Source organism: Sycon ciliatum, chromosome 4 (assembly GCF_964019385.1).
Source record: "Sycon ciliatum chromosome 4, ocSycCili1.1, whole genome shotgun sequence".
NCBI classification, from domain to species: Eukaryota; Metazoa; Porifera; class Calcarea; order Leucosolenida; family Sycettidae; genus Sycon; species Sycon ciliatum.
Window position 1 is genome coordinate 4,994,733 of NC_088646.1, and position 60,000 is coordinate 5,054,732.

Below are 60,000 nucleotides of genomic sequence, written 5' to 3' on the forward strand. Positions count from 1 at the left end.
TAAAATCCAATCATACCAAGTAATGCAAAGGTCATCAGTTGACCTTTTGGACTTTTCAACTCTTATCCAAAACCACCAAGAGGAAAAAAACCAGGATAATAATAATAATCTTTATTTCAGGATTACCCAAAGGCTAACGCCTATCTGGGGATGAAGAAGACGTCAGTTGTAGAAGCGTTTGTGGAGGAGTTGTTACATTATTCTCAGTAAATAGATATGGCTGATACATTCGGTGTAGACTTGGACGACCGGTCGTGGTCTCTCACCACGGGTCCTTTACTAATAGAAAGACGGACGCCAATAAGAACTGTTGTGGAGTTGGCAGATCAAAACGCGCAGCAAGAAATTTGGCACGTCGATGGTAGACTCCATCGGGAGGACGGACCAGCTCTTGTTGATAGTAGGGGAGTGTGCGCCTGGTGCTATGGAGGTCGCCTTCATCGCGTTAATGAACCTGCTTGGATAGGACGGGGTAGCATCGAGTACTACCTCAACGGCGTCTAGAGCCGGCGGTCCTGCAGTCAGTTATTGTGACGCCACATGCTGTATTCTACGGTGGTATCACCACGGAAGGCTCCACAGGGAGAATGCGCCAGCGGTGATACGCAGGGAAGGTAACAATCGTGTACGGGAGTGGTACCGATACAACCTTCGGCATAGGGAAGATGGACCTGCTTTCATCTCTCAGGAGGAGGAGGGTATCTATCAGTGGTACCTCAACGGGGTGTATTACGGTAGCCACCATCAAGACCAGGCAATACACCCCATGGAGCTGCAGTACATCAATGTAGTGCCTACTAAGGTAGACTCGTCAGCAATAAGTCACGAGCCCATCTGTGTGATTTGTCAGGATACCCTGGACCGTCCTCTATCCAAGTTGGAGCGCGGTCATGAATTTCACTTCCACTGTATCAAGGAGTGGATCAGTTCTGCCCCTAAGCCCTACTTGCCCAACCTGCCGCTACTCCATGACTGCTGAGAACTTGGTTGAGTTCTTGTAGTAATACATGACACAGTTGCATGTAGGCGACTACGAATGACCAGTCATGTGCTACTGATGGACACGAACACGCCACCCTAAATAGCCATGAGCGGCTATTTGGGCAAGGGCAACAAAGCACCTCGTGGGCGGCCAAGGTTGACACTAGCCACAAGTCTGGTCGCTCAGTTGAATAAGCTGGGTGTGCCCATGAAGACCATGGAAGCCCTTTCCAGGTGCCGGCAACAAGCAGAGGACAAGACAGACTGGAAGAAACTGTGCAGCTCGACACTCGAGGACAAATCAGTATCAACAGCTTCTACACCTTGCTGATGATGCTCACAAGACAGAAGTGGGAAAAACCACTGAATTTCTTTATTTAGTGCTCAACTACGCGAAATGTGTTATTATTATTATACATGTTCAATTGTACACAGTCTGGCTGACTGCCATTCTCTACCACACATTACCGGACACTGTTGTGGTTGTCGTCGCTATCGTCGTCGTTGTTGATGTTGTTGTTGGTTGTTCTCGTCGTTATCGTCGTCGTTGTTGATGTTGTTGTTGGCTGTTGCTGTCGGTTGTTGTCGGTTGTTGTCGTTTGCTGTTGGTTGTTGTTGGTTATTGTCGGTTGTTGTCGGTTGTTGTTGGTTGTTGTTGGTTGTTGTTGGTTGTTGTTGGTTGTTGTTGAGTGTTGTTGTTGGTTGTTGTTGATTGTTGTCGGTTGTTGGGTGTTGTTGTCGGTTGTTGGGTGTTGTTGTTGGCTGTTGGGTGTTGTTGTTGTCGGTTGTTGGGTGCTGTTGTTGGTTGTTGTTGGTTGTTGTTGGTTGTTGCCGGATGTTGTCGGTTGTTGTTGGTTGTTGTTGGTTGTTGTTGTCGGTTGTTGTCGGTTGTTGTCGGTTGTTGTTGGTTGCTGTTGGTTGTTGTTGGTTGTTGTTGGTTGTTGTTGAGTGTTGTTGTTGGTTGTTGTTGATTGTTGTCGGTTGTTGGGTGTTTTTGTCGGTTGTTGGGTGTTGTTGTTGGTTGTTGGGTGTTGTTGTTGTCGGTTGTTGGGTGTTGTTGTTGGTTGTTGTTGGTTGTTGTTGGTTGTGCCGGATGTTGTCGGTTGTTGTTGGTTGTTGTTGTCGGTTGTTGTCGGTTGTTGTCGATTGTTGTTGGTTGTTGTTGGTTGTTGTTGGTTGTTGTTGGTTGTTGTTGGCTGTTGTTGGTTGTTGTTGTCGGTTGTTGTTGGTTGTTGTTGGTAGTTGTTGTCGGTTGCTGTCGGTTGTTGTCGGTTGTTGTCGGTTGTTGTTGTTTGTTGTTGTTTGTTGTTGGTTGTTGTTGGTTGTTGTTGGTTGTTGTTGGCTGTTGTTGTTTGTTGTTGGTTGTTGTTGTCGGTTGTTGTCGGTTGTTGGGTGTTGTTGTTGGTTATTGTCGGTTGTTGTCGGTTGTTGTCGGTTGTTGTCGGTTGTTGTGTTTTAACCCTTTGCGGTGCATCAGTCATTAACGACTGATATTGTGTACATACCTTAAAACTGTCGTAACTCCATCGATTTTAGTCCTGTTGCAAATATCGAAATATGTAGATTAATCGTTATTTTGTTCATTATCCAGGAGGATGTTGCTATGATTCAGTACCATTTTTTCGCATAATGAGACAAGTTTGTGTAACGTTAGTGTGACGTGGGTATGCTGATTGGATGCGAGGTGGTGAGAGTATGCTGATTGGCCGATAACAATTAGTGGAAGGGATAAAGTAATGCGCTGCTTGTGCAGCGTAACCAAACACATGGTCTGTGGGAAACACCCTAGTAAAATAAATAAAATAATAATAACATGAATTGCCACCGGCACTTGAGAGACTCGAGCCCCGCCACCTTGTTCAAATCGGACTTGGTAGCTTCGTATTGGAACTTAATCTTCTTCTTTTTGAGGTATGACCGTACAAAACGCGCTTGGAGTTTTCATTTATTTTATTTTTTTTATTTTTTTTTTCATTGCAACTTTTTTAGCAGATGTCCACTCGTGAAACAACGGTGAATCTGGAACGAATAAATGGTCCATGCCAAAGGCATGACGAGTCTCGAAGTCTTCACATCCATGATGGAACCTTGTCATGATTGACGCATTCCTTGATGGTGCGCACATGAAATCAACCTGGCTCATCTTTTCCAATTCCATTCTTTTCACATCCTGCAACCCATACCCTACTAGTATCAGTGGGGATGCTAGAATCAGAAGAGGCAAGGCAGCACTCTTCCGTGGATGTATTACTCGACACAACACCACCCATACTTGTTTTCTAGAAGTTTTGAATATAATGATAATATATTGCAGTAGGAAGTAGTATACAGTCAAATAGGATAGGATAAGAATGAATGATCAGCTGTCTGATAAAGAATGCAGTTCATTAAAGACTTATTGGAAGCTCTCTACCAGCTGATCGTCTTGTTGAACGGCGACACTGCATAATGATATGAAGCTCTCAGTTAGCTGTTTCAGTTCCGTGGTAGAAAGTGTCATGTGCGCGTCCAGAGCACGATGAAAACATCTGGGCTCCACGTGGATGCAGACGATTGGAGCAACAGTAAGACGTACCTTCAACGCCTGCTCGTCAATGTCGAGGGAGACTGCCCCGGGGTAGATGAAAACATCTTGTTCCACATCCAGTTCGAACGAGCTGGTCGGGACTAGCTTGCTTTCACCGTTGATGTACACCCGACATTGACCGTCGGACGAACGTGATGGGTAGAAGTTGGTCTTGATCTTCTCCACACGTCCTCTTCGGAGAGTGTCACGGAGCGATGGACAAGTCTTGATCAAGTTCGTAATGATGAACTCAGTGGACTCATTCAGTTCGATGTAAACCTGTCCTTGAGCATCTTTGCGAGCTGTTGCCGTACTACCACAGGCTGGTAGAGCTCCTGAAGGGAAGTACATCTTATAACCAGGCTTGTAGAAGGATCTACCTGATGACTTGTAGGACAGTTGCATGTCCTCCTGAAACCCATCCACCACAATCTCTTTGTGGAGCTTGGTAGGAGCAGGTGGCACATAGCGACGCTTAGCCGGTACTGCGTTCGAAGAGAGCACAACTTGAGGAGGGTCAGCAGGAAGAGCGGAATTCTTCCTCACCCATCGCTCGTATAGGGAATCCATCTTCCAGGAAGCGAAGGCAGAACAACTCATCAGCACTGTATTCGATGAACGAATGACTCAACTACAGGACAACCATCTGTATTTATACAAGTCAGAGACGGGGGCGGATTGAAATGTTAAAAATATGTGTCAGCTAGATCAACCAATCACCATCAAGCCCGACACAAACATTTGCCCAATCAGCATTGAGCCCGCCAAAAACATTTGACCAACCAGCATCAAACTCGCCAAAAACATTTTGTCCAGTCAGCGGCATGCCCACCAAATAATTATCTCATCTTAAAGATTCCTTACATGATACAGCCACTTTAGTGAACTGATACAGTATGGAAATAATATCAAAGTCAAACGTGTGCAAGTTCTGAATCACGTGATCAAGTGAATAGGTTTCCCAACAATAGGCATCAATCAATGATGTCATAAGAGATGTATCAGATGGAGATAAAATCAGCAAATTCGTACGCAACGTGGACAGTTGAGATGATGACACCATCCTGGTCGACTCCATGAGATGCAGTACATATAGGAGTGGAAAATGCTGAGGAAGAGGTTTCATGATTCGACTGAACCTCAACCATGATACATTGCTACGAGGTAAGTAGGAACGCAGTTTACGTAGTACATCCACATTCGTATCGTATACTATGCAGGATAATGCTATAGCATAGTTTAAACTCTTGTACAAACAGGATTTTGTCATCGCAAGTAACTGCTCCCGAAGAGGGTGTACGCAAAGCTGATCGGATGAGAGTTCAGTTTTCGAAAGAAAATGCAAAAGATGACGATCCACACCGCATAACCGCTCATGTACAGCGTAACGCTTCTTCATCAAACTACATCTCCTATGCACATCATCTTCAGGGAAGTAAATCACCGCCATGACAAGTCCACACGAAGAACACACGTATCTTCCTTCATGTAAAACATGATCAAGATGTTGACACTGTTTTTCCTCCCCGTATTGCTCTTTTTCTTCTTCTTTCTTCTTAAATTCAGAATCCATCTTCACTCCTCACCAACATCCTCATTATGACACTATATCCAGCATGATATCTACTTTATATAACCAATCCTATCCGGGGGCAATTATCAGGTACAACCATTGGGGTAGATGACCTCATACCCTCGCCAACACGTCGACCCCAATGGTTGTACCTGATAATTGCCCCGGATAGGATTGGTTATATAAAGTAGATATCATGCTGGATATAGTGTCATAATGAGGATGTTGGTGAGGAGTGAAGATGGATTCTGAATTTAAGAAGAAAGAAGAAGAAAAAGAGCAATACGGGGAGGAAAAACAGTGTCAACATCTTGATCATATTTTACATGAAGGAAGATACGTGTGTTCTTCGTGTGGACTTGTCATGGCGGTGATTTACTTCCCTGAAGATGATGTGCATAGGAGATGTAGTTTGATGAAGAAGCGTTACGCTGTACATGAGCGGTTATGCGGTGTGGATCGTCATCTTTTGCATTTTCTTTCGAAAACTGAACTCTTATCCGATCAGCTTTGCGTACACCCTCTTCGGGAGCAGTTACTTGCGATGAAAAAATCCTGTTTGTACAAGAGTTTAAACTATGCTATAGCATTATCCTGCATAGTATACGATACGAATGTGGATGTACTACGTAAACTGCGTTCCTACTTACCTCGGAGCAATGTATCATGGTTGAGGTTCAGTCGAATCATGAAACCTCTTCCTCAGCATTTTCCACTCCTATATGTACTGCATCTCATGGAGTCGACCAGGATGGTGTCATCATCTCAACTGTCCACGTTGCGTACGAATTTGCTGATTTTATCTCCATCTGATACATCTCTTATGACATCATTGATTGATGCCTATTGTTGGGAAACCTATTCACTTGATCACGTGATTCAGAACTTGCACACGTTTGACTTTGATCTTATTTCCATACTGTATCAGTTCACTAAAGTGGCTGTATCATGTAAGGAATCTTTAAGATGAGATAATTATTTGGTGGGCATGCCGCTGACTGGACAAAATGTTTTTGGCGAGTTTGATGCTGGTTGGTCAAATGTTTTTGGCGGGCTCAATGCTGATTGGGCAAATGTTTGTGTCGGGCTTGATGGTGATTGGTTGATCTAGCTGACACATATTTTTAACATTTCAATCCGCCCCCGTCTCTGACTTGTATAAATACAGATGGTTGTCCTGTAGTTGAGTCATTCGTTCATCGAATACAGTGCTGATGAGTTGTTCTGCCTTCGCTTCCTGGAAGATGGATTCCCTATACGAGCGATGGGTGAGGAAGAATTCCGCTCTTCCTGCTGACCCTCCTCAAGTTGTGCTCTCTTCGAACGCAGTACCGGCTAAGCGTCGCTATGTGCCACCTGCTCCTACCAAGCTCCACAAAGAGATTGTGGTGGATGGGTTTCAGGAGGACATACAACTGTCCTACAAGTCATCAGGTAGATCCTTCTACAAGCCTGGTTATAAGATGTACTTCCCTTCAGGAGCTCTACCAGCCTGTGGTAGTACGGCAACAGCTCGCAAAGATGCTCAAGGACAGGTTTACATCGAACTGAATGAGTCCACTGAGTTCATCATTACGAACTTGATCAAGACTTGTCCATCGCTCCGTGACACTCTCCGAAGAGGACGTGTGGAGAAGATCAAGACCAACTTCTACCCATCACGTTCGTCCGACGGTCAATGTCGGGTGTACATCAACGGTGAAAGCAAGCTAGTCCCGACCAGCTCGTTCGAACTGGATGTGGAACAAGATGTTTTCATCTACCCCGGGGCAGTCTCCCTCGACATTGACGAGCAGGCGTTGAAGGTACGTCTTACTGTTGCTCCAATCGTCTGCATCCACGTGGAGCCCAGATGTTTTCATCGTGCTCTGGACGCGCACATGACACTTTCTACCACGGAACTGAAACAGCTAACTGAGAGCTTCATATCATTATGCAGTGTCGCCGTTCAACAAGACGATCAGCTGGTAGAGAGCTTCCAATAAGTCTTTAATGAACTGCATTCTTTATCAGACAGCTGATCATTCATTCTTATCCTATCCTATTTGACTGTATACTACTTCCTACTGCAATATATTATCATTATATTCAAAACTTCTAGAAAACAAGTATGGGTGGTGTTGTGTCGAGTAATACATCCACGGAAGAGTGCTGCCTTGCCTCTTCTGATTCTAGCATCCCCACTGATACTAGTAGGGTATGGGTTGCAGGATGTGAAAAGAATGGAATTGGAAAAGATGAGCCAGGTTGATTTCATGTGCGCACCATCAAGGAATGCGTCAATCATGACAAGGTTCCATCATGAATGTGAAGACTTCGAGACTCGTCATGCCTTTGGCATGGACCATTTATTCGTTCCAGATTCACCGTTGTTTCACGAGTGGACATCTGCTAAAAAAGTTGCAATGAAAAAAAAAATAAAAAAAAATAAAATAAATGAAAACTCCAAGCGCGTTTTGTACGGTCATACCTCAAAAAGAAGAAGATTAAGTTCCAATACGAAGCTACCAAGTCCGATTTGAACAAGGTGGCGGGGCTCGAGTCTCTCAAGTGCCGGTGGCAATTCATGTTATTATTATTTTATTAATTTTATTTTACTAGGGTGTTTCCCACAGACCATGTGTTTGGTTACGCTGCACAAGCAGCGCATTACTTTATCCCTTCCACTAATTGTTATCGGCCAATCAGCATACTCTCACCACCTCGCATCCAATCAGCATACCCACGTCACACTAACGTTACACAAACTTGTCTCATTATGCGAAAAAATGGTACTGAATCATAGCAACATCCTCCTGGATAATGAACAAAATAACGATTAATCTACATATTTCGATATTTGCAACAGGACTAAAATCGATGGAGTTACGACAGTTTTACGGTATGTACACAATATCAGTCGTTAATGACTGATGCACCGCAAAGGGTTAAAACACAACAACCGACAACAACCGACAACAACCGACAACAACCGACAATAACCAACAACAACACCCAACAACCGACAACAACCGACAACAACAACCAACAACAAACAACAACAGCCAACAACAACCAACAACAACCAACAACAACCAACAACAAACAACAACAACCGACAACAACCGACAACAACCGACAGCAACCGACAACAACTACCAACAACAACCAACAACAACCGACAACAACAACCAACAACAGCCAACAACAACCAACAACAACCAACAACAACCAACAACAACCAACAACAATCGACAACAACCGACAACAACCGACAACAACAACCAACAACAACCGACAACATCCGGCACAACCAACAACAACCAACAACAACCAACAACAACACCCAACAACCGACAACAACAACACCCAACAACCAACAACAACACCCAACAACCGACAAAAACACCCAACAACCGACAACAATCAACAACAACCAACAACAACACTCAACAACAACCAACAACAACCAACAACAACCAACAGCAACCAACAACAACCGACAACAACCGACAACAACCGACAACAACAACCAACAACAACCAACAACAACTGACAACATCCGGCAACAACCAACAACAACCAACAACAACCAACAACAGCACCCAACAACCGACAACAACAACACCCAACAGCCAACAACAACACCCAACAACCGACAACAACACCCAACAACCGACAACAATCAACAACAACCAACAACAACACTCAACAACAACCAACAACAACCAACAACAACCAACAACAACCAACAACAACCGACAACAACCGACAATAACCAACAACAACCAACAGCAAACGACAACAACCGACAACAACCGACAGCAACAGCCAACAACAACATCAACAACGACGACGATAACGACGAGAACAACCAACAACAACATCAACAACGACGACGATAGCGACGACAACCACAACAGTGTCCGGTAATGTGTGGTAGAGAATGGCAGTCAGCCAGACTGTGTACAATTGAACATGTATAATAATAATAATAACACATTTCGCGTAGTTGAGCACTAAATAAAGAAATTCAGTGGTTTTTCCCACTTCTGTCTTGTGAGCATCATCAGCAAGGTGTAGAAGCTGTTGATACTGATTTGTCCTCGAGTGTCGAGCTGCACAGTTTCTTCCAGTCTGTCTTGTCCTCTGCTTGTTGCCGGCACCTGGAAAGGGCTTCCATGGTCTTCATGGGCACACCCAGCTTATTCAACTGAGCGACCAGACTTGTGGCTAGTGTCAACCTTGGCCGCCCACGAGGTGCTTTGTTGCCCTTGCCCAAATAGCCGCTCATGGCTATTTAGGGTGGCGTGTTCGTGTCCATCAGTAGCACATGACTGGTCATTCGTAGTCGCCTACATGCAACTGTGTCATGTATTACTACAAGAACTCAACCAAGTTCTCAGCAGTCATGGAGTAGCGGCAGGTTGGGCAAGTAGGGCTTAGGGGCAGAACTGATCCACTCCTTGATACAGTGGAAGTGAAATTCATGACCGCGCTCCAACTTGGATAGAGGACGGTCCAGGGTATCCTGACAAATCACACAGATGGGCTCGTGACTTATTGCTGACGAGTCTACCTTAGTAGGCACTACATTGATGTACTGCAGCTCCATGGGGTGTATTGCCTGGTCTTGATGGTGGCTACCGTAATACACCCCGTTGAGGTACCACTGATAGATACCCTCCTCCTCCTGAGAGATGAAAGCAGGTCCATCTTCCCTATGCCGAAGGTTGTATCGGTACCACTCCCGTACACGATTGTTACCTTCCCTGCGTATCACCGCTGGCGCATTCTCCCTGTGGAGCCTTCCGTGGTGATACCACCGTAGAATACAGCATGTGGCGTCACAATAACTGACTGCAGGACCGCCGGCTCTAGACGCCGTTGAGGTAGTACTCGATGCTACCCCGTCCTATCCAAGCAGGTTCATTAACGCGATGAAGGCGACCTCCATAGCACCAGGCGCACACTCCCCTACTATCAACAAGAGCTGGTCCGTCCTCCCGATGGAGTCTACCATCGACGTGCCAAATTTCTTGCTGCGCGTTTTGATCTGCCAACTCCACAACAGTTCTTATTGGCGTCCGTCTTTCTATTAGTAAAGGACCCGTGGTGAGAGACCACGACCGGTCGTCCAAGTCTACACCGAATGTATCAGCCATATCTATTTACTGAGAATAATGTAACAACTCCTCCACAAACGCTTCTACAACTGACGTCTTCTTCATCCCCAGATAGGCGTTAGCCTTTGGGTAATCCTGAAATAAAGATTATTATTATTATCCTGGTTTTTTTTCCTCTTGGTGGTTTTGGATAAGAGTTGAAAAGTCCAAAAGGTCAACTGATGACCTTTGCATTACTTGGTATGATTGGATTTTAGCGGATGATGTCGTTATGCAGCTGGAGAGCGAATTCGACAGGAAGAAGGTAAATGCCTTGCTTTGCGGTTCACACCTTCACTTCAGTATCATTACAGTATGGCTTTCACATGTCACTGCGGTGTGGAACTTACAGGGGTTATACCCCTGTTTCAGCACCTGAGGCGGTGCGTCAAGCGCCGCCTCTTTCTTATAATATATTGTGACAAATGGTAAGTGTGCAGTACTCCTAGCTCTCTCCCCCAACAAAAGAGCTCTATGACACTGTGCTTTCTGCGGTTTCTTTCGTTTTTACAGTGGAGAAAGGCTGGTGGGAGGCCAGGCCGTGGCCGCACACCTGGCGGGTGCGGCCCATCGAGCCCGTTACTGGGAGGGCCGGCAAGTCGGGCTGCTGTTGCAGTCCGACTACCGGGACGCCATGGAGCGTATCCGGACCCTGTAAGTAAGCACTGCTCTGTCTACATGTATACTTATCCCCCTCGTTATAGCGATACTTACTTGTTTCGTATCCTCTTGTCTTACCCTGCTTCCGTATTCGTGACACTAATAGTGTTTGTGTGCGCTCATGCTTGGTTTTACAGATGATGATGATGTATGAAGGTCTGGAGCTAGCTGCCGTCTTCGGGATGTGCCATTTGTTTTCAAAATTATTTGTAAGTACTTGTAACAGCTACTAACAGGCGTAGTGTAGTAACTGTGTATGCAGTGTAGTAACAGTGTGTAGTGTTTTGTGATGGTCCTGTGCTATAGCAGTCGTAATGTGTTTTGTGATGGTCCTGTGCTATAGCGGTCGTAATGTGTTGGGCTACTGAAGTACACTGCATGAAGGGATATGTGTGGGTGCTTCGACATATTCTCGTGCTTCCTAAATCCTAGATACGTGTATAGCACTATAACCTAGATGTGTGTGCGCGCGCGTGTGTGTGTGTGTGTGTGTGTGTGTCCGCGCATGCGTGCGTGTGCGTGCATTGTGTTCTCTTCTACAGACTCATCTAAGTCCATTTAAATAAAAGTGCATTATAGTAAACAGTATTGTGTTTTGTTACAGTGAATATGTGGGGAATGGTGGATATGCCTGAGTGTGACTGGATACCCGCGGGTTGTGACTCTTTGCTGGTCACTCTGGATTCTCCAGTATAGATTCGATGCAGTGCAGAGGGGATTTGCGGTGCGTAGCAACACTGCTTCACTGTGACACCCCTTCAATAATAATTATTGTTTTAATGCATGATACTCCGGGCGTAGCCGGTTGATTCTAACTGTATCCTGATCAAAATAGAAATTTGCATCTAATGGACCTGCATGGACAGTAGGCATTTCCCTAATCGGCCGGGCGAAAAATTCGCCGAAAAACAGTGGTTTTGAAGAAATTACCCATCTTTTCGCCGAATTTTCAAAAATTCGCATGTTGAATTCCCCGAAAACCGATGCTTCAGTGCTTCAACAGGGTGTATGTAAATGTACATGACGTAATGGGAGCGGTGACTTCAAGTACTATGTTGAGCCGAATTCTGATCTTGGAGCTCAACGAGTGCATGGCACGTGAACTCACTTGTTTGCTGCACATCTACGAAGTGCGAATCAGGGAGTAGTATAATGACACATGTACTACTAGTACACCTTGTGTTGCACTGCGTCTTTTCCGCAGGGCCACTGAAAGTCACATGCTCCGCGTGCGTATGCGCGCATGCGCAATATGTCATTCGCTGCATGCAATGCACATCTATGTCGTGCGAATCAGGGAATAGTACGTATTTTACTACTCCCCGGTGCGAATGCACCGAACGTGCACAAGTGCACGTTCGCCACGGAAAAGAACCTTTATGGCACATTTATGGCATGCCAGGGGTCAAAGGTCAAACTCTGGGGGGTCCCGGGGCCAGACCAAGCACGACCGACACAGTGTGCCTTATTTGGCCCAAAGGTCAAAGGTCAAAAAGTGGGCCAGAACCCGCCCCGCACTTACTACTTCCCTCAAGTTTCAACCGGCCCTAGGACAACAAGAAGCTCTTTTAATGCTGCTATTGCAATATCTAAATTCCGGACGACTGACGGTGTCAATTCCTTTTCAAATCGTGCTGCCCTGTTCTTTAATTCTTTGCCTGTGGAGTGGCGCACCCAGCACCGCACTACATTTGCTAAGCACCTTCAGACCATGCTAAAAGACGCAGCGTCTTTTCAGAAGTATTTTGATCTTCTTTTCAGCAAACTCCCTCATTGATCTGCACCGCCTGTATTGTATAACTGTGTTTACTGCGTTCCTAGTTTAAATTCGTTTTTAAAAACATCTCTTTAATTCTTGCATTATCCCATTATGACCATGCTTAAAGACGCAGCGTCTTTTCAGAAGTATTTTGATCTTCTTTTCAGCAAACGGCCTCATTGATCTGCATCGCTTGTATTGTATACCTGTGTTTACTGCTTACTGCTTACTGCTGCTTTATTGTTCCAAGTATCAGTTTAGTTTAGTTTAAATATCTCTTATTATTATTATTTTTTCTCACCCCACACCCCTCTACTCTGTTATCGGCCCTCTTAAGAGTTGTGTTCATCACTGTTGAGGCTTCCGATGGAAAATAAAAGAATACTACTACACTACTACTACAACCATTTCACCGTACCGTACGCATGCTAGCTACCTTTATAGTATGCGTATCCATTTTCGTTGTCTCCTCCGCCAGGTTTTCTCTTGGACATGGCAGTTTATTTTAGTTGAGTTGTGGAATAAAACCCAACATGGCGCAGTGAACCTGCTTCGTTCTTGTCGTTCCAGTTTGATTCGTAGTAGTGCTTGCAACATCCTGTCATGTCGGACAGTTCATCCGATAGCCCTGTTCCCGCAGCACAACTGGACGCCAGCCAGCTGCTGACGATAATCCAGGCACAAATTCAAGCATCTGCACAACGTGACGCACAGCTGCAAACATTGTTGCAGACCATGTCGAACAGTCGAACAGCAGCCCCAGCCACTACAAGTACAACCAAACCCGTTTCTGTTGACCGCCCGATCCTGTTGGCGTCTGCCACGCTTGCTGATTACGCCTCGTGGTGTGAAGCTTGGTCGGATTATGCCCGATGTCAACTGCTTGCCTCCCAGCCAAGGGAGACCCGTATGGCAGCTTTTCGTCAGGCGCTGGACGAAGATCTCCGAAGATTCGTCCGGGAAGGCATCATTCCCATTCCTGATTCCCACGATGTTCTGGATGCCATGTACGAACTGAAAAAGTTCATTCGTAGGCAACGTAATCCGCTGCTGGATCGAATCGATTTTTACCGACGCTCCCAGCAGCCAGGCGAATCGTTTGATGCTTGGTACGCATCTCTGAGTGAACTGTTCCACGCATGTAACTTCTCTGAGTTGTCGATGTGCTCCACCTGCCCAGCTCGAGTGTGCAGTACCTGTAGTAGTGCCATACAATCTCTGTCTGACGACATATTACGCGACCGCGTTGTCACTGGGATAGTAGAGAGGTTTCGACCCGCGTGATTTGTGCTCTTACGTGAACGTCAATTTTTTGCGTCGACGCGAGCTCAGAAAGAGCTTTCGTTTCACGTTGCTTGTGAAGCACGTCGTGTCGCTGACGACAGGAGCGAAAACTGGGAGCGAAAACTTCAAAATGTGAAAAAAGTGATTTTTGGTGAGGCCGAAGTCGCACAAATATTATTTATAGCTAGTTTAGGCAAAATCGACAAATCGAGTCAATAATCCCAACCTGATAGCAAGGCTAAATTTGCAAAAACTCGCGTTCACGTCGAACGTGAGTTGACCTCAGCTCACGTCCTGAACGGGAGTTTCGACGCCAAAATTTGCCACACCGACGTGAAATTTCACGGTGTAGTGCAGAACAACGTGAAGCGAAACCTCTCTATTGTCTAACGACGTACGTCACAAACTGTTGCCTTGGCGACCAAGGACCTCACTCTGACCTCCTGTGTCGACCTCTGTCGGTCTGAGGAAGCCGCCAGCCACACCACATCGGGCATCCCTGGACAGGTTCCCCGGGGCAGTGCCGTGAATGCTATGAAATTGTCTTATCAGAAGAAGAAGAAGTCATCCAGCCAGGCTCCCAAGAAGCCCGATGCCGCAGCTAAAGCACCATCCAGCAGCAAGCCTCCTGGACCAGTGAACAAGTGCCACAACTGTGGACGCACTGCCCACACCAAGAGTGAATGCCCTGCTGCCGGACGGAAGTGCAACTGTTGCCAACGCATGGGACATTTATTGGCAATGTGCCCAGCTGCAAAGAAGACTGTCGGCCAACTGAAACTCCAACGGGCCATATCTTCGCGGGATTCTAGCACGATTGTGGTTGACACCCAGCTTGTGTCAGCATCCGAGCCGACAAGTTTGAGGTGGTTACCTGATACTGGAAGTGATGTAGACGCCATCGGCCTGGCACATTTGTCTACGCTTGGCGAATTTCCCGAGAATCTGCCAGCCGACCGGGATGTTGTCTGTACAGCTAATGGCTCAGCACTCACCAGTCTTGGCAAGTTAAACGCCACCCTCACACTAGGTTCTGCCACTCACTCCACTGTCGTACATGTCTATGATAGCTTGGATGAGGCATTGCTCTCACGAAACAGCCTGTCCGCCCTTAACCTGTTGCCTGCGGCATGGCCCTCGGTTTCGGTGCAGTCCCTCAGCGCAGACACTAGTGCGGTTGAACAGCTTCAACAACAACTCCTCGATGAGTTTGCCGACGTGTTTGACAGTTCATGTCTCAACCCTATGGATGGTCCTCCGATGGATATCAAGCTGAAACCTGATGCAGAGCCAAGTTGTGTTCGGAACGCACGATCCATCCCTTTTGCCTATCGGGACCAGATTAAGTCTCAGCTGGATGGCATGGTCGATGACAACATCATTGAGCCGGTTACTGAACCATCTGAGTGGTGTCACCCAATTGTTCTCGTGGAGAAGAAGGGCACCACCGAGATGCGTCTCACCGTTGACCTCCGCAAACTGAATGACCAAGTTTGCAGACCGACTCATCCTGCCCGCACACCTCATGACGCTGTCGCCGCCATTGGTCCGGCACGGTACTTCACGAAGCTTGATGCTAGACACGGCTACTGGCAGGTGCCACTGTCTGAGGATGCCCAGCCTCTGACCACATTTATTACGCCATGGGGACGGTACCGGTTCCTCCGAAACCCCCAAGGTCTCGTCTCTGCTGGGGATGTATTCAATTCCCGTACCGACTTCGCTTTCGACCGGCTTGTCAATTTCTCGAAAGTCGTCGATGATGGCCTGGTGTATGACACAGACCTGACAGCCCATTACACTCACGTCCGGGACGCTCTGCTCCGAGCCCGTCAACATGGCATCACCCTGAGTGTAAAGAAGTTTGTGTTCGGCGCACCGGAGGTTGACTACTGCGGCTACCGTATCAATGCTGACGGTTACACAGTTGACGGTGGCAAGACTGATGCCATCACTGATTTTCCCGTGCCAGTGAATCGCACTGATGTCCGCTCGTTCTTTGGTCTCATCAACCAATGCAGTGATTTCTCGCCCGAGATAGCCAAGCTCAGTGACCCGTTGCGTCCGCTGTTGAAATCCAGCACCGAGTTTCTCTGGGAGTCAACACATACCGATGCATTCAATGCCGTCAAGTCTGCGTTAGCCTCACCACCAGTGTTGTCTTTTTTTCAACCTGGTCGACCTCTCCGCCTGGAGACCGATGCATCCATTAAGAATGGCCTTGGCTATGTTCTGTGGCAGCAACAAGCTGATGCAACTTGGCGCATACTCCAGTGTGGCAGCCGCTTCCTGTCTGATGCAGAATCCAGATATGCTGTTATTGAGTCAGAGTGTTTAGCCGTCACCTGGGCAGTTCGCAAATGCTCATTATATCTCTCTGGCTCAGCGTTTGAAGTCGTAACTGATCACCGTCCGCTCGTTCCAATTCTGAACACCTACTACCTTGATCAGATTGAGAACCCTCGTCTCCAGCGGCTTGTGCTGAAACTTCGGCCCTATCAGTTGCACGCAAGTTGGCGCAAAGGCAGCGATCATGCATTCCCGGATGCTCTGTCTGGCCATCCAGTCCGTGATCCTGGTGTATCCATATATGTTCTGCCTGTTGTACGCATTGCCCTTTTGCACTCGCGTGTGTACGCATACTAGTACACACATGCATCACGGTTTTCTGCCTGTCCTTTGCTATGGACAAGAAGTCTTTTCTCTTTGTCTTCTGAAAGATAAGTCACAAACCCTACCTCGTGTGTTTGCGTTTGTTGACACAACATGGCGCAGTGAACATCTTACTTTACCTGTAGTCTTAGTATACTAGTAGTTCCATTGCAGTTGTAGAGTAGCCCACCTGTAATGTTGCTCTCTGCCCGTTTTCGTTTCGCTTCGAAAATTGTCCGTTTCGAAGTTCTAGAATTTTTTCGTAGCCTTGTAGTACGATATCGATAGTTGTGATTTCGCCATGGCGGATGGTGCTAAGTCACAGCCGGACATCAACCAACTGGTGCAGCTGATCCAAGCTCAAGTGCAAGCATCTGCCCAGCGCGATGCGCAGCTCCAAACTCTGTTGCAGTCAATGTCGCAAGGATCAGCAAGCAGCACGAGTGCACCTGCTTCGTCTGCTCCTGCTCCATCCACCAAGCTCGTCGCTGTGGATCGGCCCATATTGTTGTCGTCGGCGAATCTAGCTGAATTTGTGTCGTGGAGCGAGGCCTGGGAGGACTACTCCCGGTGTCAGCTGTTGTCAGCGCAGCCCCGCGAGACAAGGATGGCCGCGTTTAGGCAGGCCTTGGATGAGGACCTGAGACGTTTCGTGCGTGAAGGTGTGATTGTGGTGCCAAACACCCATGACGTCCCGGAGGCCATGGTTGAACTACGCAAGTTCATCCGGCGCCAGCGCAACCCCCTGCTGGACAGGATTGAATTTTACCGCCGTGCCCAGCAACCTGGAGAGACGTTCGACGCGTGGTACACATCCCTGAGGGAGTTGTTTCATGCGTGCAACTTCGCCGGGTTGGATGTCTGTTCGACATGCTCAGGGCGTATGTGTCAAACATGCCAGCAGTCGCTCCAGGCTAACACGGATGAAATTCTGCGAGACCGCATTGTTACCGGCATCTTGCAGGATGACGTTCGACACAAGCTGCTGGCAATGAAGGATCTAACCCTGGCAACCTGCGTCGACCTATGCCGCGCCGAGGAGGCTGCCAGTCAAACCTCGTCACGTATCCCCAGTCAGGCCACTGGAGACGCGTCTGTGAGTGCCGTTCGTTCCAGCTATAAGAAGCAGAAAGGAATGGCATCCAAGCAAGCTCGAGCACCCGCAGCCAAAGATTCCAAGTCTGGCAGCAAGCCCTCGCCGGACAAGTGTCCCAACTGTGGCCGCACCGCTCATAGCAAGCGACCCTGCCCTGCTGCGGATCGCAAATGCAACGGCTGCCAACGCACCGGTCACTTCTTATCCATGTGTCCGTCTGCTTCTAAGAGGACTGTCGGTCAGCTGAAGCTGCAACGTGCCGCGTCCTCCCGTGAAGGGGCTACCATAGCCGTCAACACGCAGCTCGTGTCTGCGGACAAGCCAACCAGTTTGCGCTGGCTTCCTGACACCGGCAGCGACATCAACGCTATTGGCCCTGCACACCTCGAGCTCCTCGGAGACTTTATTGAGAATCTGCCTACCGACAAGGATGTTGTGCGCACCGCTGATGGTGCACCCTTGACCAGTCTTGGCAAGATCCAGGCGACCTTGACGCTCGATTCCGTCACACACGACACCACACTGCACGTGTACAAAGGCCTGGATGAGGCACTGCTATCCCGCCAAAGCCTCTGTGCCTTGAATCTGTTGCCTGCTTCTTGGCCCTCCGTGTTTGTCCGTTCTGCCCATACTGAACCCAACACTGCCCAGCAGCTCCAACAGCAGCTTCTGGAAGAGTTTGCCGACGTTTTCGACAGCTCACAGCTTCCACCAATGGATGGTCCGCCCATGGACATTCAGTTGCAACCAGGTGCAGAACCCAGCTGCGTCCGCACTGCTCGCACCATACCGTTTGCCTACCGGGATCAGATAAAGTCCCAACTGGACAGTATGGTCGATGATCGCATTATCGAGCCAGTCACAGAACCCTCTGCGTGGTGCCATCCGATCGTTCTCGTTGAGAAGAAGGGCACTACTGAGATGCGACTGACTGTGGACCTTCGAAAGCTGAATGATCAGGTACGCAGACCCACCCATCCTGCTCGTACACCACATGACGCAGTGGCAGCCATCGGCAAAGCCCGCTACTTCACAAAGCTCGACGCCCGACATGGCTATTGGCAAGTCCCGCTGTCCGACGATGCCAAGCCGCTCACCACCTTTATCACACCGTGGGGGCGGTACCAGTTTCTTCGCAACCCACAGGGCCTTGTCTCGGCTGGTGATGTATTCAACTCCCGTACCGACGCAGTGTTTGATCGCCTCACCAACTTCGTAAAAGTGGTTGACGATGGTCTTGTGTACGATACGGAACTGACGACTCATTTCACCCACGTTCGTGACGCTCTGCTCCGCGCCCGTCAGCACGGCATTACCCTGAGCGCTAAGAAATTCGTCTTCGGCGTCCCAGAAGTCGACTACTGTGGCTACCACATCAACACGGATGGTTACACCGTTGACAGTGACAAGACGGCAGCCATCACTGATTTCCCAGTACCCGTTAATCGCACTGACGTCCGCTCATTCTTCGGGCTAATCAACCAGTGTAGTGATTTCTCGCCCCGTATCGCACAGCTCAGCGACCCGCTTCGCCCGTTGCTGAAGTCCACGAATGTGTTCCTGTGGGAGTCGGCACACACTGACGCGTTTAACGCCGTCAAAGCTGCCCTGGCTTCTCCCCCGATATTGTCGTTCTTTCAGCCTGGCCGACCGCTTCGGTTAGAAACTGATGCGTCCGTGAAGAACGGACTTGGTTATGTTTTGTGGCAGCAGCAGGGCGACACCTGGTGCATACTCCAATGTGGAAGCCGGTTCCTCTCTGATGCCGAGACGAGATACGCCGTCATTGAGCTTGAATGCCTTGCGGTTACCTGGGCAGTACGCAAGTGTTCGATCTATCTCTCAGGTGCTCGGTTCGAAGTTATTACCGACCACCGCCCGCTCATCCCTATTCTGAACTCCTACTACTTGGATCAGATAGAGAATCCCCGGCTACAGCGGCTCGTCCTGAAACTTCGGCCCTATCAGCTACACGCAACCTGGCGGAAAGGCACGGATCATGCTTTCCCTGACGCTCTGTCCCGCCATCCAGTCAGCGACCCCTGCCCTGACGATGAACTGGGTGAGAGTACTGCCTCTCAGGGCGCTGCTATCCGTGCGTGCATGCTTGATACGTCTGGTGGCCTGAAGTACCACGCGCTCCGCTCCGCCGCCCAGGCCGACGCTGACTACCAGTGCCTAGTTCAGTTCATCGTGTCTGGTTTCCCTGCTAAGAGGTCCCTCATGCCTGAGTCACTCCAGCCGTACTGGAATGGTCACGAGCACCTCTCTATTGACAGTGGTTTAGTGATGAAAGGACCCCGTCTCTTGATTCCCGTCGCTCTCCGGCAGCGTGTCTTGTCTGATCTACACGCATCCCATCAAGGATTGACGCGCACGAAGTCCCGTGCCCGGCAGATTGTATTCTGGCCACGATTGTCAGCCGACATCGAGCATGTTGTCCGCAGTTGTGACAAGTGCCGCCTGCACAGCGCCTCACAACCGAAGGAGCCACTCCGTGTGGACGATCGTGCTCCAGATCTGCCATTCCAGCATTCCAGCGCCGACCTGTTTGAGTGTGAAGGCCTGCAGTATCTGGTGTATGTGGACCGACTAACCAGCTGGCCCTGCGTTGCCAAGCTCGGACGCACTGCCTCCTCTGCAGACGTCATTCGGTCTCTTCGCCGCTGGTTTCCTGACATTGGTGTCCCCGAGGTACTTACCAGTGATGGTGGCCCTCAGTTCCAGTCCCATGTGTTCGCTAAGTTCTGTGATACCTGGCACATCCGTCATGCTAAATCCTCTCCCCATTATCCGCAGTCGAATGGGCTTGCCGAGAATGCCGTGAAAGCCATGAAGTCGCTAATTCACAAGACCACTAGTAATGGCGACCTCGACGTGGATTCCTTTCAACGTGCGTTGCTTGAGTGGAGGAATACCCCGAACGCCACTGGTCAGAGTCCAGCCCAAGCTCTCTACGGCCGGCCTCTGTCGTCTTTTGTGTTTGCCCACCATTCCAGCTTTGCTCCTGCATGGCAAACACACGCTAATGAAGTTGACCAGCGCTCATCACACTACCTGGAGTCGACTCAGCAGCATTACAACCGCTCTGCTCGGTCCCTTCCTCGTCTGTCTCTTGGAGCACATGTCGACATCCAGCATCCCCGGACCAAGTTGTGGTCAGCTCATGGCTCAATCGTAGCCATTGGTCAGCACCGGGACTACTTGGTGAAACTTCCAAGCGGCCGCATCTTTTGGCGCAACCGCCGTTTCCTCCGACCGAGAGTCTCTCCTACACCCCCGCCAGCTGCAGCCGTCCCTACTGTTTATGCTCCAGACGCGGCACAAGGCCAGACACCAGTTGCCTCTATTGCCCCTGGTGTACATGCCCCAGCACAGCCTGCACCACGCCGCAGTCATCGCCATCGGCAGCAGAATGTCCCGTTTAATGTGATATCCACACGCGGACAATCTTATGACTGATGACTTTGTCCTCATTCTGTTTCTGCTCTTCTGCCGGACCTATGCCTGTTGCTGTTACTTATGCACTTCATTGCTGCTGTGTGTTTTGTTTTTGTTTGTTTTGATCAGATAAATATGTCTTTTATCTCAGAAGGGGCGTGGTGTATCCATATATGTTCTGCCTGTTGTACGCATTGCCCTTTTGCACTCGCGTGTGTACGCATACTAGTACACACATGCATCACGGTTTTCTGCCTGTCCTTTGCTATGGACAAGAAGTCTTTTCTCTTTGTCTTCTGAAAGATAAGTCACAAACCCTACCTCGTGTGTTTGCGTTTGTTGACACAACAGATCCCTGTCCTGAAGACGAGCTTGGTGAAGACTCGTCATCTCAAGGCCCCGCCATCCGTGCTTGTCTACAAGAGAATTCTGGCAACTTGCGAACGACAGTATAGCAGACGAGGGGAGACATGACTATCCAGTATTATTCATCTACCCAGGTGAAAGACGTCCTTTCCCCCAACTTTACAAGAGCACAGCCATGAACGAATGATCTAGTATCGTTGCTCAGATATACATGCACCTCTACTCTGCAGGTAGAGCTGGCACACCCTATGTACGGTAGCATATGGACTGGGTTAGTGTAGGAGGCATGTCCAAGACCAGCTTGTGCAGGGTGGTGTAGTGAGCAATCCAGACTCCCACAAAAAACATCCAATTTTCTCAGGACACTTGAGCTTACAGACGGCGGCAAGATCGATCAACGGGGAGTGTAGACCACTAGATTTGTATTCAAAGTACGGGGTATTGCATTGAAGCTGCCTGTTCCCGCCAGACCACTTCCCGACGCATCACTTCACTTGACACGATCACAGTGCAAATCAGTCACGGACCATTTGCATTGGTCATACAGGTATCTCCTGCTACCTGCCTGATACTGCGGTTTGCGTTTGTCAATCAACGTCCACCGAGGAGGTGTGTTCAGTTCACGTTTCCAATTTATCAGTGCATTAATGTCAATATACATGTAGGTGCACAAAGACCAAGCGGATATACTGTACGATGTTGATGTGCACTTAGTAGCAGTATTACTATTAATTTTTACTAGTGCAATCCCCACAGACTGTAAGCAGGGAAGGCCTCTTTTTTTTGTACTCAAGGGTGCGTTCTTAAATCCTCTCGGAAAAGTTGGAGACTCTCCGAAAAGCTCGAGAGCTGTTCTTATATCCTCTCCGAATTTTAGGAGGCTCTCCAAAGCTCTCGAAGCTCTCCAAGCTTCAGAGGTGGTTGAAACTCGGAGATTCCCGCGGTTTCGGATCAGCGCATGCGAACTAGGCTAAAAGCCACGTGTTGATCATGAGTGTACGCATTTCCCTTTTCGCATACGCACAGCGCATACTATTTTCGTGGCACTCAAGATCACGGTCCCTTTGGCGCTCCATTTTGCTTGACATCTGCAAAATATCTCCGAATTCTTCGAGACCCGTTCTTGAAGAATCCCAGTTTCTTCGACTTCTCTTTTCTTCTTCTTCTAGAAGCTGGAGAATTTAAGAACGCACCCTTGGTTAAACCCGACACGAATGAAAAATGAGAAATGGAATAAAAACAATATTTGTAAAAAAATAAAAAATAAAAAATTCAATATCGAACACGAATAAAATAAGTCTTTTTACAGGGTACCCTCATCATCATCTGACTTTAATACCTAGGGTTTTTTTTCACACGTAGACTCGCACATCGTCATACTAGTACAGTCTGTACTGTATCGGCTATAGAGTGACCGGATATAAGAATATATCGGCTACAGTGATATAGGGCTTGAAAGTGCTACGTCACAGCATAGCAACAATTTCAAAAATTCCACTTGGATCCAGTTTTTGTATGGATCCAAGCACATTTCAAGCGGTCTTACCCACAGCATGGTGATGTAGCCAGTGAAACTGACCGATTTGGCTACTGGGGCGGGGTTACAACTGGTGGCGAAATAAAAGTCACACCTGCATGCGACATGAGTGGGTTGCTATGCACCCACATACTTAGGCAATAGCAAAGTCACACCTTAGTGGATCCAAAAGTAGAAATCTGATGTCAACTTACTACTCCCTGGCCGTTTTGACGTCATCACTTTCAAGCCCTATTGGTACGAAATATCAAAAGCAAAACGTATTTTATCCAGTACAAATATCCCTATAACCAATATTATCGGATGTAATGATATACGGATATTATGATGGCAACAAAGAATCAAAACTGATATTATTGCAACATGTATTATCACTATCCGATAATAATGTAGTGTGTTATGAGGTCCGCAGAGCTAGAACCTGTTACTCACTTCGAAGACTGTAGTCTTGGCGGTCTTGTCAACAATGTCATAGCAATAGATGACTTGCACAAAGATCCGAGCCGCGAGTGAGACGGGGCAAGTGCACCCTGGCCTGTGCACCCAGGCTACACTGCGGGCACCCTACGTAGCTACACCGTCTGTAGACTAGTGTAGTGTACTCTTTTTCTGAAGTTTTTGTCAGCATGAATGAACGGTGCACGGCATGTACATGTACATGATCAGTACCGTCACTGTCTTCAGCAGCTCATGACATGAGTCATGCATGTGCACTTGTAGGGTTAGTGGAAGCAGGTATTGTACTACTCCCTGAGTGGAAGTACATGACTGTATTATTATGTGAAGAGAAGCCAGGCGTCCAAACCAACCCAAAATACTCTTGCCTTATTCTTCGGTGAAACAGTTATAAAAAATTGTCTTACTAAACAACAGTGAGCATAGAAGCAACCTCGATGCACCCAATAATATGGCATCCGGGAACAGCAAGTGTTGCACGAGGATCCCAAGAACACGTCAAGTTCCATGCTACCCGCTGCCATCAAAAGAACGAAGGATAACTGTGCTAGCCTAGTTCATATTCAATGTAACGCTAACGGTACGGGATATAGCGTGGGTGAGCTGTAAAAATCTTGTACGGTTCGCACAGCACAACATACATGCAGCAGTTATTAATAATAAGAATCTTTATTTCAGGATTACCCAAAGGCTAACGCCTATCTGGAGGATCTCCTATTATTTTGATTGCGACGGTTAACGTCGATGGACGAGAGTCATAAAGCACAGTCCATGGGGGTTGACGTTTCTGGGCTTCCTTTCCCAAAGGAAAGTTTTATTTCTTCTCAAAAAAAGCAGAATCATGCTGATTATACCAGTCTGTTATGAAGACAAGGAAGCAGCCATGGACATTGTGCCATACTAAAGGAACGACAGGTAAAAGATAAAGCACTTCATCTGAAAACTCAAGGACTATCCATAAATATAGCAAATGATAATCCTAGCCTGGTAATGTCCAACTCCGTCATGTGAGCCATTCGGTGAGTTATGATGGGAAGCATAATGTTCGAAATGCTGAAATTTCAACAGTTGCAGTTGTGTTCGTCGCCACACAATGCCATCGCCAGTTCACTTTTGAAATGTAGCCATTTTTACGCTTGTGTCCCTGTACATGGCATGGAAGGCTGAGCAGATTCAACTCTTCCATCGCTTCCTGATCTGTACAGTAGTGCGGTTGCGTTCCCGTTCCTGACTCATCGGTCTCCGCTAACCAGCATCATGAGCACTCCAATGGTTCCCGCCGCTCCTTCCGTATCCTCCCAGCGCGCCCCGTCAAAATGTGAATTACTGTAGGCAACGGAGCCAGTGTATGATGAATGCGAATGCACTGTTTGATGATGCTCCAACAAATCCTTTCTAAGACTGAAACCCAGCCGGAGCCGCATCGTCGTCATTACCAGCTAATCATGGGGAGGTATAATGTGACTTTCCACCACTCCCTGATTCAATCATAGTTTGCGAGGCTGCGGCAAACTGCTTTCTCACTAGAGCCAGGCATTGGATACATAATGGCTTCAGTAAGGTTTACAATGCTATGTCTCTGGCCTAAGTCCAAGTCTAGATACAGCTGCTCAGAGTCAGGGCTGATGAGGTGTTCATATCGGAACAAGTGAGACTTCAACAGTAGCTAGTACACATCAGGCCTGAGGACTTCGCAGCGTTTCTCCAGCACACTTGTTCTCTCCTTCAACTCAGATACTACTTGAAGTACTACTAAAGGCCATCTGGCTCTCACACTCAGTCCTTCCACCCCTCATTTTCGTGGTTTGGGCTTCCATTCTTGACTCGGCAGGTTCCTGGCCTCTCCGCAGTCTGTCCTCAGGAGACTGGGGTCGCTCTGGAGCTAGTGCAGCCGAATCGAAGGGAATCGAGTTCTTTCTCAGACGTCCACAAACTTTCGTTGTGCTTGACTTCACTTCCACTGCGGGAAAGTAGTCACACTTCAGGACCACGACGTGCTTGTTGCAGCCTACACCAATGATACTAAAATAATATCCCCTCATTTTTCTGCCTCCCGGCCGGCCGGCTCCAAAAGGAACGTATGGAATGGGAGCCTCAGTTCCATCTCTCGTCTGCTAGTGCATTCATGAGCGTAGCAGCGCTTCGGCATGACGATACAAGCCGAATCAAAACAACTCTACTCTCTAGCCAAAAAAACTAACTCAGTGTTCGTCAGGCAAAAAGCGAAACTTCGAAAGTCACGAACTCAAAAGTTGGGGAAGTCAGAGTCAGAAGGTCCACTTGCCCCGTCTCGAACCCAGACAATCTTTGTGCAAGTCATTTAGAAAAGCGATCCTGTCAGCTTTTCTATTATTGTGTTCACATGGCAGAAAAAACGACATCGCTATGCTACGTAAGTTTCTACGTAAGGTGCTCGGTATTTCACTTAGGCTACGTAAGTCTCTACGTAAGGTGCTCGGTATTAGATCTATCTACCAACGCGTGGTAGCCGTGTGCTGTGCACGTGCACGGCAGACATTGTGTTCAGTGCATGCAGTCCGCGGATCCGTGTTCGGATGTGCATGCGCGAGGAACTTCCTTCTTTGGAACTGCTTCTTGCATGAGCTGTTTCGGATATTTCGTCTCATGGCCTGGCTTATTACTTTTCGGCGCTGCTGAGACCTCCTTTCGTGGAATATTACCCAATGACAGGTGAGTTGACCAGTTGCCTTCGATTCATTTGCTTGTGTTGACTCTTTCATTCAGGAAAAGTGTGCTGATTTTGGGGCGGAATGCAATAAATAATGGAAAAGTTGACAGGATCTCTTTTCTAAATTTTGCTCTTCTGCTGCCGAGCTGCGAGGCCTCCTTTTACGGAATACTCGATGACAGGTGATCTCTAAGTTGACCGGTTTCCTTCGATTCATTTGCTTATGTTCACCTTTCATTTACGGAAACGTGTGCTGATTTTATTCGGATTTAGATCCATTTTTATCTCTTTGCCCTTGTCTACAGTGTGCGAAGAACGCGAGTTCAACTTCTTGACGGTAAGGCTTATGTTAGATGTGTTGTCGAAATACTCATATTCATTGTACATTGGTACGTTACAAGTAAGGCACTGGTCAGTGGCATACTATCGTTGGCAGTTCCCAATCTGGAGGGAAAGGTTCAAGTACCAATTGACCGAGTTTGCAAAATAAATTCGCATATCAGGGGAAATCTCTATTGTGGAGAGGTTCAGTAACTTGTTTGTTTCATACGAAACAAGCCAATGGGTGCAGTCTCGTCTCGTGAAAATCTCGTACTTGTATGATTGGATTTGCTTACTCAAGTCTGGGCTGTTTGATTTGTGAATACCGCCGAGATTGCACTGCCCCAAATAAAGTTTCGTGCCGCCAAAGCAAGAATTACGATCTGCAATCTGTTTGTAGTACCTGTAAGAATGTGGAGTACATGTGTCGTACTTTCTCTGTTGCTGTTTCAGTTGCCGTCATGTAGAAAGGTTCAGTAGAGAGGTTCTGCAAAACGAAAATTCGAACGACGTTTCGCGACAGTCCTTGCGAAAGTGTGTGCGAATTCTTGCACGAACTTTGCGTTCTGCACATTTTCGTAGTTTGCGCGGGCCAAGTGCACGTACGCCATGACCCGATCTCACGAAATTTCCTACGACAGTTCATTTCGCGTTCCCTGCAAGTTTCGCGTCCAAAGGTGCGAAGTTTCGCACTTCATGATGTAGAGCGAAAGTTTCTACGCATTTTCGTTTTGCAGAATCTCTCCAGTGACTCAATTGTTTTGTACGAGACGAGTCAATGAGTCGGTGTGGCTTAGAATCTTTCGCTGTAGAAGAAATATATTCGTATGTCTATTGGAGATATAATTGTATTCTCTGGTTATAAAATAGGTTAAGCTCACAGAATAAATACCATCGGTCCCTTGGTGTTCGTCCTAAAGAGGTTCGGCTGGATATCATTCATACTCACCAAAAGATGTGTAAGATTTTATTATTGTGGAGTGCCTTGTTTATCTCTCAGTACCTCCAACCATAGCCTTGCCCCTTTTCTCCTCAGGATCAGTGTAGTTGTTGGAACGAGGTTTTGGACTCAGCAATGTATTCGTTTACATTTTAATACATGTTTATTGTTCCTCCTTTGCTGTGTTGTTTTAGACAATCGTGGACTAACAGTTTGAAGTCATTGAACTACTTCCAAAAGTTGTATCGACATCAACAGGATTACGATTTCAGTTTCAATATGATGCTGGATGACCTTATCACGATAACCCATGACTATAAACCATTATAAACACAGAATCAACAAAAACATCTGTGACACGCACCTGGCGCATGGCTACATTTCTCAAATAAATCTGATTGAGGGTGGAGAAATCTGAAAGGCAAGACAATTTTATGACAGAGTCATGAAATTCTGCAACAGCAACATGCACAGAATGACCTCCGTATAAAAAAAGTATCACCACCACTGCTCACATGTTTCCCCGCAGAAGAACATGCATTATGCTAGTGCCATTTTCTGCAAGAAAAGGCTTGCACATCAATGCGTATATATATTATGGTATTGATATGATGTGAAGGCCATCATTTACATATTGATATACATGTAGGGCATTCCATTGATTGGTGACAGAAAAAACAAAAGAAATTATAGCAATAAAAACTGCTTTATGGCAGTTTTCTAAAAAAAGTTATTGTGTTCTAGTCCATGGACCCCGTCTAAAAAGTAAGAAATTAACGAAATGTGATAGCTGAAAATTAAAATTTCACACAAAACCTCACAATAATCACACACAGAATGAAAAGCTACATGCAGAAGACCTTTTCCCCTCGTGATCCTCTTTCCTATGCATGCATGTTGCCAATTGTTGGTGCAGTACAAGTTTAGTGTTGAAAGCAGCATTTCAAGTGTTGTGATTATTGTGAGGTTTTGTGTGAAATTTTAATTTTCAGCTATCACATTTCGTTAATTTCTTACTTTTTAGACGGGGTCCATGGACTAGAACACAATAACTTTTTTTAGAAAACTGCCATAAAGCAGTTTTTATTGCTATAATCTATTATGCATCGTCATTCTGGCTCCATGGCGCACCGTAGACCTACTCCGTACTCCGTAGTCTTGCAGGTGTTCATGTTGTTCCAGGCAGTGCCAGTAGCTCTAACACGGACCACGGACAGGTGATCGATAGAGTGCAGCATCACGTGAATGTCCCCGTCAAGTGCCAGCGTCTGAAAATCATGTGATGTGCATGCGATATCGAGAAGCGGATTGCCCAGTTGCTGGGTCCAGTAGATCAACGTAGCTGCCGGTTAGGTAAGCTAGCGGACGAGCAGCCAAAGCACATCCACCCACCGAAGATTTGGGGTTGAAGGCACAGAAGAAGGCAAGAAAACGATCAGTCCTTTAGTGGTGTTTGGTAGGAAGCAACGACTGAAGTTCCCAATCATGATTCGCTGGTTGGCTGTTCTCGCTGTGGTGGTGGCCGTAGCTGCCCAGAGACCAGAGGTTTGTGGTAAGTGGACAATGTGACCTAATTTTATTCCCGTGTCCGAGAGTTGCCTGGTGTTCGGGAAAAACCGTGAATTGCCGTTAGTGAAGCGAGGCATTTGGGAGGAAAATAGGTGTGTGAGGGTCGTGTCCAAACCCAACACGAGACACATAGGAAAGGTCTTTGAATGCGCTCAGATGCCATGCAAAAGACACCTTACACAGTGTGTTGGCAGGGCTGCCGGCCAGGAGAGAACCCCGGACTCATGGAGAAAGGTTTTGGATTGACCGACAGAGCTGAGGAATCTTGATCGGACTGGTGGAGTAGCTAATAGCCGGAGTGCATATACCGTTACTAGTACATGATTGGAGGCTAAATCTACCATTGGTCCATGACCTACACAACATACCCAATACTGGCTGTGTTGCATTGTTGTTATATATAAATGGACCTTCGATGTAATGGTGTAGTCGTGTCAGTTTTATCAGTCTGGGTCATGGTACAGCTAGTACAGTGATGCAGCACATTGTTAAAAAATGATGCATGCAGGATAAAAGGAAGTCTGAAGAGAATGTTTAACGGTCTCTGCTGGGATGGCAGCTACACCATAGCTCAGTGGTTAGAGCACCGCTGGCTTCAAGCGAAGATCCCTGGTTCGAGTCCTGGTGGTGGAAGTCAATGTTTTCTTCAGACCTTTCCCTTTTCCATTCCCTCAACTAGTGGATGATAAAATATAAAATGACGTAACTGTATATGATCTGGTTACTTTGGTGGACAGTTAGTCATAACTCGTAACATTTTGTCTTTCTCCTTTTTTAATATGTGTAGAAGTCAAACTCTATCGATCTGCTCCATTGTTGATGTTCCTCTGCTTTCAGACTCTCCAGCCCAATGGAGTGCCAACATGGTCATCTTCGACCCAGTCGAGGGCCATGAGTTTGCAATGGAGGCCAAGTACTATTACGACAAGACTGGTTTGCGAAAAGCACGCATTGAGCAGATCGACCCAGGCCGCAACACCACCCACCGTTACGTACATGTTATTGAGCTGTTCGCTGAGGTAAGCCTCATGTGTTCGATATTTCAATCTATCCGTCATCCTCACATTCAGTTTGTTTCCTGTCAAGACTCTGTTAAAAATCCAAAATGAGAAGATGGCCTGCATAATGTCTTTATGGCAAGCATACTTGATTAACCCGCAGTCTTGGGCTAATAGTGTCTATATAGAGTATTGTTATTATGGATTCGATTTGTGTATGCATTGGAATAGGGTGCAATATGGAGCTTAGGTTATTATAACCATGTGCTTACGAGCGTATAGGTATAGAGTCAGGTACCAAGTTAGTCCTCTGTGTTCACTACCAAGCTGTTACCTGCCCAATATACAGGGCATGTACTGTTCTGGCCCGTGAACCCCATCCCACCCTCCCCCTCCCCTCCCCCCCCCCCCTTGAATGAAGCAGCGCCGGGTACGAGTAGGCACACCCCAGTGCCTGTAGTGCTAGAGCCGTGCTGTGCCCGATGCTATCGTATTTGGGGGGGGGGGGGGGGGGGTTGCACTGGCCAGTACAGTAACATACCGGTGCCTCTTTTTGTGCGCTATCATTATTTTCTTGCATAACAGCACAAATCATACTAGATTGTCATAACCTGCGAGTGAAGTGTATGAGCGCTTTGAGTGGGTGTAATCCCATAGCTCTCTGTGCTCGTCAGTCCAAGCGGTTAAAACTACTTGAGTACTCACTAACTGTTGCATATGCTGCTCATATTCTCATATTCCTCTTTTGTGTATTTGCATGTCCTGCTTCTTAGCACAAAGCATATTACATTGATCTCGGCACCAGAGATTGTGTGGAGAGGTCTTTGGACCGTCCTGGTTCTCTTGATGGCTTCCATCCCCATGATGTTCCCGCTGAGGCATCCTTCCGCGGCCTCTTCTACATTGGATCTGATGCTGTGTCCGAGGTAAACATTCGCGGCATTCTGTCATGGTATTACATTGCAGTCTGCACTTTTCAAGCGGTGCATGCACTTTTCATCATCACATTATAAATTTCTCCAACGTAGTGATGCATTTTCACTTGATCTCTTCAAGTTTTGACGGGATTGTGACAGTGGTAGCCCACGCATAGAAGATATTGGTGTCAGTGGTTAATCAGTGATTGTGTACTGTACTCTCACTACCTGTGCAATATCAGGGCCATGTCGAGGCCTCTGCCTGGGATTACTACTTCTCGGACCGTGGATATTTCTGGCACGGAACCTTCACCACCCACGGCTGCATTCCACTGAGGAGCGATGGTTTCAATCACACCACATTTGGTGCCAGATTCGAAGAGTAAGTCGATAAAGCATAACGATTAAAGAACCCTGGAAGTGCACAAACACCAACCCTCTTGTGTGGCTAGGGCGTGGCGATATGCAATGTGACGTGTTTCACCTTGCCATCTGCTCTGCTTGAAGTAATGACACGGGCATGGGAGCTGAATGTTTACACCATTCATGGAGGCTTACTAAAATGTTGATGGACCCCACAAAATTGCATCCTCAAACGTAGGCTTGACAAAGGAAAAACCAGGCAATTGGCTATATCGATTAGTGGAAGACAAGCTACATGTAGTTGTTTTACTTGTTTACGGCTGCTTCGTTACATCTGTGATATGATACTGCGTATACCTAACACAATACGCACACCTTACCATGCTCTTCTGCTGCACATCTTTTCACGTAGGTTCTTTGATGTCGTGCCTGGAATCAGCGACCCCAACGTGTTTGTCCCACCAAGCAACTGCCATCCGGAGAAGCACTAAATGAAAGGAACTTTAGTCTCGGTCATCTAGGCACGCTTCTGCAGTCTGAACAATTCACTATGGGTTGGAGATCAATTGTGATGGGGATGCCACCCATTGACTTCAGCCATGGCTGATGGTTTTGCTGTGAACATCATCAATTATTTTCTATTACTATTTTTGTCAGTATTGCTGTCACCAGATTCACATAGACCATCCTACACATCATCCATCTATCTCTTTCTTTGGTCCTATTGCCGGTGAAAATACAATGTCTCTTTGCACCGAAGTACATGTTGCACTCTGTTGCAATCTATACCTTTTAAGTGGGCATGGGAAGTTGATGGCTCCGCATTGGAGTAGGGGTGCCTTGCGAGGAGGCTCTGCTGTTGCTGTGCATGCATCCGGCTCACGGTTACGTTTCCTTCTACTGGAATGTTCCATTCCGTGGCCAATTGCGTTTTCTTCAATGGTATGATAGGGCAGAGCTACAGGCAGGTAAAACCTTGCTCCAATGACCACCTATTGGACCAGTCTATCGGGGCCTGTAAATGAAGGTGGTCTCCGAAACCAGGGTGACCCTACAAGCACATTAATTTTGGTGCCAATGAATAGTGATCTTGTGGTGGTTGCTAATACCAGATAGTTATTGAAGCCAGGCGGTCTCTTGACCGTGTCTGTGTCTTGCTTGTATTCAAATTACACTGTAACTGCCACTAGCACAGCATCAAATGTGCCTTCACCGTCACCCTACAGCCACTGCCACTACAGCTGCAACAACGCCAGCATTTTCAAGAACCAAAATAATAATGGTGGACATCACGCAACTGCATTGTAAATAAAGGGGGGGGGGGGTTGTCAACTGGCAACTGCTCTATTCAGTTGCTATTCACTCTTGGCGCATGTGCTGGATGAAAAATTCTTTTATGAGTGACGTTGAACAAATTATGACGTTTCGGACCAGTCACCCATCGTCAGATATCATGAATATCAGATATAATGGAAAAGTAAAACAAAACGAAATAATAAAGCGGTTTGAAAAAAGCAAACAGGCGTTCCGGAGAAAGGAGATTTAACAATGCGATGAATAAAACAATAGATGTAACAATCCTGAAATGAAAAATGTATAAATATGTGATTTTGAAAATAGCACTATCCTTTATTACGATGAAATATACGCCTCCAATCATGGGCAGAAATGAGCACACCATCTGCTCAGCAGAGGGACTTTTAAAATAATTTTGATGATATGTAATGACTGAGCATTGACAGTGTGTTGTCCCCCGGCAAACACAAGGTGAACACGCAACACATAGGCCATTGAGGCTGCTTGAGAGCACGCGGCACAGTACTGCTAGGTGGAAGTAGTTGTTTTAACTTCATAGAAAACATGTGTGTATGTGTGTGTGTGTTTTAGTGAAGTCGCTCAAGGTCCAACAAATAGGTTCTTACATTCTTCCTTTAGAATTATACATTAAATTAAATATTTTGCTTCAAAAGATAACCGTGAGTTTGACTTTACTTTAGAAATCCTTAGCATTAGAAATTTGGGCCAGTAGGTTAATCAAAACAAGGAAAACTCATATGAAATGGTTCAAGTGAGGCTCATCATCATCATTTAATTGTTCAGAAATAGCAGTACCGTCATTGTTCTCCTTGTATCCATCAAGTTCTTCATTACACAATTGTGGAGAATGATCGGCATCTTGGTAACGACTCAAGGCTGTCCACCGATGTCAGGTAGATACTCTCGGTCGGTTCTCGGCGTTGTTGTTGCTGTTGGTGGTGGTGGCTTGCCCGTGCAGCACGGGCCACTCTTGTAGACGTGCCCGGCATGGCAGGCGATGGGAGCACACGCATGGAGTGAGGTCGTAGGCGAGGAGGTGGCAGTTCGACACCAGGATTGCACAGCACAATGTCATCATACGCGTGATTCTTGCCTATCTCGCTGTAGACATGAAAGTTGGTTGGGCAGCTGCCGTGCCGTGTGACATTTGCAGCTCTCGGCGGTGATGGCGTGTTGGAAAACCGCTGGGGAGAATCTCCTTCACTGATATCACTCAGAACATCCATCAGTTCATTCAGCTCACCATACAGCAAGATTAGATCATCGGTAGATGACACTGAGTTTGTCGAATTTTTTCTTGGAGCATGGCTGGCCATGAAGTGGAGGATCTCCTTGACGAGGTCATTGACTCCAGGTCGAGCACTGGCAGGAACCATCCAGCACCTCTGCATCAAGTCAAACGCATACTCCGGACAGCGGTGTGGCTGGCCAGGATGGAACTGTTCCCGTAGCTCCACCAGCAGCTCAATGTTGGTGTAGTCGTGGTACGGCTGCTGACCCAGGCTGAACACTTCCCACATGAGCACGCCAAACGACCACATGTCGCTTGAAGTGGTGAACTTGCCATCGAATAAAGCCTCCGGGGCCATCCAGCGCAGTGGTATCAGCGAAGTCTCAGGGCCTGAGCTGTAGTAGTCCTCACAGTATAAACCTTTTAGGACAGCAGGCCATACAACACAAGTAGAACAATCATACACATGTCACTAGCCGTTCTTTGTGGTTCGACCAAAGTGTTGCCGCTTGGAAGGTTTTCTCTTTACTCTTTATCGAAACTCTTCATTCAACCCAGGGCCGTGTGTGTTGGCTGGTCTGGCACGAGATAGTGTGCGGGGGTTGTTCTAGGGAGAGAGAGTGTCAGATTGTTTGTTGTTTGTAGTGTGACTATTACAAGTACTACAGCACCTGGCATGTACCCCGCATGGGGCACGGGGGGGGGGGGGGGGGCACGGGGGACACCCTAAAATGTTTGACCTACATGTTGGTTCACCATGCACCGATAGTGATCATGAATGACATGCACCAGCCATCCCACACATATGTGGCCGTGCACACCCCCCCCCCCCCCCCCCCCCGCCTAAAAGGGGGACCAGCTACGCTTCTGAGTACTCACCTTGGTTCAGTCCAAAGTCAGCCAGTTTGACTTCCATATTGCCACCAACCAGGAAGTTCCTGGCTGCTATGTCTCCGTGCACAAAGCAATTCTTTCCCAGATACTGCAGGGCACTGGCTGCCTGATAGACTATATACAGCTGCTGTGCGAGGCTGACTCGGGTGCAAGACGACATGGGCGTATCGCGGCATGATGCCAAGAATGCCTTCAAGTCACCCTGGTGACGACGACAACAAGGGAAGAGAGAAGACACTGGTGTTGTTGACTAGACCTGCGCAGAAATACTGGCACTGTATGTGTGGTCATAATCTTCCATTGGATATTACAGACACTTGCATGAACAGAATTGAAAAGGCGTAAATTCATGCAGATTGAAATACCAGCACTGGCAGCAGCAGATGCATCATCATGCGACAGATAGAGGCAAAGACAAGGTTATGGAATGCTGGTCTCTGCCAACATGGACTTCTCTAGTGTGGCGCATACACCTCAGATATTTATCAATTCACAGATCCGAGGGTCCAAGGGTCTACAGATCCAAGGGTCCAAGAGTCCACAGATCCAAGGGTCCAAGAGTCCACAGATCCAATGGTCCAAGAGTCCAGGTCCAAGGGTCCACGCACCCATGGACCCACGGTCCCACATACCCATGGATCCACGGATCCATAGAGTTTTCATATTTGTGTTCTTATAGAGATAACAGCAACACAACAACACAACAACAATGCCAACAACCACCACATTAGAATGCTCACCTTAGCCATATTTTCCAGCACTATCATCTGCGGAACATCAGCTGTGCACAGCCCAACCATCTCCACGATATTCTTATGCTGGAACGTTTTCAGTGCGTCGATTTCCAGTAGCATTTGTGCCGTACCTTCACCTTCAGCCGTGCGATGTAACTGCTTGATGATCACTTCGGTTTTGATTGGCGGCGATGCCCTGTCTGACTGCGGACCGGCTTCACTCAGCTTTGCAACGTACATTGTGATGAGGTTTCCCACGCCCATGCCTCGGTGCTGACGTATTCGACTTCTCTCAATCTGCTGCGAGGTGTAGCTGGCGAGCTGTTCGAACTGCTCCGTCTGGTCTTTGCTCTCGAGGAGTCCACGGCAGGACTGGTACATGCTGTACGTATGCAGCGGTACTAGGTTAACTGTACTGAGGCGCATGCTTGTTCTCGACGTGTCACCGCCACCGCCACCGCCATCACCACGCTTGTGGCCTCGTACTCGCCAGTAGATGCTCTCCTTGTGACGCACCAGCAAGGTGATTATGGCCAAGAGGGCAATGAGCACAGGTAGCAACCCTATTGAGAACCACACCCATCCTGGCATTCCTCCTGCACACAGACACACAACGTTCAGCAGCAGTGCACATTGCGGCAACTGGTAACCACAGCCCACGATAGAGAAAAATACTGGTGTGACACAAAATGTGTGCCCGGACACAATTGTGAAATGGGACTGGTAAGTTTTTCCTCCAGTGCAAACGTAGATACAGGGATAGATGAAAGCTGATTCCAAGACATAGCATTGAGCAGCCCAGTACATGTACCAGTTTTAGCAATCCTCACTGTAGAACAGGAGACATCATTATGCGGAATCACAGTGACTAGTACCGCACAGGAGAGATTTGTCTGCATACACTATGGTAGCCAACAAAGATAATTATGCACAGTAACAGATTATGCTTACCAGCTGATGTTGCCTCGGTATCTGCATCTTCAGTACTTGAACCTAAGCCAGCGCAAAAAGAATAAATAGCGTTACATGAGCAACTGTCAAATTGACTTCTTTGATCACGCCTGCACAAGCTCTACCCAAACGAGAATTTTCTTTTAAAGGTAATCCACAAGTTATTGTCAATTTCCAATCAGTCGGCAGGAAGTGAAAGCTCCCTGCCACCAGCACTAGAAGGAAACCTCTTGCTGTTGATAGTAATATTCCCATGATTCCACTTACCATCCACATGCACTGTGCACGGGGAACTGGCTTTACCCACACCAACACGGGTAGCGCCAGCCACCGTAAAGCTGTACTGTCCGGGCAGGAACAGACTGTCCAGCAGGATATTCTCCTCGTGTGCCGACACGTTGATCATGGAAAACGCCGCACTGGTGCTGTTCATGACTCCGTAGCTGATGACGTAGGCGACAAGGTCACCGTTTGCCTTGCCGTATGGTATCTTTGACCAGGTCAAATTGACTATGGATGACTCAGTGGTGACTTTGTGTGACTCACATAGCAGGCTCGGTCCTTGAGACGGTACTGCGAGCAGTCAAGACAGTACACAAACTCAACACATCAGCGAAAGTGACGGTAATCGCAATGATCAAGAACACACACAAGATCTGAGGAGCAACTGGGAAACGTATGTTGACTGAAAGGAAATCCACGTGGCACAGCAACAGTCATTGACAGTCTTACTGATCAAGCACACAGGAAATACATTGTAGTTTGTAAAGAGAAATAACATGCTTACCACTCTCCAGGGTGTTTACCTCCACACTAGCGTTTGCCTGGCCGTACGCCGTAAGCAGCTTCACCACAACTCGATAGCGAGTTCTGGCATTCAGCTGCGTCCAAGTGTGTCGATAGCGCCGCGGAATTGTGTCAATAAATGGTATATCCACAATGCTGACCTCTGGCTTGATATCCAGTGCGGGTAGTGGCAGTGGTATTAGCGTAGCTTGAAGTGATTTGATCTTGCTGTTCGGATACTGTAGCCATTCTATATCAACTGCTGTGCTGTTGAATTGACGGACTTGCAGCGACTGAATCTCCGGTTCTACAATTTTAAAGGACAATATGAGATCCAGATGTGCAGTGAGAAACCCTCTATCATGAAAAACAGCAACACAAATGCTCCACGGAATTTTGCAACATTGCAAATGTATGATGATCCACAGATAGGAACAGCAGTGAAATCCGAAACAAGATAATAATATATTGTTTCCGTACTAAGAAATCATTTCTCTACACAGTCCAAACACTCGCACATGGTTTCTCACAGTCCAAACACTCGCACATGGTTTCTCACAGTCCAAACACTCGCACACTCGCACATGGGGTTTCTCTGCTGGAACGGCTACTTTAAAAAAGATTCACGAAATTGTCAGGCCTTGTCTGATAGTTTGATGAATTTAAAGTGATGTTATCAGCAGAGAGACCGTGCGTGTGTGTGTGTGGGGGGGGGGGGTGTATGGGTGTGTGGGGGTGTGTGTGTGGGTGTTCCGACTGAGTCGAGTAATGTGTAAAATGGAATTTGCAAATCCTTCGAAACTTTTTACCAAGAAATCAGCCAGAAATAATGCCTTCCAAGCAGGGTACATGTGCCGGGATTCACCATTCACCAATCACCGGGTGGGGGGGGGGGGGGCACAACCACTCAATAGAGGTGAGAACCTTGTACTCACCATCTTCCATGGTCTTGATGAAAAGCCAGGCTGAGCTAGGGCTATCACCGCTCTCAGTTCGCACCACCACGTCGACAGCATACTGCATGTTGGGTAATAGGTCCTCGAGTGTTGCCGTGTGAACACGACGATGTACGGACACAGTCTTTGCCTCCAGAAAAGACGCTCCGACAACCGATCGCCGATCTCTGCTAGAGGCTGAGACATTGGGGGCATTCTCTATGCGGTAACGTACTAGATATTCTAGAATGTAACCTGTTATTTCAGTGAGATGCAGTGGCAACCATGACAGCTCGGCCTGGCGTGATGAAACTGCAACAACTTGAATATCGTGCACACTCGTCGATGGAGCTGAAATAGCAAGAAGGATAGGCAGTTCCCTTACAATCAGGCATGGAAAATCATAGTAACATAGAGGTTCCGTGACATGTGCACCCCATAAGACTTACTGTCACATGCAGGCTTGTAAATGTGTTGTGCCGGGCCTGGGCGCACTAGGATACAAACCAAGCAGTTGTTAGTCTACAAGACAAGTTGTAGAATTCTGCCAAAAACTCTAGCAGTAGGGCCAGCACAAGTAGCGGGAGCGACAGCATTGGCACTGGCAGCAGCAGCAGAGGCAGTAGCAGAGGCAGTAGCTGTAATGGCACGTGTAGGTGGTGGGTAGGTGGTGGGGGGGGGGGGGGGCAGCAGACTCTGAATCATTATCCCTGCGGTCTCCCGACACACCATCACAACATACCTGATTCTCCCGTACACACGAGTGCTTGTGTCGTTGCAACGTAGCGATAGTCTGGCTTCTCAGACTCGCCGCCACTTTTCAGCATCCTGGCAATCTCCACCGTGTACTTGCTATACGGACGAAGACCTGGGCATTGCACAACAGCAACGGTAGTTATGTTACAGCAATGCAGAGATCAGAAAAACACCACAGTCCATTCATCTAAAATAGCTGGATTTTGAAAGGCCGATCTTGGCCGAATTCAGGCTCAAAAAGTAGACAAACCGGCCCCACCTTAAACTTGAAAAATCTGGGTTAGGGATCTGCTTCTCCATGCATTTTTCCATGGCATACCTGTCCCAATTTTGAAAAGTCTGGCTGAATTTCAATTCCCTGTCCTTGGACTTTTCTGGCCTCAGTCAGGTAAGGAACAATTGCATGGGTCTCGCAATGCTGGATGTACTGTTGTTTTCACAATATCTACAACTTTACCGTGATGGGACACAGCAAAAGGTCTGGATGCCAGTTTCCAATGAATGGACAGTGAACAATCAATCAAACCAATGTACATTTGAAATGACATAAGAGCATCTGTAATCCACCCTTATCAACAGTATTACTGTGCAGTGTACAATACAGTCTATGTGCATAAGATAGCAGTCACACCTTTGAGCATACAGGGATGCCCAACCTCCAGACACGGCTAGCCATAAAATATTACATGTAAATTATGATTTATGTAAAGAACATGACCTAACTGAGAAGAAGTAGCGACAACATGGCCTAACAACATCACCTCCACGATCACCAATTTGGGTTCCGACCAGCTCGTTCCACGACACAACTGCTCACACTTGCTGTAAATGATTGGAAACTGGCCCAGGACCGCGGAGAGACTACCAGTGTAGCCTTTGTCGACCTCAGCAAGGCGTTTGATCGCGTCCAGCATCAACAGTTACTCGTTGCGCTCCATGGCATGGGTGTTCATGCAAGCGCCCTGCGTTGGTTTGCGTCGTACCTCGCCGGGAGATCTCAGCGTATCGTCACGCAAGCCAGCCAGTCTTCAAGTCTTGCAGTGTTTCGAGGAGTTCCTCAGGGAAGTATTTTAGGCCCTACCCTTTTTAATGTCTACCTGAGGGACCTTCCCCGGCTTGCGGAGACAGCGGGTTCAAAATTACTGATGTTCGCAGATGACAAGACAGTCTACTCTAGTGATCCGTCGAAGGCGCGTTCCGAAGCCAAGTTGTCATCAGCACTGGAGATACTAAACAACCACCTTGGCTCCCTTGGCATGCAGATAAATACCGACAAAACCGTCGTCATGCAAATCCATCCCAAACGTGCCACAGGGAGTCAGCAACAACCAAGGCAACAACTGCAAATCACCTTGTCAAATGTTACGCTAGGGGAAGTGGAAAGCACCAGATGCCTAGGAGTCGTTGTTGACAATAAGCTGTCCTTTGACCAACACATTAACAATGTCGTCCAGAAAGCCTCACGGAAGATTGGTGTACTGCGCCGATCTTTCCGCCAGATGAACCTGGTTGCCCGCCGTACTTTCGTTGTTGGTGTTATTCAGCCTGATCTAGAATATGCTCTCCCTGTACACCTTTCGTTTATATCCGCTAAAAATAGAAACAAGCTAGCCTCACTCCTCCGGCGCGCTGTACGAGTTGCTTGTGGCGCATCACCCCAAGCTAATATCACGCCACTTCTTCACCACCTCAATGTTTCCTCTTTCCAATATCGATCAGCATTTTTGTTCCTTGTATTCATTTTCCACTGTTACTGTATTAAGCTGGCTGTTTGCTTGCAGTCCCTCTTTCCCATCTGTACGTCTACCCGAACTACTCGCGGCTTAACAACTCATAACATGAGTATCAATCGCTATATCTGTGTCTGCTGTGGGCTTTCTGTCCTTTTCAAGTAAATCGGCTCTTGTTTGGAATTATTTACCAGACGACCTGAAGTCCTGCACTACTATCGCAGATTTCCGCGTCAAATTGGCTATTTGGCTAAAAGACAGCTTAACTCTTAATCATTGTTGTGATTTGCTTTCAAGCAATGTGCATAATCAGTAAATTGATGTTGCTGTTTTTGTTTTGTTTTTTTTGGGTTTCCCGTTCTCGGGGCCTTCTATTCGGTACTCTTTGTAGTTGTACTTCTGTACTGTTGAGCTATCCGAATTCAAATAAACACGAAAAAAACTAAAAAAACTTAAAATTAAATATGGGGCATGCTACTACATGTACATGTACATGCAATGATCACAAGTCAAGCACTCTCCTCCCAGTTGAACCTCATCGCTCACTTACCGTCCAGCTCTATACTGACAACATCACCATAGTCGGTATCATCATTATGCACCTCACTTCGATTCAGTGGTGGTACATTGGAGGGTGAGACGAGGTCGTTGCAGCGGCCATGTAGCATAGCCCGAACGGTGTAGAGCAGCATGGAGTTGTCACGTTCTACGCTTGCTACGGCGCTGTCGTGCCAAGTCACGTTCAGGCCTCGGCCATCGTCGCTTGTCATTATCCCATCGATACTCAGCTCCGGATCTGTGCACGGGAATGCAGCAAGGCCACACACGGAAATCGCAATGGGGGAAAGTGTCTAATGAAATACCTGCTTTTTCCTTTTCACAGACTTGCATTACATTTCTTCTTGTACTGGGGTTTTGTCAGTTGGTAGTTGAAAGAAACCAAGCATATGACAGAGTACACCTTATAACAACCCTTGGCAAGGTGATGAATGACAGAACTGTCTAAACTGGGGAATTCCCTGATCACCACCATGCATGATACGCCCGTATATAAATCAATCTCCGTATGAATTTACAAGAGTGTGAGTAGCAAGAAGCTGATTTCCCCGCATCCCGCACTGCATTATTCGAATATTCTGTCCATTCTTCAGGGAAGTGCGCTAGTTGAGTATGCACTTCAACCAATACCTCGAGATACGGTGAAATCTGTCTAAGCCGACCGTTCAAGGAACCTTACACAGTGTGATCCCTGGTTATAGGTGGTCTTCTTATCCGGCATCATTTCACTACAAATAACACCCCTTGGTCCAAGTTGTAGTGGTCTTCTTGGACAGGCGGTCATCTTCTCAGAGCGGTCACCTGTCCTAGGAAGGTTTTACTGAACATGAATGTAGACTGTAGCGTGTTAAGTTATGGTTAAGTTAAGGGTTCCAGGTTCAAGGTTCAGGGTTCAGGGTCCAGAGTTCGGGGTTCAAGGGTCTCTCAACTGCATATAAAGTTCACTCATAGTGACTGTTGCAGTTCGCGGCAGCTTGATGACTGGCAATGGTGTCTACCTATATTCCCTTGCAGCTTACCATGAGTTAGAGTAGTGTGCACATGTCCTGCTCCAAGCATCTGCCCCTCGTGCCTCTTCCCAGCACTGTCCGCATACCAAGCAGAGACCAGGACGTAGACGGAGGAGTTGAGCGGTGGATCAGGGATGGTCAATGTGCGTTGGCTTGGCGAGTACAGGCGATGCGACTGCCGGTAATGGTAGAATGAATGGTCCGGTGTGGATGTCGCTGACTGACCTTGGATCTCGTTTGGCATCACATTGGCCCACAACAGAGTGATTCGATAGCCAGATACGGGACTTTGCTGGTACTGTGCCTCGGACCACTCCACCTGCAAGCCATACTCGGGCACAAATCTAACAGCAGCAGCTGATGGTTGAGATGGAACTGCAATGGTGTAACAGAAACAAAACAAGAAACAAGAGTTGTGCATGAGTTGAAGCATTGCTTACAGCAGGTAGCAAGATTCTTAGCATCATTCGTGAACTAGCACTCGGCCTTTACAAATTTCAAGTAGCATAGTTACCAGAAGGGAGAGTGAACGTTGAAACAGATAGCTTCTGCTTGGACACTGGCACAGCAAACTGGCTGTACGCTTCAACGGAGATCTGGAGAACAACAGTCACACAAGAACCACTGGATTTCTGAGCCGAGAAGACTGAAACAGAGCAAAAATGACTGTCCATAAAGATGGAGAAGGCTGAGTACAAGATAGAAGCGATGGAGAGGTGCGACTCGTACAGGAGTACATTTCATACTAGACACTGGAAGCACAGTCATGCCACGCCAACCTTCTATCAGAGTCTTACCTCATACAGTGTGTCTCCCTGTAGATCGGATAGTGTCCAGGTCACCGCCGTCTTGCCAGTAGTGTCCGTAACACTGCTGTTGACTATCTGCCGGTGGTCTGTGAACGTTGAGTTGGAGGAGAGCGACGTGGTGTGAACCAGGAAACTAGCAGGCTGGTAGGGTCGCTGGTGTTCTTGATCCGTTCTCCACTGTACAGTTATGGAGTGAGACGAGCGGGACACGATCTCCAGGCCCACCACCATCAGCACTAATATACATGTGACACACACACACACACACACACACTCACATATATACACACACACACACACACATTAACACATGCGCATCACACATTAACACATGCACGTCATGTGTTTTCACAAAAAGGCTCCATTCAAGCGGTGCCATAATTACGGCAATACGACCGATCAGTATTCACCAAAGACCGATCACTGGAAGGTTGTGAACCCGGTGCCAAGTAACAGATTGACAAGAATCATCAGAGCCCACACACAACTTACAACCTGTACTGTACTTCACCCGCGAATGCAAAGAGAGAACTCTTACGTATTACGAACATGATGGCTCCACACAAAACCAGCACCCGCCAACTAACCTGATGGTGACGTTCTGTGAATTGCAAACATTGTCTGGGGAGACGTCGTTTCATCAGTACTGGTCAGCTGAGCGGACACGTTGTAGAATGTGAATGCTGTCAGATCAACCAAAAGCGCCTGATTGCTCGGCACTTTCACCGAGATAGGGTTAGAGGACTGGCAGTAGACTGCCGAGACGGCCGCGACGTTGGAGCAGTGCTGTGACAGGGCATAGTACGTGACTATGTAGGAGACTCTGGGGCTTGGTAAGCGGTTGGCGGAAGAGTTGCGTATGTGCTCCGGCCAGGTCAGCATCATAGTGGAGTTGGACTGAGAGAGCAGCGTTAGAGGTCCTATCGTGGATTCATCTATCATGAGAAACACACACACACACACACACACACACACACACACACACACGCACACACACACACACACACACAGGCACAGGCACAGAGACTAACATCCATGCCGTTGGGTGAGCTCAGAATGATAGAAGCTGTTGGATATTCGTAAAGCAGATTGGGTAGAAATAAGAAGACTGTCTTCAGAATGAGATGATCACAAAGTATATGAGATCACTAGTACCTTGCGGAGGAAGTTGCAGTTGAGTCTCCTGGCCAAATTCGCCCCAACCAGCTTTCGTTGCCGCCCGAAGTTGAAACACATAAGTGATTCCGGAGGTCATGTCGGTTATGTTCATACTCCAGGTCTGTGCAGAAATGGTCAGTACCCTGTAAGCATCAGCATCAGCAGTGTCTTCTCGATACCTGAGTTGCTGCTCAGTCAATACGCCATTGGACAAGGTGTTTGTCCAGCGCCAGGAGAGGAATGCAGACGTGCCACTGGTCGCTAGCGGTACAAGCACTGGAGCAACAGGATCTGCACAGACACCACATTGAAATCGTTGTTATTAGGTCAGTACCACCATGTGTTCTGTGTGCTGTGTGCTGTGTAGAAGAGAATGTAAGTGAATACAGCACTCATCAACAAGTGCATATTTCTGCTGTGCTCCATTTTCTTAGGCGACATATTCAATCTAATTGGTCAACAGTTTAAAAAAAAAGTAGAACTTCTTGTCTGCCAGCAGAAAGATACTGACACCTCCTCCTTGTATGTATAAATCCCAGTAACGTGTTATCCAGCACAAAATGATATCCCTGGTTTTTTTCTGAGTAATTTGTCTACTTGGATGTAGTTCTGCACAGTTACAGCATCTTGTATTACAGTAAAGAACTAATGATACCCTCAGACACAATGACATGGATCACGTGGTTGTCTACACTGCACCTGAATGCTAACTCACTGCTTTCCGATGTCTCGGCATCCACCGCGGGACTCCAAGGGCCATAGCCAGCTTCCGTAGCAGCTCGAACCCGTGCCAGGTAACCGGTGAAAGGCAGCAAGTTGTTGAATGTCTCTGTAAAGTGGCTACCCTCGATGGCAAACTCCTTTCCCGCGAGTGTTTCAGAAGTGTTCTGCACAGGCCGCAGCATAACCTGGTACCTCAGAATGTGTCCATTTTCAAAGATGCCCTCCATAGCATGCCATCTGACAGTGACGGAGGTTGTGCTTGTAGCAAGTACGGTTAGATTAGGAGGGTATGCCGATGGAACTGCACATGAGCGGAACAGAGACAATACATCCAGAATCTGATCTGATCAACATCTTCTCGGAATAAAAAATAACGATGGTAACGATGGTGTAAACCACTCTTGCAAACATCATAGCTAAGGACTTGCAAATAAGGTGGTACTGTAGAAGCAGAGATATCTGTCAGAAATATAACAAAAATCACGGTTCGTGTCACGTGCAGTCAGTTAGACTGACGTTTCAGCATCTGCTGGAACAGGTACGCCGCCACTCTCAGCTATTGAGGTGCAGGTGCAGGAATATATTATTAATATAATTTTGTCAGACCGGTAATTAACCAAGGTGCTTTCCGACTAATTAAAAAATGTCTGACTAACCACGGCGTGTCCACTCCTTCAAAATATTTTTAAAATGTTCCGGGAATGAATTCCTGAACGAACAGACTGAATTTCTCAGGAGTTGGACAAAAGTTGGACTTTTCAGCATCTGCAGGAACGCCGCCACTCTCAGCTATTGAGGTGCAGGTGCAGGAATATAATGTTATTTTGTCAGACCGGCAATTAACCAAGGTGCTTTCCGACTAATTAAAAAGGACGGACTAACCACGGCGTGTCCACTCCTTCAAAATATTTTTAAAATGTTCCGGGAATGAATTCCTGAACGAACAGACTGAATTTCTCAGGAGTTGGACAAAAGTTGGACTTTTCAGCATCTGCAGGAACGCCGCCACTCTCAGCTATTGAGGTGCAGGTGCAGGAATATAATGTAATTTTGTCAGACCGGCAATTAACCAAGGTGCTTTCCGACTAATTAAAAAGGACGGACTAACCACGGCGTGTCCACTCCTTCAAAATATTTTTAAAATGTTCCGGGAATGAATTCCTGAACGAACAGACTGAATTTCTCAGGAGTTGGACAAAAGTTGGACTTTTCAGCATCTGCAGGAACGCCGCCACTCTCAGCTATTGAGGTGCAGGTGCAGGAATATAATGTAATTTTGTCAGACCGGCAATTAACCAAGGTGCTTTCCGACTAATTAAAAAGGACGGACTAACCACGGCCGTACGGCGTGTCCACTCCTTCAATATACTTTTTAAATATTCCGGGGATGAATTTCTGAGCGAACACACTGAATTTCTCAGGAGTTGGACAGAAGTATTCTCCTATTGAATTCTCTGCTGGAACTTGTCCAGGAACTACTGGTAGAGTGTTCCGTGTGCGAAGCACAGAGCCATGATAGTTTCATGTGGATCCTTTCTTGGGATGTGTATGAGCCTGGAAATTGCACACTCTGTGCTAGCTTAGCTAGCACACGGTTTAGTTATTATGAAAATGTAATGTTGATAATTCCGAGGACAGGATAATGCACTTACCACTTGCTTCTGTGCTGAAGACCAGCGGTGTAGAGCGTGGACCTTCTCCGATGCGCGTCAATGCGGATATGCTGAATTGGTACACCTTTCCAGGTATGAGGCCCGTATAGCTCCATGTCATGTCAGACATATTGGATAGGACTGTGACAATCGAAAAGAGAAAAAAAGACTCAAAAATGCTCGAAAATTGGAACAATGGGTTTGAAAAAGAGATTTGGTCCAGACTATAGTTAGGGGAGACTGAGAGTAACGATGGTGTAAACCACTCTTGGCACGAATAACGCTTTTAAAAGACAAAATGCGTGCTAACTCAAAAGAAAGTTCAGCCTGGAATGCATGTATTATGCTGGGCAAATTTCCGCTAGCATAAAGCCATATTGGCGGAGCACAAGGAACACATTTCCAGAAAGAGAAGCAGGAGTTACTGACCGTAATGGGATACGGATTCAAGTGAGTTATCACCCGAATGGTTGCCACTGCCATTTGCACTGATCCCAAGATAGAAGTGGTACGCAATGATGACTCCATTCTGCTCAATCAGTGACGGTGGTTGCCAGGATACGGTTACGCCAGTTTCGGTTATACCATCTGCCTGCACGCTCTGAGGTGCCGCTTCTGGAACTGGACAGGTGCAGAGGAGAACATATCATTGTGCAGGATGAGCATACAAGTCAGACAGTGAGATCACATGACAGTCATGATGCGGCATCATTGTAAAAGGCTTCCCTTATCTCCCCTGATCCAGCATTCTCATCTACCGGGCAACTTTCTGACCCACAATTTTGGCTTTTTAACAGAAAATGGTGCCAACAAAATTTAACATTGATTGGCATTTCATATTGGTTACTAGCATGAAATCAGTCTGTATGTTCTGAGTTTCAGTCTGTATGTTCTGCATGAAATCAGTCTGTATGTTCTGAGTTTAAATCAGTGTGTATGTTCTGAGTTTCAGTCTGTATGTTCTGAGTTTCGGGCGATGCCTAGTTACGCGGGGCAGTGCCCAGTTACAATGTGCCCACGTAAGTGTAGGTCTACTGTATGTTTTGCTGGGTAAAGACAAGGCCAACTCTGACCATGGGGCAAAGGTCCGTAGAACAGTGGTACCTGCACATGTACATGCACGTGAAATCTGCAGCCTCGAGTTCTGCAGGCCAGTTGCATGAGGCGGTTACCATGGTTACCAGGCTTTTCCCCAGAACTACATTGTACGCTTTCAGCATATTTGACTGCAGCTGAGCAAAGGTATACTATTGGAGTGCAGAGACTGGTTCAATCTTGATTGAAGAATGTTAATCGTATTATCCTTGCTGCTGTCTGCAGCGTGATGCAGCCTGATGCCCATGTAAGTTTCTGCGTGCAAAGATTTACGGGCCACTCCCTGGCTCGCAACCTCCTTCAAAGTTATAAAAGAAAAGAAAAAAAGTGATGTGAGCTTACCATCTTCCTGCGTTACAATGATATGTATATCACTGTAGCGCACACCATTCATTTGTAACACCTGGACAGCGTAGCGTTGATATTCGTCCAGACCGAACAGTGTGACTTGGCCACCTTCAGGCATGGCATGATGCTGACATGACTCTGTCCGCTGCTGTGCATTGATGGCACACACAACAGCTATCAAGTGCAGGGGTGTGCTGTGGCTGGTATTGTGCTGGTGTCCAGCATCGTTCAGAACAGCCGCAGCGCTTGGCATAATGTGCTCCTGCACTGCACTCAGGTTGACTAGTACTATCAGCATTGTACTGCTGGGGCTAGTAACAATCACAGGCAGCGGTAAAGCATCATCTTCCGGTAAGTCCTTGACAGTCACCTGCATCACAGCGCTATGCTCAAGACCGGCACGATTGAGCAGGGTATAGCTGAACGTCATCTCCAACGGTGCCTCTATTATGCTAGTCGACTCTGTTGTAGGGAGATCAACCAACACGGTGTCATTGTCACTGTCAGGAGAGGTACCATTCAGGCCATCAATGCTGTCCGTTGGTTCAGTAGGCACAAGCCTATTGCTCAACGGGATCTCGAACGTTCCTCTAGCATAGTGCAGCTGACACGATGCGCCGTCCAGCGGACAAGAGCAGCCGGATGTAAGGTTGCACATGATCTGAGCACAACGGGGAGACATTATTGAACAGAGCGATAAGCTAACGGCAAAAGTGACAAACTGTACACAAGCAAACTTACTGTGTCACATGCCAATTCAGTGCCCTCAACTCTACCAGAGCTTTGCTGTAGTTACTGGGAAATGGGGGAAAGTAAGCATGCAGCTTTAAAGCATTGGTAGAATACGGCATGTAGCTTTATAAAAAAAAGAGCTACATCTGCATGGCTACATCAGTATATACTGGATACTCCCAAACTAGGAACTCATCCAAGTAGGTTTACTGTAATAAATATTATAGCACTGGGATAACAGCTGTATGTGTGCAATCTGGAACACTTGAAAGTATTCATGAACGAAAGCAGTGTAGCAAGGTGGATGGTGCATTGAAAAGGCCTGCGCCGCAGAGGAGACCCTGGTTTCCTACAGGACGTTTGGGTGTTTGTTTACTGAGCTCCGGGATGCAACTTACCGCAGGAATTGCCCCCCCCCCCCCCCCCCTCCCCACCTCACATACACGCCTTCACCTCCCCTCTGTACTTTCTTTTAAAACAGACAATGTCTTGTGTGGTGTTGGTGGCTGAAAACAAGTACTATGTACTATGTAAGTCGGATGGTGATAATCCGATAATCCGATAATCCGATAATCCGATAATCCGATAATCCGATAATCCGATAATCCGATAATCCGATAATCCGATGGTCATAACTCGTAACATTTTGTCCTTCTTCTTTTCACAATAATTATGTACTATGTACATGTGCTGTTTACCTGGGATATGGCACTGTATGGCAGTGGCAGGTCAAGTGACGCACTCCATTCCGTGTCTAGTGATGATTCCACTGTCACCTGTACCTGCTCCATGCCACTCTCTTCATCCGCAGTCGACATCTCCAGCAGCACTAGCCGTGTATTATGCCGATACCTGACACCTGCTAGATTCCCCACGTAGGATTCATCCTCTCCCATGTCGAGACCTTCGACCAATAGATGGCTACTGACGCCTGTGTATGCATGTAATGACATCATCACAGGCGGACTAAGGTCCACATAGGCAGACACGGAGGAGGACTTGGTTGCACCGAGAATGCCTCCAGCGAAGATCGCAATGTGCAGCTCTGCACCTGGCATGAGCAGCTCAGGATAGTCGAATGATACACGCTGAGCGAGCTTTGGCCGAACTCGACCATCCCTGCACTTCTGCTTGCCGTCCACAGTGGCGCATGCTACGTAGTTAAATGATATCACGCCACGCAGATTCTTCGTACCGTGAATGGACAGTTGTCCAAACGTCTGGTCGTAAATATCTAACAGGCCAGGAATCCCCTCGACCGGTAGCAGGTAGTGGCTGTGCTCTGATATGAAGCTGTTCAGGAAATGATCTTTCCACGTGACCTCAATGGGCGACTTGGAGCTCTTCCACGTCTTGTTATGAAGTGAGGTGATCTGCACTGGGTTAGAGTCCAGGGTCTGTATCTGTGCGGCACTGTAGTCAGCCACCAGGACTAGCTGCCTAGCGAGCTGCGTGGCATTGCTAGCAGTGACAACGGTCAGCACAAATGAATAGATGCCCTGCCGCAGGTAGACAGTGAAGGCATCGCGTGGCGGTGCGTAGAAGTCGAGTTCGAAGATCGGGCCCGGCGCCAGCACAAGCTTGTCGGTGGCTTGGTCGAAGAGCATGGGAAAATACTCAAAATGGTAACCGACTATATCGCCTCGCCAGCCGCTCCAATACGTGCGTATAGCTGCTGTAAACTGTCCTGGCAGTATGATAGCTATGCTTGGCGTGGCAGTCAGAGCACTGGGGACAAGCAGACCATCTGCTAGCGCACAGCCTGGCAAGTCGGACGTGGGCGGCCGCGAGCAATGGTACGCTGGCTGACCTCGTTCCGATGTCGGTGGTAGGTCTGTAGTAGCTGGTGATGTGCTCTTGACCGGCTCGGGTACAGCGGCTCGGACTGGAGAGCTGGTTATCCGCGCAGACATCAGCTCACTTTGAGCAGTAGGAGGGGTTTCAGTGGCAAGAGTGTGTGCTGCTGGAACCCCTGTCATTGGATCTGTATGCCCGGACGTGCCTTGAGCTTGTGTCCTTACAGGCTGCTGCACAGTGGTCTGCTCCGCTTGTGTTGGACGCACCATTGGTCTTGACTTGCCAGTCTGAGCTGGTGTTGAGTGTGTATCTTCTGCAAGAACGCCCTGCTTAGGATCTACGGTAACCTGACCGGCAATAGTTGGATAGCTAGTGGCTGTGATGGCAGGCACTGGCACATGGATGCGTGTAGGTGTTTCGTGTAGAGGAGCAGTGAGAGCATGCCCTGGCATGGGAATCTCTTCTGATGTAGGTGAGCTAGTAGGATGAGACTCCGGCACAGCTGTTGTTGTAAGTGGTTGGATTCTTGCAGCGCCAGCCACACTGCTGACAGGATCGGGACTAGCAGCATACTGCGTGCCTGAGTTTGCGACCGCCGGTTGCGTCAGCGGCTGAAGTGCAGTGTTGGCGATATTAGCGACGGGTGCAGAGCTTGCAGGCTCCTCAGACACACAGCCTAGGTCAACGGGTCTGATGTGAATTACACTGTGCACACACAAACACACACAAACACACACAAACACACACACACAGACACACACAAACACACACACACAGACACACACACACACAAACACACACACAAACACGCACACAAACACACACACAAACACACACACACACAAACACACACACACACACAAACACACACACACACACACACACACACACACACAAACACACACACACAAACACACACACAACATAGAGGTTACTGGCACTGTACATGCAGGGTTGGTTGGCTTGCAGGCCATGGACTATGGACCATGGACTATCTTCAAAAACTGGAAGGTGGTGCTCAGAAATCTGCACCTCGAAGCCATAGAAACGATTGTTGAAATCTCAAATCCCAGATTGGGCGGTGTTATCCAGTCATCTTTGCCTGTCCTTCTTAATCTGAACTGTCTTACGGACGAGTTACTGAACCCAGCTTACCACAGACAAGCGCTGGCATATCTCATGCAAGTTGAAGGCAACAACACAATGTCATGTAGAGGTCCTGGCTACCACGCATCTCACAATGACTGGCATCATCATCACTAACATGACTGTATTGCAGAGAATGGTGCTGGCAATAAGAGACAGGCAGTGACAGCCACACAACACATCATTGCAACTGCTTCTACATAGTGGATAGCTATACTATAGCTCTCCACTGCCCCCCCCCCCCCCCCCCCCCCCCCAGGCCCACACACACACACACTACAGCATTGTACTCTACCCATGACCAGATGACCATCTCTTACAAACACACACTCAGTGGTGGGATTCACAACGCAACAATTTCAAACCCATAGCTGTCGATTAAAACATCACGACAATATTGGAGAGACGGTCTGCGTTGAACTAGAGGTACGGGTACGGGCACCTACCCTGGTGCCTGCTGTAGGTCTGCGTCGTGACCAAGCTGCCACGGAACGAAGGACACGCTGGGCGCCTCGCCAATGCACTCGAACTCAACGTGCAGACTTGCTACAAAGCCGATGAGAGTATCGGGGCCTAGCAACACTGGCGGCTGCTGCTCTCCTGTGAGCGGGGAAATCAGACCAAGCCACAGCAGGCATCATACTTGTAAAACAAAACATACTGGTTAAAAGCACATGTCATGGAATGCATATTCGGGACCAATATCAGCCCCCACAATGCTTCAGTCTCTGTGTATTGATTACTAAGCTTGTATGCGGGATCACAAGGCTTATCTACGGATCCAAAAAGTGTTGAATAATTACTCCGCTGTACAATGCTTGCATCTCCTCTCCTGGAGATGGAAATAATCTAATCTAATCTTCATTCGAACTGGGAATCGAACTCACAACCTCGTATTCGGCAACGCTCTGCAACCACTAATGGCACTATGCCAACCACGCACCTCGGGAGGTCCACTCTGGGATTGGGTACCGGACTTCGGTTGGGGAGGGGGGGGGGCAAAGGCGGCGAGGAAGGGGAGATCATGAGCACCACCCTCCCTATGTCGAGCTCATTGAAACAGGTCTCTAATGGTCCAGCCAAGACACCACATACTAACAAATCAGTCATGAGAATTCTTCTCTACACTGGAATATGGCATGTGTAGCTCTACACTGGAATATGGCATGTGTAGCTGAGAGAACAGTAGAATGCCGATTCTCCGAACGCCAACTATTCGAATGATCATTATCCGAAACGCCTGTTTGCACTGGATTTTAGGGATAAAAATGAGTTTTTGCTGATTTTCTCCACCCAAAGCACCTTTAAAATGGTGCACAGGATACATGGCAACATTGTGGGGTTCAAATGGGCACCCAAAGTGTCATTTTGAGGAGATTGAGTGCGTCTAATTCCTGTAATATGGTTCAAGAGAATGAGAAATGATGAGGGCGCGAGGGGATATACACATTTTAGATGAATGTGTGACTGCTCCCTTATCCGAACACGCTCCTCATCCGAACCCCTCGGAGTCAGCCCCGCGCATCGAGAGGTACGGATAATGGCACTCCGACTACTGTATGCATCCAATTAATGACGCACTGCATGCTCCAGCAAAATACACACCTGGCTCCAGGAAGACATCGGTGTTCTCACTCCCAGCGTAAGCTGCCTGCCAAGACCCGGTACTGGCAGACACCGACGTCACGGCTATACCAAAGTGCTCAATGTCGAACAGCGTCAGCTCTGCAGGTGCACTACTGCTTGCTATCTTGGGCTGCCCCGGGCCGGTAGTAGCATTGTCGCCTGGTGAACGTGCAGCTTGGCCCAATGCGGCAGAGCTTGTCGAAAAGGACAGCAAGGAGGATATCTGCAGGAGACAGAGTAGATTGTGAAGAATGCAGTGAATTCAATGTTACAAATGCAATGTACTGGTAATGGGTGACGGTGCTAATGCCTGGACGGCAACACTGGAGTATCCACCATTGCGAGTTGGGTGAAAACGTATTTTCCGGAGTAAAAGCTCGACCCCCCCTCCATTTTTTTTGCCACGAAATACAGATATCTATCCTATTTATCACCGTTAATTTGATGATCGGAGTATAAGCCCTTTTTTGGGTGAATTTTGAGTGTTCAAAGTGCCGCCTATACTCCAGAAAATGCAGTACGGAACTTACACTGGAGAATGTTGACGGTAGAAACTCGATGTCAGCAGCCAGGTGAATTGGAGTATGGTCGGATGGAGTTGCACTGTGGAGTGAAAGCAGAACAGATGGAATAAACAGAACATAAGTTATTCACATCCACTGAACACTTTCAGTGTAACGCTGTAAAGTGTAAGTGCAGGGGTGTTGGACGGTATTTTGGGTGGTATGGTCAACTATATCAGGCTAACCTTTAGTAGAATACCATTGTGCCTTTCAGAATTTTTCAATACCGCAGCAAGCGTAGCATGTCCAACGCCCTGTTGTGTCATGAAAACTAATCTAAAGCATATTGGGACTGGCAATAGTGGCAAGTCGACGCACATACACCTGATTCGGGGAAGGGGTGGGGGCTTTACCACTACAATGCCAATAGCAACTTCAGTTGGCATTCAACGACAAAATGAGTGGAAATCAAAACTCCACATGGAGCACTGATCTTGCGACTGAAGAAGTGTGCACTCGGATCAGCGAGGCGTTCTGCAGAGCTCTTATAAATGCTAGAGCCCAAAAAGGAAGCAACGTTTGACTTGTGCTCGCTGTCCTGCACTTGTAAGTTGTATGAATGTGTGTGTAGGGTATCCAGTGACTCATTTTCCCATGGTAACAATCAGAGCAGTTCTATTCCCACATGATCCACTCACAAGGATAGAGTGTGATGTGCACAGCTACAGTTATCGCTGGTGCTCTGGGAGACAGCGATGAACTCGAGGGAAGTGGACTGAATATCACCAATGGCAGATGAATCTAGAAAGTGAAGTCGAAGCCAGTCAAGCTGACCAAGTTGCACAGACTCGGCTGCTGTGACATCTGCAACAGTGTGGGAGAAAAACATGTGCACATGATCAAAGCTGATAGAACAGAAGCATTGCAAGCCAGGTCTTTCTGATGAGTCCGATATTCAGTACAATCACTTTGTGAGTACAGCGATTTCCTCTCTTGGCTTTTCTGGAGCACAATATTATCACAGCAAAAGTTCATGTTCCATGGGCTAGACTGAGCATACGCTCATGCACACACACACACACGCACACACGCACACACACACACACACACACACACACACACACACACACACACACACACACAGAACATACGCACACATGCACACACCGCTGTGGAAATGCACTGCACTGTGGTCACCCACCACTTGGCTAGGCTTCTCAGAGATCCGAGCACATGCCTGTGTACGCGCCCTGCATCGCCAGTACACAGTCCAGTGCCTGGCAGTAGTTGTAACCAGATGTTGCTCAGCGACACTTCACTGCAAGAAATGGTTCTAAGGTGGATGCACCAGTACTGCATGTACTATGATTCTACTTACTTCTAGGAACGCTTTCGTAGGTGCCGTTTGCCGTAAACCACCATTCTGCTGTGCCGTCATTCTCCTCACGACGCCAGGACACATTAGCAGCAACAAGGTAGATTAGACGTGTCTCTTCGCTCAACGTGAGTATCGTGCCAACCTGCAGGCAAGAACATAACAAGGATTGTGATTCGCATACGAAAGCAAACAGAAGTTGTGCCTGACGCCAAACATTTTTATGAATGCATTGCTGTATGTTCTTAGCATAGGGCTTGGGAATTTGGAAACGACTGTTACATGATTGTACTGGACGTTGGAGAGGAACGTGACCATTACAAATTATTTTAAAAGAACTGTGCCACCCTTCTACTCGCAAAGTAAAAACGTAGAAGGCCGAGGATGATTCCGGCTGTAGCTGCCAAAATAATTCACTGATGATAGCCCTCCTCAGTCCTCACCCACCAAAACCTCTGCGGTTTGCCACTGGCTAGCCCAGCGCCATAACAAATAATTTGTCAATGCCCAACGGTGCTGTTACACTGCTAGTCTGTACTCCAACAGTAGAGTACAGTACTGATATGAAAAGAAAGCTGCGTAACTATTACCTACTTGATTGTTCCGACTTTAGACCTATAATCGTTCAGATAGACATTCATGACCTAGCGCCCATCTTCTCCCAACCTCCAATATCCGGAAGAAGAAAATTGTATCAGGAGATCCTCGCAAGTAATTGAGTTTGTCAAGACGATGACTACTTGTATAATTATTTTGTTTGGCGGGGAGCCGCTGAACCGGTCCAAACACGACTCCAGTCAGACTGAACACACGTCTAAAGTGACGAGCTTGGTGTTCGCGAAGAAGGTAATAGTCATGACAGGAGCCACGGTACACGCAGGAAACGTTCAGCAAATCAGAGGGTAAGAGATCCACATGCTCCACGCTGCTACGCTCGAACCGGCCAAAGAATTATTTGCCACCTCTCGAACCCGACAGGTGCAAGATAGTAAGTAGTTAGAGCTACAAATGAAGTCTAGACTCTAGTGACGACTCTTCGCAGTTTGTCTTACCTGGTGCGCTTGAAAGGCTTGCCAGAGGTCGAGCTCTCCGAACGATTGGTTTTCCAGCGCCGCACCAGCATCGCAGTCCCCGAGAGAGCATGCCAAACACGCTCCTGGCCGTGGTTGTGAGAAACACAGCACCAAAAGCACGAGCACCAGCTGCTGCAGTGCAACCGAAAGTCTGCGTCCTCCTGACCACCACTTGGTCGCGCCAGCTTTATAGTCACACCTCCGTATGGCACGAGGTAGCAGCTCCCAAATCACCATCATGCATCAAGCCCAGTCGGGCCAGTGCCATGCCAGTGGAGAACTGTCTGTGCCTGTGGCTCCCCAGAGACAGCTCGTGAACTATCCTGGACTTGTCTCAGCCGCCATGACTTGATTCACAGCCAACACACCGAGCTAGAATTATACTAGAAAGGTCCAAGAGACTCACAACGTCTTGCAAGGACTTCCAAGTCGCTGACCAGGACCTCCGGCACCCTACAACAGATACTGCAAACCTCCAGGCATGGCAGAGTTCAGACATACCGGGTAGAGTCATGGACTCATAGACACATCCTTTTGTCTTAGCATGGTGACCAGCATTCGTAGATCTACACATGGATGATGGCTGTCAGGATTGTATCCACATGATCTTTGTCATTGACGAAGGTGCTGGCGTTCCATGCACCAGTACTTGGCTACATGGTCGGCCTGCGGCCGTGATGGAGCCGCTAAACCGCTCTACCTAATGGCAATGCTGGGATATAGGGGTACCGGGGTGTTGGGCATGAGAAAGTGCTACGGTAGCGGTTAGCTACATCATAACACATACCAATAGCTATGTACTATGTAGATACACGACTAGTCGACTGTGCTCGCTGTGTGCTGCTAGCATGCTGAGTGCTGGCGTCTTGGAACGTTTTTGCCAGCTACACGACTGTCGATGGTGTACGCGATATGACTTCCACCCCGGCACGGCGATAGATCTACGCCATGCAATGGCATTGACTGGGGTAGAGGGACCCATACTGATACCATCACCGAGGTGAGAATTGCCGGTGCATCACTGCCATCAGTCATTGTGTTGTTGGTTGTTTGAACAAAACAAGGTGTATCTAACACCATAAGCCAGTGTGCGTCAGGACAGACAGTGTACATGTACATCCATATAAAAATCGCTCTGTGAGCGGTTCTGAAAAACCTTTACTGGTACTGCCCCGTCGTAAAAGTAAGAAATTAGAACTGGCCCATTGTCCCCCCAAATGCGAACTGATCCACCTAAATCGCGAATGACGGGACCCGAACGCACCAGTAGCACGAGGTCGGGAGGGCACAGGATCACGGCAATTATCATAGGCAGTAGAATTTATTATTTTGATAGGGAAGCCTACCGCTAGTACAGTACATGGCCTATGGTCCGGACCAACGTCCGCATCTGCATCCACAGGTAGGAACCTCGTGCTACTGGTGCGTTCGGGTCCCGTCATTCGCGATTTAGGTGGATCAGTTCGCATTTGGGGGGACAATGGGCCAGTTCTAATTTCTTACTTTTACGACGGGGCAGTACCAGTAAAGGTTTTTCAGAACCGCTCACAGAGCGATTTTTATATGGATAATTTCAGCTCTTTTTCTGTTCCCTCCCCACCCCAACCCCGAAGGTAAACATGATGACCACGCGCGCGATGTACTGTATGTAGCCATGCGACTGCAATAACACACTGATACATACCAGCCCTCCCCGCCTCGCTACCCCGCACACAGATACACAAACATGTGTATGCACACGGCACACACACGTGGCCACGCACACATACGCACATGCACACGACACAAACAGGAAATTCTTCATGTATAATGCCATGCAAAGCAGTGGCCACCGTACTTGAGGAAGTCAGTTGAGAAACAAAAATAATTCAACTACAGCGTGTAGACAAGCTGACGGCCAAAGCACAACATAGCAAACATGACATTTGCCCAAGGATTGCAGTTTGCAGACCATGGAAGCAGCGAATACAGAATGTAATATCATACAAAGTGACAAGCAAGGACGTGGCCATCATACACCAGAAACTTGCAGAAAGTCACATCCAACAGATAGAGAAGTGAACAGCAATCTGATACAGCCCACACAGGACAAAGCGGGCCTGATACTCGTCCTAGGATCGCAAGTGGCAAACCCTTTTCAATGCATAACATGCAGGTGTACGTTAGACGCATGAACATCTGACCGTGTCGCCAGCATACAATGTCATCACATGTTTACCCCACAAGTTACACACATGCACAGTAGAAGCACAATGAAAGCAATGGAAAAGTACGATGTGGTTGCTGAAGCATCTTCACACTTCAAATTCAGACTTCAATGTGGTCGTCATGGGATGATATACCTGCAAGATACAAGTGATGAAGAAAGAAAGCAGAAGGTCGTGAGGTAGGCTATGAGACACCACAAACGGTTCACCTACATGTCTGTTCAGGGCTAGTGCATTCACACGGAGAATTGTCGTAATCGAGCATTTCCCAAACTGAGAAGTGCAATGAAATCCACTTGCATGCACAGGAGCAATTTTGCAATTATTATGATGCGCAATTCGACACGATCTGCGATGCTGCGTGCGATGTGCCCTGCTGTCATGATAGTGACAGTCACCGCGGTATGTTTTGTCAACGTCGCCCGTGCACTCTTCTGTCAAGTCCAAAGTGCTCACATACTTGGCAATGTTTTTGCAGTGATTAACTTTTATCCTAGTTATGTCACGGGTAACTTTAATGAAGTACCCGCAGGCCGTGTCGATCTGCACATCGTCCACTCTCTCATGTACTTGGCCTGCTTTGTCTGTGTATCCATTTCATGTGCGATCCACAAAATCGACTAGACAGTGGGTGCAATACGCTCTCTACCTGAAGACGTTCTTCTGGCGACATCTCGCCATGTACTTGGCCTGGCTTTGTCTGTGTATCCATTTCATGTTCGATCAACAAAATCTCAATGCACTACAGAGACCAGACAGTGGGTGCAATACGCTCTCTATCTGAAGACGTGAACCATTAAATTTTTTGGAAAAGTTATACGTACACCTGAAACGTAATGAAGTACAGGAATAGAGAGAGTGACTACAATACGCTCTCGACCTGATATAGTGATAACGTGAGTACAAGACACTCTCCACCTGATAACGTGTTAGAAGGTTGTTAGCATGTCTACAGTCCCACCGTACCCTTCCGACACGACTGTAGACCATTAATTTTGAGAAGTTATACGTACACCTTAAACGTAATGAAGTACAGGAATAGAGAGAGTGACTACAATACGCTCTCGACCTGATAACGTGAGTACAAGACACTCTCCACCTGTGGTTAGTAGAAGGTAACAGGTCTACAGTCCCACCGTACCCTTCATCATTCCTCATTCACCATCGCGCGATACCCTGGCACACACTGGCAACATATCAATGGGGTGCCTTACCCTTGTCTAGAGGAGACGTCTTCGCAGCAATATTTTCCCTCCTGCGCATTCAGTCACCGACGCGACAGCGTTCACAGGGCCGTTCCAGTTGCGGAAGACATTCGATTCATCGGGCCAATTCAGCAACAGGGCCGTGGACACACAGGGGGCAGAGGAGAGACATTGTTAGTGGACAAGAAATATGCAGTGGCAAGTGGCGAGTGCCGCATGGATGTCAAGTTGTCATGCACAATTCAGCTATTACTTACGGTCCAGCTAGTCCTGCCATTGCTCGCTCGTCCTGGTTCCTCCTCGTTCGTCTTCCTGCACGTCTGCACTTCTCCTTCCC

General features: G+C 47.6%; 3 protein-coding genes and 1 long non-coding RNA gene across 4 annotated transcripts; 3 read left to right on the top strand and 1 right to left on the bottom strand.

The window, feature by feature from the left end:
- The first annotated feature begins 10,597 nt into the window (after positions 1-10,597).
- Positions 10,598-11,406, top strand: LOC135813596 (uncharacterized). Its single transcript, XR_010553031.1, has 3 exons — positions 10,598-10,692; positions 10,778-10,918; positions 11,062-11,406. It is a non-coding gene; the product is annotated as an uncharacterized LOC135813596 (long non-coding RNA).
- A 5,514-nt stretch (positions 11,407-16,920) lies between these two features.
- On the top strand, positions 16,921-21,177 carry LOC135813376 (uncharacterized protein K02A2.6-like). The gene has a single exon (XM_065326474.1). It carries the CDS (start codon positions 16,921-16,923, stop codon positions 21,175-21,177), a length of 4,257 nt encoding a protein of 1,418 aa, XP_065182546.1.
- A 7,679-nt stretch (positions 21,178-28,856) lies between these two features.
- On the top strand, positions 28,857-32,071 carry LOC135814058 (mammalian ependymin-related protein 1-like). The gene is made up of 5 exons (XM_065327115.1): positions 28,857-29,017; positions 29,872-30,053; positions 30,806-30,958; positions 31,192-31,331; positions 31,725-32,071. The coding sequence occupies exons 1-5, from the start codon at positions 28,951-28,953 to the stop codon at positions 31,801-31,803; spliced, it is 621 nt and encodes a 206-aa protein (XP_065183187.1). The 5' UTR covers positions 28,857-28,950; the 3' UTR covers positions 31,804-32,071.
- A 656-nt stretch (positions 32,072-32,727) lies between these two features.
- On the bottom strand, positions 32,728-56,644 carry LOC135814057 (uncharacterized). Its single transcript, XM_065327114.1, has 25 exons — positions 56,231-56,644; positions 55,182-55,323; positions 54,502-54,667; positions 53,831-53,903; positions 53,280-53,523; positions 52,121-52,274; positions 49,430-51,233; positions 47,994-48,660; positions 46,986-47,177; positions 46,557-46,697; positions 44,897-45,205; positions 44,179-44,472; positions 43,611-43,958; positions 43,012-43,259; positions 42,729-42,810; positions 42,224-42,589; positions 41,197-41,442; positions 38,903-39,028; positions 38,161-38,511; positions 37,227-37,532; positions 36,707-37,012; positions 36,440-36,481; positions 35,495-36,084; positions 34,740-34,956; positions 32,728-34,280 (listed from the first exon to the last, which is right to left on the bottom strand). Exons 1-25 carry the CDS (start codon positions 56,489-56,491, stop codon positions 33,460-33,462), a joined length of 8,496 nt encoding a protein of 2,831 aa, XP_065183186.1. The 5' UTR covers positions 56,492-56,644; the 3' UTR covers positions 32,728-33,459.
- Between the last annotated feature and the right edge of the window lie 3,356 nt (positions 56,645-60,000).

What these genes read in the sequence shown, in the direction of transcription:
- LOC135814058 (XM_065327115.1), top strand. Translation starts at nt 28,951, where the DNA reads ATGATTCGCTGGTTGGCTGTTCTCGCTGTGGTGGTGGCCGTAGCTGCC. An exon ending in TTATTGAGCTGTTCGCTGAG is followed by an intron (nt 30,054 to 30,805) that starts GTAAGCCTCATG and finishes CCTGCTTCTTAG; the next exon opens with CACAAAGCATATTACATTGA. An exon ending in TTTGGTGCCAGATTCGAAGA is followed by an intron (nt 31,332 to 31,724) that starts GTAAGTCGATAA and finishes CTTTTCACGTAG; the next exon opens with GTTCTTTGATGTCGTGCCTG.
- LOC135814057 (XM_065327114.1), bottom strand. Translation starts at nt 56,491, where the DNA reads ATGATGGTGATTTGGGAGCTGCTACCTCGTGCCATACGGAGGTGTGAC. An exon ending in GCACATCACACTCTATCCTT is followed by an intron (nt 53,904 to 54,501) that starts GTGAGTGGATCA and finishes TTCACTCCACAG; the next exon opens with TGCAACTCCATCCGACCATA. An exon ending in GTGCACAGTGCATGTGGATG is followed by an intron (nt 36,482 to 36,706) that starts GTAAGTGGAATC and finishes GCGCTGGCTTAG; the next exon opens with GTTCAAGTACTGAAGATGCA.
- LOC135813376 (XM_065326474.1), top strand. Translation starts at nt 16,921, where the DNA reads ATGGCGGATGGTGCTAAGTCACAGCCGGACATCAACCAACTGGTGCAG.